The 72,089-nt window shown below is 46.2% G+C and overlaps 1 protein-coding gene across 8 annotated transcripts; it reads right to left on the reverse strand.

Annotated features, from left to right (window-relative positions):
- Nucleotides 1-6,853: 6,853 nt before the first annotated feature.
- MYB (MYB proto-oncogene, transcription factor) lies at nucleotides 6,854-47,014 on the reverse strand. 8 transcript variants are annotated; one of them, XM_075553907.1, is made up of 16 exons: nucleotides 46,992-47,014; nucleotides 42,426-42,543; nucleotides 39,882-39,953; nucleotides 36,979-37,071; nucleotides 36,518-36,738; nucleotides 34,443-34,677; nucleotides 32,861-32,941; nucleotides 32,325-32,420; nucleotides 30,487-30,747; nucleotides 29,230-29,571; nucleotides 27,399-27,541; nucleotides 26,392-26,506; nucleotides 26,175-26,300; nucleotides 24,293-24,403; nucleotides 22,777-22,884; nucleotides 6,854-6,988 (listed from the first exon to the last, which is right to left on the reverse strand). In XM_075553907.1, the coding sequence occupies exons 1-16, from the start codon at nucleotides 47,012-47,014 to the stop codon at nucleotides 6,872-6,874; spliced, it is 2,262 nt and encodes a 753-aa protein (XP_075410022.1). In that variant the 3' UTR covers nucleotides 6,854-6,871. The 8 variants fall into 8 exon arrangements, with proteins under 8 accessions (XP_075410022.1, XP_075410023.1, XP_075410021.1 ...); XM_075553908.1 differs by having other exon boundaries at nucleotides 30,535-30,747; nucleotides 32,316-32,420; XM_075553906.1 differs by having other exon boundaries at nucleotides 32,316-32,420.
- Between the last annotated feature and the right edge of the window lie 25,075 nt (nucleotides 47,015-72,089).

Raw genomic sequence — 72,089 nt, forward strand, 5'->3', positions numbered from 1 at the left:
CCCAGGAGAGGTCTGGACAGGGACTAACCCAGTGATTCCAAGCCTTCTTAATGCCTTGACCTTTTAATACAGCCCCTCATAGTGTGGTGACCCCCGAAAAATAAAATTATTTCCGTTGCTATTTTATCACTGTAATTTTGCTACTGTGAAGATCCGGGTGACCACTGTTAGAGGGTCGTTCGACCGCCCCCCCCCCACAGGGGTCACGACCCACAGGTTGAGAACGGCTGCACTAACCCATCAGTCATAGTTCACTTGTAGTACATATGTGCCTGGGGAGTGGATGAGGTTGGTGGGGAGCTGAACTTAGGTGCATCTCTTTTTTTTTTTTTAGGAAAAATAAAAGGAATTTTATATTTGTACACATGTTTTTATAGCAATTGTTTCACTTGAGCGGTACAGCCCTTTCTGCCTGGGGAACTAGTTTCCCCATTATTTTAAAAAGCCATTTTATTGGGGGCCTTACAACTCTTATCACATTCCATACATCCACCCATTGTGTCAAGCACATTTGGACATTTGTTGCCATCATTGTTTTCAAAACATTTTCTTTCTACTTGAAGCCTTGATATCAGCTCCTCATGTTTTTCCCTCCCCCCTTCCTCTCTCCCTCATGAACCCTTGATAATTTATAATTATTATTATTTTTTCATGTCTTACATTTACTGATGTCTCTTTTCACCCCCTTTTGTTGTCCATTCCCCAGGCAGGGTGTTATATGTAGATCATTGTGATTGGTTCCCCCCTTCCCTCCCCCTTCCCCTTCCCCTCCAGGTATCGCTACTCTCAATATCAGTCCTGAGGGGGTTTATCTCTCCTGGATCCCCTGTATTTCAGGTATTTCTGTACCTGTGCACATGCTCTGGTCTAGCCAACTTGTAAAGTAGAATTGGGGTTATGATAGTGGGGGGAAGGAAGCATTAAAGAACTAGAGCAGTGGTTCTCAACCTGTGGGTCACCACCCCTCTGGGAGTCGAACCACCATTTCATAGAGGTCACCAGATTCATAACAGTAGCAAAATTACAATTTTGAAGTAGCAGCAAAAATAATTTTATGGTTGGGGGGTCACTACAACATGAGGAACTGTATTAAAGGGTCGTGGCATTTGGAAGGTTGAAAACCACTGACCTAGAGGAAGTTGCATGTTTCATCATTGTTATGCTGCACCCTGACTGGCTTGTCTCCTCCCCATGACCCTTCTGTAAGGAGATGTCCAACTGTCTACAGATCGGCTTTGGGTCTCCATTCCATACTCACCTTTACTCACAATGTTATGACTTTTTGTTCTGGGTCTTTGATGCCTGTTACCTGATCTCATCAACACCTCAGGATCACGCAGGCTGGTGTGCTTCTTCTATGTGGACTTTGTTACTTCTCACCTAGATGGCCACTTGTTTACCTTCAAGCCTTTAAGACCCCAGACACTATATCTTTTGATAGCTGGGCACCATTTGCTTATGTACCCATTTTGTCTTCAGTGATCAATCATGTTGGAAAGGTGAGCATCGAAGTATGCCAGGTTATTAGAATAAAGTGTTCTTGCATTCAGGGAGTACTTGAGTGTAGGCCCAATGTAGCTGCTACCTTAATACTAGACCTATAAATACATGTACATAGATCTATTCCCCATCATCATATATAAATATATTTACATATGTATATGTATATATGTAGACCTCTATAAATGCCCTTTGCCTCCTAGTTCTTTCATCTATTTCCTTTTACTTTCCTCTTGCCCCACTATCATGTTCGGCCTTCATTTGGGTTTCAGTAATTCCTCTCGGCTACATTGCCCTTGATCAAGTTCTAGCAGGCATCTTACACCTTCCTAACCACTGATTTTAGATCACTTGTTATTCCCTTGTCCCTGGGTTTGTTATCACTCACCCTTTCCCCTACCTCCTCCTCGCCTTTGTCCTCCTGGAACCATCAGTCCTGTTGTTTTCTCTTCTGGGATTGTTTATCCTATCTTATCTAGATAGACAGGTGCATTTCATTTTTTAATAAAAAGCCATAGAGGGCTTTCTAAAACATCTGCTTGATTTTTATGGTGTGAAATAAACTATAAGACTCTATGGACTTAATTACACAACTTTTTCAAAGTGAGAAAAACCAGACTACCTCGAAGACGCAACCTGAGGAAAGACATATCAGTGGGTATTTTAGAGGAATATCATTATTATGAAAGCCAATCTGAAATGGGCCTCTTTCTTGGTGACTTTGAGGTTATCCAAGTAAAGTCTTCATCAGCCAGTGATTGCAGTTGAGCGAGCTTCAGAACATTTGTGGGGGGAAATGGAATTGGAAGATTATGGATTTTTTTAAAGAGCTCATGGAATTTTTGTATGAACTTTTTTGAAGTCCCCTCATATATACTTGGCTGTTTTCATTCTTTAATAAATCATTTTATTGGGGGATCTTACAGCTATTATAACAATCCATACATCATATTTGGCAGTTTTCAATTCTGCCATGCATGAAGAATGCTCAATAAATATTTGTTGAATAAAGAAATGAATTCTTGCTTTCAAGAGCCTTTAAATCAGTTCCAACTCATGGTGACCCAGGGTAGAGAGACACACCACTCACTCCTGCGTCATCCCTGACGTGTTGTCGTGAATGAGCCCATTGTTGCAGCCACTGTGCCCATCCATCTTCCCGAGAGTCTCCTGTTACATCAGCCCTCTCCCTAACCTGGGAAGCATGATGTCCTTTTACAGGGACTGGTCCCTCTGATAACAGGACCAAAGTGCGTGAGACCAAGCCTTGCTGTCTCCTCTTCTAAGGGCATTCTGGCTGTATTTCTCCCAAGACAGATTTGTTTTTTCTTCCCATAAAGGAGTAAATTCTTGGGAGATAGTCTCTAATCTGTTCTGATTAAACTGTGTCCCTTGCATGCCCTTTCTTTTTATCAATTGAATTAAAATTTTATGATGGAGTGGCAGTAAATTCAAGCCATCAAGCACTGTTTAATCAAGATACGTGTATCTGGTGTGCTTTCATTTTGGCAGCTTTGGAATAGGGGAGGAAAATGGGGATGGGATGAACTCAGTCAGGTCATCTGCCACTACTCCATCCAGTGACGTCTTTTCCAGGTACTTCAGGTCTGACACTTGGCGGGCGCGCACTTCCACTGACATAGGAACCAGAAAGAGGAGGAGAGAGCATCTATCCATCTGTGGAGATGCGGGCCCTTTAAGGAACAGATCACTAGATTTCAATTCCTGAGTAAAATGTTGAAATGCAAACCAATCCTAAATCTATTCTTAGGATTTGCTAAGTTACAACTTGAGTGCAGAGACTTTATTAGCAGAGACATCCCAATTCTATGTCAACATTTGGGGCTAACTGAAGCTTCCTTCCCTCACCATACTTCTGAAGGGCCCCTCACTCACTACCATAGAGTCAACTGGGAGCTCTGGTGGTACAGTGATTACTGCTGTACCCAAGTTCCCCAGTTCCAAGCCACCAGATGTTCCATGGAAAGATGGGCTCTCTACTCCTCTGAAGAGTTAGGAGTCTTGGAAACCCACAGGGGTAGTTTTACCCTGGTCTATAGGGTCGCTATGGGAGACTGTTACAGGGTCGCTACGGGAGACTGTTATAGGGTCACTATGAGAGACTGCGTAGGCTGATATATATGGCTACGTTCTAGACTGCTCACTGAAGGGATGCTTCTTCAACTATACTCACAGGCGCCTTGAAGAGAAGCCTGGCTGTCTGCTTCTGCAAGCTCACTGCCTTGGGAACGCTTTGGAGCTGCCCCACTCCCCAACGCACCGCTCACCGTGAGTTACAAGCGACTTGATGGCGCCTTTTTCGGTATGCGAGCGTCTTCATTCTATAGAGGATAAAATACCTCCTCCCTTTAACCGGAAAGCCAATGCACAGAAGTGTAAAGTGATGTTGTCCACGTTTAGAATGCCAATGTTCTGGATGAAAATGTCTCAGTTTTATTGGGTGACTCTTCTTGAGATATAAATTTCCCTACTATACAGCATGGGCAATATAGCCAGAGGATTATAGATTAAAAAATTCTTTCCCTATTTTTAAAAACTCAAACAAAAATAGATTGCCCTCCTGCCCCCTCCTGCCCTGCAATTTGGTCCAGCCTCATGGTCAGTTAGAGGCAAATTCTGCGGGACAGCAGATCTGCTGCTCCGTGTCTAGAGTTGGTGTCGCTCCTGTGGCCAGTGTTAGCCCTCAAACAGCCACCCTGGAACGACCTACTTTCTTACCTGCATTTCCCAGCAGCACAGGAGCCCATGGAAAGGAGGAGTTTTGATCCTTGCTAGTTTAAGACCGAGCCCCGATTTCAAACACAGCCCTTTGCATGAAATGGGTGCTCAGAACAGAGTAGGTGAATAACAGACACATAGTCCCCAAGGCAAACAGCTGTTCAGTGTTCACCTTGGTATCATGAATGTTTATCCTGAATATCAACTAAAGATGCTTCTTACTTTATTACTAAAACACTTGAGAAATTGCTTAAGATTTCTAGGTCAGCTCCCTCTTGCTCCAGTGAACAAAGTGACCATGTACCAACTGTACACAAGGGAGTGCCCAAAAGTTCGTGAATAAAATTCCATGGTCAACTCCATTTTCCACAGCCTTTTGGGAGTCCCTCATACGAACTGTCTTTACTTTTTAAAAATCAAGTTTGTGCCTTAGATGGCTTCTTTTCCTCAACTCTACCATCTAAAAATGGTCAATAAGGAAGACTTCCGTTTTTAATAGTGTCGTGGAGTGTGTTGTGCTCCTGCAAGTGTGTGTTCAGTTGGCTAGATCATGATTCCAAGTATTGTGGGGTGGCCCTCTATTTTGTAATCTGATGTAATTATCCTCCATTTTATTATATTCTGTAAACTCTAACCTCTGCCTGTGATTAATGAGGATTAGGTTACTTTAAAAAGGATTAGGTTGTGTTCATTATGTTAATGAGGCAGCTCTAGGGTGGGTTGCACCATCCTTACTTAAGTCACCCATCACCCTTATTCAGGTCAATTGCAAAATGGGGCATTTGGACTGAGTGGCTGCTGGGCTGGGATGCCATGTCCTCTGGCTCCTCCAGAACCCATCCTCCATTAGGCTTACGTCCTGCTCTCCCCTGCCCTTAGGCTTCCGGTTGGGTCCACCAACGAGGAACCCAGGCAGAATTGGGATGATTAGGGGAAGCAAAGAGGCCTTGACCTCTGGTTCCCTTCCTATGAGGTCACCTTGGGTGTCATGGACCTTGCCAAGTGTTCCTATTCCATTCAGGGCTCCAGCTTTCCATAACTCTCCCCCTCCGGGTGGCAGTAACCATGCGGTTGGGATCGATGTGCTGCCACAATCCCTGTAGTTCCCCCTCACCCGGACCCCATGGATGGCCACAGGCTATCTCTAAGTGAGCCCCGTATAGCCAACCACTTGGAATGCTGCCGGGACCCTGCCTGATCCGCTCTGGAAGAGCCCTCACCATTGTCATGGTGCACAGGGTTACTGTGTGCACTGCTTAGCTAGGTTTGTCTGCTCCCCTTGCTCCATCGTAAGATCCTTGATATCATCACGCCGAGTCCGGATGCTACGCCATTTAATTGTAGAGTTGATGTCATTTTCCCCAAAAGGACGACTACCATCCACCATTGTGCACAGGCGCAAGAGAAGTAAACCAGTCAGAAGTAAGTAAAATAAGGGCACAGCTTTATTTCTCTACAAGGCAGTACGTACACTGTCATATCAAAAGTTCAGTGCTGGGCATCTCGCACCCAATGTTCTTAAGGCAGCAACTGGCTCTCAGCTCCAGTCTTCTATCTCTCAGCTGTAGACACAGGCTCCGTGCAGCACTTCCGAGACTCCACACTTGGAAGCCATGGATGCAATCAAAGACATAACCCCTGAATTAAAGAGCCCTCGGGCTGAACTCAAAACAAAACATAGGACATCAACAACATACATCTCCCAAAAAATAAAGAAGTGCAATGCATGCTCGTACAAACCAACAATAACAAAAAAGACAACAAATGCAAAATCTCCCAAATAAGTTTTCCAATGTGTTACAAAAGGAAAATAAAAAAGTATATATATATATGTATATATATATAAAATAACAAAAGTTTGAAATACTAGTGCATAGTCAAATACCTAACACCATGTTTCTTTTCTTTCCATCCAAAGCTCTACTGCCCCTCTGAAACTAGCAGCATATGTCTACAGGCTAAGACCATAGCAGCAAACACATTTTCCATTTGGCATTTACAAAATTAAATTACTGAATAAAAATATAATTTTCTTATAAAACTATTCCATACAGTAATAATTTTTAAAGCAAGCTAACAAAAAAACTCGTGAAGTGGTCTAGTACAGTGAACGCACCTCCAATGTTATATTAACCATATCTGAGCATTTATAATCCTGGTTTATTACCCATGGTATTAAGTCAATATTTATAGTAATGCTTATATTGATTCTTTCATTTCTTTAATCAATGTATTGTGTTTAGTGATTGAGCAAAGTGAAATATTGGAGTACCTTTCTTTTAATGTAAAAATTCAAAGAAATTATCACAGGAGAAAATACTGGTTTGTTGGATCCTCTAAAATACAGATTAAATCACTGTAGGCTTTAGAAAAATCTGAAGTAAAATATTAACAACAGGTGACAATGCATTACCTAATAATTTAGGTAAGACTGTTATTTATTTTTAAAAACCCTTTTAGTTGGGTGAAATCCAATACGATCTCGGCCAACTCAATGCACTTTGTGCTGTTCTCAACTGTTGTACCACAACAAAATAAGCACTTCTCCCATTCATGAAAAGTTTCATGTCGAGGAACGAAATATCCCCAACTTGAAGTGTTCTGAAAACCATAATGCTTGTCTGGAAATGTCTCACATGACCAGCGTCCGAGCTGAGAATGCATTCACGTATTTCCGAGCCTGACTGGAAGCCGCCATCTGATCCTCTGTCTTCCCACAGGATGCGGATTCCCAGGCACCACCACAAGGCTAGGAGAGAAAAGGAGGAAGCACCGAGTTCAATTCGCTTGTGGATGCTGAGCCAGGATATGCAATGTTTCCAGCCAGCAGGTCCATGGCAGACACCGGGAAACCTCTGCTGGAGGGGGTGCCTTGACTCCCTGACACCCAGGAACCAAGCATTCTTAAGCGATGGCACTTAGCAGAAACCAAACCAAACCATTGTCCGTTGGGTGGGCTCCAATGGCCGGCGATCCCACAGCATTCAGCATGGTCACCTTGTGTCCCCCACGTGGACAGGGGAACACTGTGCTCCAGGCTTTTCAAGGCTGTTATCTTTTGGAAGCTGATCCAGGGTTCTCCTGGGAGACACCGAGGAGCAAGTTCCGAATGGTCACCCGTCAGTCCTTGAGCGTTGGGCCATCTGCGGCACCAGGGACTCTTCATCATTGATTAGAAATCATGTACTTATCAGAAGGTCAACGCTCTCCAGAAGACAGTACTTCACGCTTCAATGCCTCTTTTTGTTTCGGAGGCAATTTTTCAGTGTTGGAAACCGGAATGAGAATGATTTTCCAGATATAGTGTACACATATTTTTCCATCAACTAATTTAGAAGTAAACATTTGCTTGTCAGTGTAGCTTAAGTTTAAAATGTATGTATTGTGGTATACTTCATATGAAAAAAACTTTATATGTTCATCTTTTAAAATATACCATTCAGTGACATGAAGGACACCCACCATACTGTGTAACCGCCACCACACATCCACTTCCAAACGACCCTCATCTCCCTGAATAGAAACCCAACACCCCTTCATAGCCTCATTGTAAGAGTCCACTGGAGGACCCAGGATGGCACTAACGTCTAATGGGCAGCACCTGGATGCCAGGGATAGGTCTTGGCACTGCTCTCCTTCTGGCTTTGTCAGACAGCACAGCCACCCCGTGGCTAGGTTCCCTCTCTCTTTGGGGGAATAACGACTGAGGAGATTACGGAGGTCATGTGCTCCTGGCTCCTCTGCCAGTCAGCGGTGGAGCAGCTCCTGCCAGGCCTCCGTGGGGCCTCACGCTGAAGCATGCGCTATGTATGCACCCTTTATTCCCCAAAGGACTTAAGATGCTTGCAAAATGAATACAAGAAAGCAGGCGTACCAGGTGCAGAAAGCCGGGTTGCAGGAAAATGGGAAAATAAATCATATAAAGACAGGGTGAGACTCATGCACCACACAGTTGCCTGGTGTCATTGGGGTCGGAGTTGCTCAGTGCTCGAGCCCACAGTGTCACCGCTCCCACACACCCATGGGCCTTCTCTCACACCAGACCATACAGTCTCCTTGGTCATATTTATTATCCATTGTAATCATAGAATAGTATGTGGTAGATAAAGGTAGAAAGTGCTTAAATAGAATGTTTCTTAGATTATATGAATACCGTCAACACAATGGCTGGGTAAAATCTTTCTACATTGAGTCTCTATATTGTTAGTTATGGAGTGAATGCCTTTGGAATTTGTTTTCCTCTAATTACAACTTCATTTCACAAACATTCTTCTTCTAGGTTCACAAATGCTAGTTACTGCAATCTTGTACCCTAAGTGCAAGGACATTTGACAAAATCAGGTATGATAAAAACATTGGCAGCAACAAAAGCTTAGGTGAAGGCACATGATTCAGAGTGTCACTGGAATGGGGCAGTGACAGCTCTGACCAGAGCACTGACTCACGGCCACAGAGTGGATTCCGGCACATAATGACCTCAGAGGACAGAGCAGAATCGCCCCATTGGTTCCTAAGGCTGTTATTCATGAAAGCACAGAGAGCCTCATCTTTCTCCCAGAGAGCATCTGGTAGATTCAAACCACCTATTTTCGTTAGCAGCCTGACACTTAACCCCATGTTCCACCAGGTAACCTCTGGAGCAAACTGGAAAGTTCAAAATACAAATCCGCCTCTAGTTTTTAGCCTCATGGGTACGCTGGTGCATGCACGCTGGTCTTGTGAACAATGTTTTCGTTGTTATCACTGCAGAAAGATTTTTATGGAAATGTAACACAGGCATACCACAGATATTCAGAGGCTCCAAGGCATACCACTGCAATGAAACAGATAGTGCACAGTGAAGCTCTCAACGGTCTGGGTTCCCAGTGCATCTACCAATTGTGTTTACACTACACTGTGGTCGATCAAGTGTGAGTGATAGCCTGGTGAGAAAGTTCAAAGTAGTGTGAGAATTATCAAAATGAGACACACAGTCACAAAGTGAGCACGTGTTGCTGGCAGAATGCCACTAATAGATGTGCCACCAACTTTTGGTCTATAGGGAAAAGTTTGCCTGCGAGGCACAACAAGGGCAGTGCAATCCCACAAGGGATGCCTGCACGCTCCGGCTACAGCGCTGCACAGAATTCTCCAGTCACTGTAGTGTCCACCCACCCCCTTTGACAGTGCCACCCGGTGTGGTCTACCCTAGCCGGAGGTGGAGCACCAGCTGGACTCTGAGCTCCGCTGCAGGCACTGCAAAGAGGGAAATAGAAATACCATCGCACAGAAGTTTCAGTGGCTATCGGTGTAGCACCAAACCAGAGGGTTAGAAGCTGCACACTTCTTCTTGGTATTGACATCTAAGGGGAAGATGTTTCCCAATGGGAGCAAGAGGAATAATCAGGGAGAGGTCTCTGCTTCCGGTATCCTTTAGGAGACACCATGCCTATGCGTGACGCAGGGGAAGTAATAGCAGAGAGCATGTGAGAGGTCTGTGGAGCCAAAGCCAGGTGGCCAGGGGATGAGATGACCAGAAATTCCCACCAAGCACTGCAAGAGAAAATGAGGCCCGTGAAGGTTTAGTCTCTGAAACTCTCGGAAGCTCTGGTGGCAGAGGGGTTAGTCATTGATCGGGCTGGACGTGCAAGGTCAGCTGTTGGAACCACCGGAAGCGCCATGACTGTCCACTCCAGTAAAGTGTCGGTCTCGGCAACTCACAGGGACAGTTCGACCCTGTCCTATACAGTCACTAAGAGTCGGTATCGACTCTCTGGGATTGAGGCTTGTTTTGCGAATCCTATAGCGAGTCGCTCTGAGTCAGAATGGGATGGATGGCAGTGGGGTTTTGGTTTGGTTTTTTAATGAGATGGAGTAGGGATGTTGTAGATTAAATGGCAAATGACACTTAACAAGTGCCGACTATGTCCCAGAGTTCCCAGCTGGTGTAAACAGCTAATTTGCTTAGACATGAGTCCAAAGGTTGAAGGTTAGAATCCATCAAGAGGCATCTTGGAAGAAAGGATCGGTGATTTACTTCTGTCAGGTGAGAACTCGCTGGAGTGCGCTGCTATTTGGGCATGTGCGGTGTCCTCTTTTTTGGAGGGTGCTGCTAGAAGAGCTACACCACAAGTGGACACCGGCTCCAGTGACCGGAAATCTAGTTCCTCAATTGAGTTTGGAAGGCTAGATGCCTGAGTTCCGGCAGGGGCTCTCGGGCAAGGCTTTCTCTGCCTGTTCTGGTTTGGAGGGAAGGTGCTGGTTTTTTGGCCTGTCCCTCAGGTCCCTGGCCATCTTCCTGTGTCGTGCCATCCATGCTCTGCCATCTTTGCTTGCCTTCCTGCGATCTAAGCTGTTTCTCCTGCAGCTCAAGAGTGATTTGGGCCAAGATAGGGTACAGATAGGGACACCAGGCACAGATGGGGACACACTGAAGCAAACGTGATTTCCAAATGGGGTTACAGTCACCTGCTATAAGGGTCAGGATTCAAACACAGTTTTGGGTGGCACAGTTTAACTCACACCATGTTGGGGAGCCATGCGTTGGAGTCAACCCCACTGCCACAGGCTGTTTTGTTTGGCTTGACTGAAGCAATGAGCGTGGAATTGTAAGAGGCTTTCTTGCCAAGCAGTAAGAAACAAAGGTTCAGTGGCATAAAGGGTGCAGTTTTGCTTTTCTAACCTTTGACATTTTGTAAGACGCAACCCTCGCTCCTCAGCTTTTGCCTCATCTGCAGTGTCACTTCACCCCCAGCATACAGGGTAGACACACTCTCTCTGTAGCTCATAGGCTCGGCTGCTCACTCACTGCCCTTGACACTGAGTTGACTCCCTCTGACCTTACAGGGAAGGGGAAAGCCGCCCACGTGGGTTTCCGACGCGGCGCATCTCTAGAAGAGCAGGAAGCCTCATCCCATGGCACAGCTCATGGTTTGAGCTGCTCACCTGTAGTTTGCAGCCCAGTGCAAAACCCATCACCTACCAGGATGCCTTCCGAGGCTCGGCTAGTCACTTCAATACTGCACAGGAACTGGGACTCACAGAAAAGACTTCTGGACCGCCTTCTGCCGCTAGCTAACATTTACTGTTTTCCCAACAACATCACCAAGGTAGTTCATAGCATTTCCTTGGAATACTTCAGAATTAATGATCATCCTCCTCTAGATTCGAACATGTGGCTGAAGTCCAGGTACATACTTCTAGGGCCTGTATCTGTCATCCAGATGACATAAAACTCAAGCCAGGCTCACTGCCATCAAGTGGATGCTGACTTAGCAACCCTGTCAGGCAGGGTAGAACTGCCCAAGTGAGTTTCTGAGACCACTAGTCTTTATGGGAGTAGAAATCTTTGTCTTTCTCCCTCTGAGCAACTGGTAGTTTCAAACTGCTGACCTTGAGGTTAGCAGCCCAATTCAGTTACTATACTACTCGGCACTTCCTATGAACTCAAAACTTCCTGCCATTGAGTTGATGACAACTCATAGGAACCCTATAGGGCAGAGTACAACTGCCCCTGTGAGTTGCCAAGACTGTTAACTTTCTAAGGGAAGAGTAAGCACCATCTTGCTCCCTCAGAGCAGATGGTGGTTTCGAACTGTTGACCTTACGCTTAGCAGCCAAATGCATAACCTCTACGCCACCAGGGCTCCTTCCATAGTTCAGTTTAACTCACTGCTGAGATGCGGCTGCTATGATTTTCCCTGAAAACCATGAGACACTGCATTGACACAGAAGGCAATTAAGGAGATGATTGAGCTAACTTGCAGGAAAGTCACAAATGAAACTCATGCACGTACCATTGGGGTGTGAGAAGTGAAGCACAGTGGGAGTCCTATGGTGGGCTGTGTCCTGCTTAGAAGTAATGTTGGAGGGAGAGAGAATGGACAGTTGCATGGATCTTACAGGCATGGTTAACATTCACGCAGAGAGGCACACAAACCCTCGAAGCTTGCGGCTCAAAAGGGAGAGGGAGACGCGAGGCGAGAAGGAAGCGAAGAACGAGGAGCTGGGGAGGAACACCCTTTCTGGTCCACTCTGATGAAAAGATGCTCTACTTTCCTGGACTTCAGTTAACACGGACTTGATTTTCTATAAGTCCCATGACGTATCTGAAAATGCTATGTTCACACCATCAATTACACTTGTGGTTACCACGGCGCCTCGTGGAAATCAAGTTCCGATTCGTGATTCCAGTACTTGCGCCGATTCAGGATCCTCGATGTCGATGCAGGACGCTCTAACACTAAGGATGATGGACTCGGCGCCTTTTCTGTTTGACGTGTGTTTGGCCCTTTTTCATGAGTTCTTTTGCACGTGGCTCATGACTTCATCCATGTGTGCCTCTTCTTTTGGGGCCAGATGTTGACAACAAGATGAACCAGCCTCTCTCGGGTCACAGCAAAGGAAAATTACCAAGAAACCATTCAAGTTCACTGAAACAATTTGAATCCAGAAAGTACAGTATTTCAGGGTTATGGAAGGCCTGAAGTTCAGGATGTGTGGAGAACAGGACAACTAGGACACTTGGTCAAGCTTTCCGAATCACCTAATAAAGACAAACAGCACGCGACAGTGTGGGGGAGCCACCGTGTGGGGAAGCCACCATATGTGGGGGGAGCCACCGTGTGGGGTGGCACTCTGTGGAGGGACGCTGTATGCGGTCACATAAAAGGCAGGTGAGCGTGGGCAGCCTGTGGTCCCGGAGCACAAAGCAAGCACTGCTTACAAGATGACAACGGTTTGGGCAAAAAAACCCACTGTATCCGAGCAGACACAGAGCCATTGCGGGACAGGTAAAGGCGCCCAAAGGGCCAGTTCTCAGGGTCCAATAGTACCTAAGACGGCAGCTGCCTCCTCTTTGCTTCTCCATTTCCTCTTCTCACCTGGGAGCCCCGGGGCCCTCGGCCAACTCTCCCAGCAGGTAGAACAGCTTTGACAGAAGAGGCTTAAGTATCTTTGCTAACGCTGTCATAGGCGTCTCTGCGCATCCTCCTCGACTCGCCTCACACTTTAGTTCCATTTACACAGAATTGACAAGAGCTATGGATTTATGCACACGAATCCTTGTCAGGTCACTAAGCCGTGGTGCTCTTCCAGCCCTGTCACGCGGCTGAATTCATTCCCACATGACTCATCCTGCTGGCACGGCCTCTCCTGGCCAGCCAGTCACCTTGCTGATCCTGTAATGTGCCTTTCACCGCCCCTGGGCAGACGTGAACTGGCAAGAGCCTGCCAGAGTTTTACTGGGATATTCTGTTAAAGCACATTAAATAAATCCCTGGGCCCTCAGTAGAAAACAGAAGAAAGAAAAGGATACAAGACCAGGCCCACAGGTGGTTTGCTGTCAGAATTAGATTTCCTCCACATTTCCACTTAGCGTATGAATAGCTTCCCTCATCATATAGAATGACTCCGTGATTTCACACGATACCTGCTGAGATCGATAGCCTGGGCAAATGGTGATTTTTACAATTTGCAAACTAGATAGAAAAACTTTTAAATCCCTTAAAAGATGTTTTTAAGATAGAATTTTTTTAAATAAAAAGAATCAGTTTTGTAACATTGAAGTAACTCTTAAGGTAGTATTACCTTGTTTCTCCTTTTAAGTAAGACACAAGCACAGATAATGTCCAAAGGAGTGAGATACAAGGATTCTCAGATTCTTCCCTTTAGGCCCTGGGAAGAAAAGATCTTCTCTGAAAGACCGAGCACTCTCACAGAGGAAACTGGTCAATGTATTTCAGTTCGGCAGAGAACATGTAGAAACATGTAGACACAGCAAGCTATATCTGGAAAGGCAGGGATGAAGCATGAGATCACATGTTGCTAAGGTAAGTCAATGGTCATCAACACGGTCTCCTCGTAAACACCTCCCTATGTCTGCACAAAACCCCATTCGTTGCTCTAATTTCAGGGTTGTTAATTTTTTCATCAAAAAGAAGCATTAGAGCTAGGGGGTTAAAGACCCACCAGGTGACTGGAAATTGCTCCTGCTGCTCCAGTGTCCCCCCACGTCTAAGCCAACGCGTGCTGCTGTCAATGGAAGTCTGGCTCTCGGTGGCTTGGTGAGTAAGCCTTGGGCTGCCGGCCACAAGGTGCTTCAACGCCACCAGCTGCTCTACAGAAGAGAGAGGCGGCTGTCTGCTCCCGTAAAGCAGGGCGCTCTCGGAGCCCCGGAGAGCAGGTCTGCTCTGTCCTGTGGTGTCACCATGAGCTTGCATCAACTCAGAGGCAGTGGGCTTTAAGGTAGATGAACTTCTCCCAAAGGTGCAGTTGTCCCATGGGGCTCTGGGGTCCCTTCATCAGACACACACACACACACACACACACACACACACACACACTGCCCAACTCTTCCTATCACATCGCCTGGGGCATCCCAGTATTTTGCAAGAGTGACTCTTTCTTGAGTCACACATTAGTTCTAAACTATTAAAATCAAGACAAGCCTCAAATTGCTCTGACGCAATGCTGTCTTGGCTGGCCTGAGGGAGATTCCAATTCCACATGTTTATTTTCCCCAAAGTGTCACAAACACCAGTGAAATAATCTACCTGTGGTAATGACTGGGGCAGGGCACTCGGCCCGAGTTCTACATACCTTTCCCTTCAAGCAGCCTTTCTGAATTGGGCCCAAAGCCGTAAAAGGCAAACGTGCTTAAGTTGTAACTATGAAAGAAATCGGGTCACTGAAGTGACACTGATGACTACGTGAAATTTTGCCAGGGTTGGTGGGAAAAAAATGGCCTAAAGGGAGAACTCAATGAGTAGGCAGGCCTCCAGCAGAAGGGAGGACAACAGCCCACCCCACCAAGAAGTGCCCGGGACTTCTATACCACGTGTCCCAGCAACACAGGCAGTAGGAAAACAGAGAAAGTGAACTAACCAGTGGTTTCATCCCCGTCACACGTAGGGGAGCTGACTACCATTATTTCAAGAATCCGTTGAATCAGCTAACTCTTGGTGACCCACTGACACAGTTCTGCAAGAGTGGAACAAGAAAGGACACGCTAGAGAAAATAACACACAAGCATGCAAGATGGCAGGGCTGGAGGGGAGGCCTCCCCGCCTGCACTGCGAAGCACAGGAGCTGGGCGCAGCTCCACTTACTAATCCCACCATTCCAGCTGCCTGCGAAGCCAACGAAAATCCCCGCAAGCGGACTGGTAACCACGGTCATGCGACACGAAGAAGAAACGGCCGTTTCTGATGATTTCATTCTACTTGAGCAACGCTCCGCCTGCGTGGAGACAGCAGTCATGAAAGCAGATGACGGGCTCCTGCCCCGGACAAACCTGCAGCAAAAGGCCTTTTGAAAGTTTCATGAAGCAGAGATGCCAGCTTGGTGACGCAGCTGTGGCTGAGTGTAGCCACGCACTGCTTTTCAGCCACCTCGTCTCCATGGGGAAGCTGCAACGTGAAGCAGAAAGACCGAGGAAGAACGATGCATCCTCACTGCGGCGCTGAACCAAACTGAAGAGACCACATCGTCCATAAAACAGAACCAAGACAGTTGGTCGTAGGAGAAATGCAATCAGAATTCTCTTTAGAAGAGGGGTTGCCAGTCCTTGAGCTTCAGCTCACTCACTTTGAACTCATCCCCGCTTATGAGAAGACGGCAGTCCGTGGAAAGGAGGGAAACCTTCAGCGGTTTCCACCGACAAAGAAGCCAGGATGGTGACCGCAACATCCCCACCCTCATGAAGATGGCTCAGCCTGGGTGACAAACGTGGGCTAGCTTGCTGCCACTTTGAAAACGACACTCCATCCATATTCACAGCAACCCCGTGTGACGAATGGAGCCTAGACGGCAAGCCCCCACGTAGAGACAAGAACATTTGGTTCCCAAGAGGCTAGTTTATAGTCATGCAATTTGAAAATGGTGGCAACCAGAACCCAGGTTTCCGACGTGCTTCTGCCAAACACACCATGCCAAAAGGTTTCATCCATTTTTCTTTTAACTGGGAAGTTTCACACACAAGTCACATAAGATTGCAGTGATCGAAAACACACAGAACTGAAGAGCTGAGGGAGCAAGGGAGTTTCCACGGCCTTTGGTGCTATGCAAATGTGTTTAAATAATAATGGCGAGCCATTTACTTAAACTCGGTTAAAAAAAAGGGTAAGGCCATGACAAGCCAGGAAACTAAAATTTAAGGCTGTCATTCTGTGGTTACAGAAAAGAGGAAAGTGAGTGAGGATAAGACATTCGAACAGGTTGTTCAGCCTTGGTTTTAAATAGGAATAAAAGGAAATTATAACTTACAAGAAAAATACAGAAGTTCAGAAGGCTTAGAACTTAAGCATAGTTTCAGGTCTGCCCATAAAGAAGTCTACCTTAACAAATGTTCATTCACATAAAGTATTTATCTGAAAGCAAAGCACACTGAGAGAGCCTTACTGTTTGAGGAAAAGAGGCCGCTCTGGGCTTCTTGTTAAGGAGGACGTCAGGGAGCCAGGGAGCCAGGGAGCGGACCTTTGCCTGCCTGCACCTGCGGCTTTGTATGAGTCCAAACTCCAACCCTTTGATGACAGAGGAAAGACAGGGACTTAGCCTGTGCCCATCTCTCTCTGTCTCTGTCCTCTCTCCTTCTCTCTCTCCGGAAGATCAGACTCTGTGAGTGTCCCTCAGGAAACCTGCCTTTCCTGTTTCCAATGGTGAGCTTTCTACATTTGCACGGCTCCTTCACTTCCTTGTTTGTAGGTCCTTTATAAGCTCCTGTCTCCTACTTCAAGGAGCTCTGGTGACGCTATAAGGAGTGAGGTGGATTGCTAACTGCCACATGGAGGCTCAAAACCACCAGCTGCTCAAGAGAAAACGAGGAGATCAGCACACATAAATACGACCTCAAACTCTAGCTAGGGTCGCCAGGAGGTAAAATAGACTCCATGGCGGTGAATTTCTTACGGTTGTTGTTTTAGTTTATAGTCTACCTCAAGTAGTCCTGGTGGTACTATGGGCTAGGCATTAGGCTCCTAATCACAAGGTTGGCTGTTCAAACCCACCAGCAGATCCTAGAGAGAAACATGAGGCTCTTTGTTCTCGTAAAGATTTCTAGTCTTGGAAACCCTCCACAGGGCTGGGGTTTTATACTGGACCGCTGTGGGGGTTAGGTGCTACTGAGGTGGTTTCGACTCATAGCAACCTGTGAACGGAAGAACACACAGCGCCTAGGCCTGTAGCAGCCTGACACTGTTGCTTTGTTGCCGCCAGTGTCCATTCATCTCATTCTCTACCTCTGCCCACCTCAAAAATAAAGGAGAGGGCTGACGACGGTACGGTGGGACTAGCTCACATGAAATCGCAATTATCTTAGCACATTTTTTATGAGTCCTCTGTTTGCTTTTACAATGTAAAATTAAAGCAATTATTTTGTTTTTAAAGAAACCTGCAATTGTAATGTTACACAATTGGCTCAAATTCCTTTTGGAAAAAGGTTAAGCATCAATGAGTTAAGACAAATATTATTTGTGCACAATAGCTAATAAAAGCCTCCACTGAAGAGCTACAGTGTACACATTTATATGTAATATAAAAGTGGGGGCATGGCAATTACTTCCCAATAGCTCATGTAACAAACAGTGGGCATACTTAATATGCACATTTTGGTCTCTATGTACCATTCCCCACCGACAAGACTCAAAGCTCCTAGAACAAATGATGAGCTCCACAAAGGAAAGTAGGAAATGTGGCTATTTTAGTTCAAATTAATGAGAATTAAATAAAAGAAAACGTTCTCTTTCTCGGGGGCACTCTGCATCTCAAATGCTCCACAGCTGCAGACAACGAGCAGCTACCATAACAGACAGAAACCGAGGGGGCATTTCCATCACTGCAGAAGGCATACCGACAGCATCGTGGTTTATACATGAGGCTGCTCACCACAGGGTCAGTAGTTGAAAGCCACCAGGTGATCCACAGGAGAAAGAGGAGGCTTTCTACTCTCGTAAAGATTTACAGTCTTGGAAGGCACAGGGGCAGTTGTACTTTGTCCTAGAGGGTCACTATGAGTCAGAATGGAATCGAAGAAAGTGAGTTTGGTTTTCACTCTGACTCCAGAAAGTTCTCTTGACCAGTCCTGGTCTGGCTCTTAAAAGAGACGTCAGAGAGCTCTGACCTTCTGACGCCATGTGCGGACCCGTTTCCATCTCACTGAAGCACCACAACAAGAGTTCATGTTTTGGATTGAAAGGGAAATTGGATTCAGTCTTGGGAGTAAGAGTATTAATCATAGTGTGTGCTAAGGGAACGCCTGTTGTATAGGAACAGGTTCTTATGGTTGGAGATAAGCTAGAGGAATGCCAGAATAAAATACTTTTAATTTGCTTTAAAATACTTCATAAAATAGATGAGACAAATATGGAAAATGTTAATAACAAATCTAGATCATGACCTATTTTCTTCAGATCTATCTAGGCTTGAAATGTATCAAAATGAACCATTAAATGTATGGCTTCTCCATTTCTGATATGAAAGTACCAAATATAACTCACACATACTCAAGTGTAAGCATATCTACTTATATGTACATTGGAAGCCAAATCATAGAGCTCTGTGGGCTTCCAGAACAGTAATTGGTCTGCCTAAAGCATTATTGTCATAATTAAGGCAGGGACAAGTCAAACTGAAGGGGCAAAGCAACATAATATGGTTTAATCACTGCAGGTGTCATATAGAATATAATGACTTCATTATTTCATTGCTGAAACTGTTCTTATATCTAAGCATATTTATTTAACTAATTGGATGGTAACAAAACTAGACACTTTAAATTTCATAAGTATCCAGTTTAAAAAATATTTTTGGTATTTGTATTTCATTGTCTTAAAGTTTTATGACAAAAATGTCTAGATGGAGTGACTAAAATCTCAGTTCATACCTGATAGGAATATAAGATTACCAATTATAAAAGCTCTCTTAAATTGAAAAACCAGATCATTTAATAAATGAACAATATGCTAAATAATACCATGTGTGAGTAATTTAGGTCATATAGGATTATTAATAGAGATAGCTGAAGTCTCATTATGTTCTCAACAAACAACTTTATCACATTGCATGAAAACACATAAATGTTATTGATTCAGGATTACATACAATATCTGATTCAATATTTAGGATCACTTGATAGAGTTCCCAATATTTACCATAATAGTCTGAAACATTTCAAAACCACACATTTCTAAGCAACCAGACGACCATGTCACAGAGATGAGGCCATATCTGCTGCGCACCATTCACTCACTCATGTAGTATTTCTTGAAATGAATTAGGCCTCTTTAATAACACACGATTAAAATAGGTTTGAGCTGTGTAAAGCAGCAAAAGCACATAAACCAAAACCAAACTCACTGCCATCAAGTCACATCTGACTCAGAGTGACCCCGTGGGAAACAGGAGAGATGGCCCTTTGGGTTTCCGAGATGGTGACGATTTACGGGAGTAGAAAGCCTCGCCTTTGTCCAAGGAGCTGCTGCTGCTGGTGGTCTTGTGCAACGCACTGTGAATACTGTTTACCTAGACCTACTATTTCATCTTGAGTTTCCAAGACAGTCTTTCTACTGAAGTGTAGATACATAGAATGACAATGTTTCATATTGCTGATTTAAAAAGATCAACTTTAAAATTCAGATGACCTATTTTTAATAAATACTGACATTCTTACTAATTTCTACAGAAAAAGAATTCTATATCAGCAGGGTGTTCACCTCTCAGTGGTTTTGGCTTAATACTATTTGATTAGGCCAAAAGCTATTGTGATTTGATTTTATGTCATGCGAGCTGTTACAAACTAGATTTACCTATTTGTCCTTATACATGTAGAGAGGACTCTTCTACACCATTCTAAATACAGGCGAAGCCCCCAAGTTTGTGAAGAAAATACATACAAAAAATCAAACCAGTTGACATCAAGTCAAGTCCAACCACGAGTGGCCTGTGAGCATCAGAGTAGAACTGTGGTCCAGAGGGGACCCAGACCCCACCTTCAGAACTACATCGCTAGCTTGTCTTCTAAGGAGGCTCTTGGTAGATCCTAACCACTAACCGTTCATTTGTATCATCCAGGGACTCGAAAGGAATGATCGAACCCCAAACCACCGGCTCTGCTCTTGAGTGAATTCGGACTCCCAGGGACCCCATCTGTCACAGAGTAGCACTGCCCCACAGGGAAGTCAGGGCCATCCTCTTTATGAAAGCTGATTGTCAGGCTGGTCTTCCGCCAGTGTTTAGCTAAGCAGACCGGAAACCATCCGAGTCACCCAAAGGCATGTCCAAAACACGGGCAAAACCCAAAACACCAAACCCACTGCCATCAAGTCCAATCCAACTCCTAGAGACCTCAGGGTGTAACAGAATGGCTCCCTAGAGTTTCTGGGGCTGTCACTATTCATGGGAACAGACGGCTTCATCTTTTTCCCAAAGAGTGGCTGAGGGGTTTGAACTGCTGACCTTGAGGTTAGTAGCCTGATGCTTAACCCACAGTTTCACCAGAGCTCCTACAAGTACTGGTAATACTAGTTAGTACTTGTTAAATTCTATATTCTGGAAACCAAAGCCAGGTGATTCAGGGAGGAAGAAGGAAAGGAAACGAAGCAAAGGTTTCCCTCGGGCCTAGGGCCCCCTCTACGTAAGACATTAAAAACGGCTGCCCTTAGCTGGAACACCCTCCTCTCCCCTTATGCCTGGGCAGAGTGCTGTCTCTTCTCCATCTTCCCCATCTTAATGATGTTCTGAGTGGTCTCCAGTGAGCTCTACCTGGGCCTGAATGCTTCAGCAACCTGCCCGATTCTCTTCAAAGCATGTGGGTGCCCTATTCCTCCAGCCAAGGACCCAACGTCCTTTTCCCAAACAGTTGAATCAGACAGACGCAACTAGGAAGGCAATCTGATTGGATTCCTAAACAAGACATGCCCTCAGCCCTTCTGCTCTGCTTGTCTTACCTTAAACGAATACTAAGTATACGAAATATGAGGAGGCCTGGGGGTGCACTGGCCAAGTGCTTGGATGGTCACAGAAAGGCTGGTGATGCCATCTCCACTCTAGAGGAGAAAGAAGTGACCTTCCATGACAATGCGCAGCCCTGGAAGCCCGGGGCTCTCCTATGGAGTCGCTGTGGATTGAAATGAACTCAATGGCAAGGGGACTGGTGCTTGGTTTATACCATGCCGTGGGGCTTTAGAAAAGAGGAACTTGCAAGATTGCCACAATTGGAAAGGACCGGGGCTGCTCGAATGACAGCAAAACCCTTTGGGCGGTGGGCAAGCTTCCAGCGGATACCATCTGACTCAAGTGCCTTCCACTTACAGAATCAAATAGAATTCCCCACTGCTGAGAACTTTCCCAGGTTCACTGTCTGCTTGCTCCAGGGTCTGCGATGGTTTCCTCAGTGCAGCCCTGGAAGGGAGGGGCGTGCAGGTGCCTGGGTATTGGGCTATTTACTCCTAGGGACTGCTTTAAATAATTTGGAAGAGCAAATTTACATTCTTATTTACATTTGGCTCAGGATTGATCTGAACTTTGTCGCATTTCATCAGCCTACATCCACTCCAGCGTTACAAGGAAAATCTCCTTTGATATTAAAACCTGGCAGCAGATGGTCAGCTGAGATTATGCATGCAACAAGAGTTTTCCCCTCCTGATAGTCAAATCCAGGTCTTCTTGCCGCCGACTGAGGGTGACCTCAGGTGTGTCAGAGTGAAACTAGCTCCAGACATGGGCTTCTTACTTTTCTTCTTCTTCTTTTAATGATTCAATGGTTTTAATATATTTATGAGTTGTGCAGTCATTATCACAGTCAATTTTAGAACATTTTCTTGATTCTTGTGCCCCCCAATTTCCCCTGTCATAATCTTAAGGAACGAGTCTAGTTACTGTCTCTGTAGACTTACATATTCTGGATTTCATATAAAGAAAATCATGCAAAAAATAATAACCTAACAATGATATCAAAATAAAACACAGGAAAACAATCCACATGAAATCAGAAGAGGATAGAAAAAAGAATGAAAAATAAGTTGAAAGGGAAAATAAATGATAATATATTAAGATCTAATCTAACTACATCTGCATTAACCTACTTTTGGTTAGCAGCCAAAGACATTTAACCCTTTGCACTGCCTCAGGTTGCTAATAGGCAAATAAGTATTTTCCATCTATGAATTTCAATCTTATTTTAAAAAAATTAAATCACATCTGAGCTTTAATTATTTAGTGATAGTAAAAAAAATTAAAGTAGGGGAACAAGAAGCAAAGTACACAAGCATACGTTTACATGGCATTTAAATGCAGAGGCAGGAAGCACTGACATGCAGGTAATGCATGATCTTCGTCTCAGTCATCCTGAGATGTTTCCGTTCAACATGAGTTGGAATAAAACAATAACACTCTCCAACGTGTCTCATAGGATAGCAGCCAGACACTTGTAGAGTTTAGGCATCAAGAAGTTACTTAAAAGCATCACTCTCTTATGTCTAGAATGCAAAAAACAAAAACCTGCCAGATGGTCCATTGTTCAATGAGTGCATTCTAAAAAACAAAAACAAACAGGATAGAAATTACCTGCAAGGGACTTGCCAGGGACCTATTTTTAGGGGCTGTAAATGCTTTGAGAACATTGTCTTCATCTTCTGATACTGGCGTCATTAAAACGGAACTTGTGAGGATATTCTAAAAGGAAAGAGAATAATTTAACCTTTAAACGTGGTTGGGAAATATGAGTGCCAACCTAATTCTAGCACCTTAGGGAGAATATTACTAAGATAGTAATTATGTCATTACATTGTAAGATAAATTATATATAACATCTCTGTATATGCTATCATTTACATAGAATGTATTATAGTATTATATTATAATATATCTACATTATCATGAAAAATGCAGCTATCTGCGAGAACTTCTCTTTCCCATGAGCTACAAAGCGATATCAACTATGTGCTAACTTTAATCCCACTGTGGCAAATATTGCCACATAGCTTTGAGCATGTAATAGGAACTCAGTTAAAAATCTGTTAAATTAAACCATTTTTTAAATGAAAGACTTACTAGCTCTATTGAGACAGCTATTGCAAATATTAGTGCAGCAATGTTTTAAAGCTACAAATTAATGAGAATACAGTCCAAGGGTGAACAGAATTCAGCCTTCTTGAGTTGGCACCCAGCATTAATACACGAGCTGTATAACCTTGAGCCTCCCCGGGCCTATTTCCCTGTTAGCATAATAAAAACCCAACCCAACCCACTGCCACCTATTCCATTCTGGCTCATAAAGACCCTACAGGACAGAGCAGAATTATCCCTAATGGTTTCCAAAAACTGTACCACTTTCTGGGAGTAGAAAGCCCCATCTTTCTCCCTCAGAACAGCTGGGGGGTTCGAACTGCTACCATTGCGGTTAACAGCCCAACACGTAACCACTGCACACCTGAGCTCCTGCGAGAATATTGAGGAGGTTAACAAAGGGAGGTGACCTTTCGGTGAGCAGCCTGTGAATGTAACCCCTACGTGGCTAGGGTTCCTTAGTCAGCATAATAAGCATTTTGCCAACCTCGGTTGTCGGGGGGATGGCCTGTGTTCACACGCCTCCAGCCCTTAGAACAGTGCTTGGCACATTCAATGCTTAACAGCCATTTGAGTAAGAAGGCAGCACCCCACGTAGGCGACAAATATATGAAATACAGATCCTACAAAATGTCTTTTCATGGAAACGTGCATTCGTGCAGTGGATTTTCAAGACCAGAAGAACTCTCAAATCCTAAAGCGGGAGAATGAGCGATCTTGGCCTGGACGAGGATCTGTTGGTCGGGCACCGCAAAACCAGCTCGAGGGTCTGTTGAACACTTTAGCAATCACTTACAGGAGAGCCGTGCGCCCTGAGCAAGACGGTTTAGGAAGACGGGGCATGTGCCAGGTGCGCGGGCGCTGAGTGTGTAGCAGCCACCGCATCGCCCCGCCCCGCAGCCACCGCATCACACAGCCCCGCCCCGCAGCGCATCGCCCCGCAGCGCACCAGTGTCCGCCCCGCGAGCTGCGTTTCCTCGACACCGTCCGCCGGGAGGCTCCAGCGTCTACTCACCGGCACGTCGGCTGCGGGCGACACCTGTGCGAACAGCTGAGCGTTCAGGCTCTCCCCTTCCCAAGGGCTGGAGCAGAAGAAGCTCCCTGCTTTATCCGTCGGAGATTCCACCTAAACACACGCAGGAAGCTTACCTCTTCTGGAACTTCTCATGAAACACTGGCAGCCTCTCAGCCACTCGCCCTCATATGAAAATACATGCAAGAGGCTGTCGATCTAGCCTGCTAAGCATGCTGCTCAACGCCCGGCGAAAACTGAGATTGTTACATGCAAGCGAGGGCTCTCCCACTGTACACACGCGCACACACACAGCACACATACATACACACGCACACCATACACACAAACACCATACACACAGCACACATACATACACAACACACACACTGCACAGTCCTCACACACACACACAGACACCACATAGACACACAGCACACACGCATCTCTCACACACACCACACCTCACACACACACATCTCACAGACACACCACACCTCACACACACCCCACACCCCCCATACACACCCCACACATACATACCGTCACACACCCCACACGCTACACATACACACTACACACACACAGACACACACACATACACCCTGAGGAGTCCGGGATTGGTAGGAATGGTTAGCACACACACACCTCACACATACACACCACCACACACCCCACACGCTACACACACACCCCACACGCTACACATACACGCCACATACTACACACACACAGACACAAACACATACACCCTGAGGAGTCCCGGATTGGTAGGAATGGTTAGCACACACACACCTTACACATACACACCACCACACACCCCACACGCTACACACACACCCCACACGCTACACATACATGCCACACACTACACACACACAGACACAAACACATACACCCTGAGGAGTCCGGGATTGGTAGGAATGGTTAGCACACACACACCTTACACATACACACCACCACACACCCCACACGCTACACACACACCCCACACGCTACACACACACACACACACACATACACACACACACACACACCCTGAGGAATCTGGGATTGGTAGGGACGCTTAAGCTCTCTAAGGCTAACCAAAGGCTGGTGGTTAGAGCTGCCCATGAAGGAAGGATGGCTGGTGACCTGCTCCCAAGGTCACCATCAAGAACACTCTGTACAGTGAGGTTCCACTCTGTAATTCAGAATGTGACCAGCAGTCGAAACAGTAGAAATATATAAACTGTGATAGACATAAACTATTATATATATTATATATCAAAAATATGATATATATATATATATAATAAAAAAACTGCACTGCCGTCGTGTTAATTCTGACTCATGGAGACCCTATAGGACAGGGTAGAACTGGCCCTGTGGGGTCTGAGGCTAATCTTGACAGGAGTAGAAAGCCGCATTTGTCACCCACAGAGGGGTTTAAGTACTGCTGACCTTGCATTTAGCTGCCCAATGTTTAACCAGTACAGTACCAGGTCTCCATGTATACGTATATGTACATGTATAAGTAAATATAGTACAATGTAAGCACAGTATCTATAAGACATTTACCTAAGTGGGTGACTTAAACATCTGGTAAAAAGCTGCCTATCTTCTTTCTGCCCCGCTCCCGGGCCCCAGCATATCCTCTGTCCCATCATGACACCCAGAAGTTCCACAGGCAGCTGGACAACATCGCCAATAACCTGCTCATTGGCGCCATCAACATGGGAAATGGCAAGGCCAACACCGTGCCCAATGCTGTCACCCAGGAGTTGGGCCTTGTCCCCGGTACTGCAGTATCCTTAGGAAGCACAGCTGTCACATACAGTAAGGAAGACAAAGAGGGGGTGGGACTCACCCCTGCCCATGCCTTTCTGAAGGAGCTCAGGCTTACCTCTTGCTTGATTTTCTTCAGTAAAGGCTGTCCATTTTCTTGAAATTCAGCAACCATTCCGGATTCATCAGATTCCTGTTTAATCACATCCTGTATGTCGTCCACGAGATGAGACGGGGTCTGAGGCTGGAGGGAAGTGTACGGAGGTTCACATCACAGAGAAGCATCAACCTGCACCAGGAAACCAACCACACCCAAGAATACTTCTAAAACTTACTAGCATCTTCAGGGGACCGTATTTCAATTCTTGAGCTGCCAGCGCATGCTTGAACGGTGTAGGGGTTCTCGGAGAACTTTCTAGGATTGATCTTTTGAGAGCTGGAGTTCTAAAACTTAAAAAAAAAAGTTAAGTGTAATCTACATCTTTCTACTAAAGACAATAAACTGTCTTTCTAAGGGAACTGGACTCGGTGATTTAATCACAATATATTGATTAAGAAAAGGGATAATATGCACCACCTATTTTCAAATGGTTTAAATTGTTGTACCGCTATGATTAAGAGCATGCACATATTTCCATCTTTAATAGGTCTGAAGACCTGCTTGTAAGTCTTCATAAGAACCATGACCATCGTTCAGATTTGGGACCATGTACAAATCGATTTTATTAATTCCTTAACACAAAGTCCACCATAAAAGACAAAAACATTGTTAACTGTAAAAAGGCACTTCTCATACTTAGAAATAAGAAGACTGCGCTTATTTGAAAGATATTTTATAACCCATACTGTCTTTCTCCACCATCTGTAATTTAAATTGGTGAAATTCATTGGATACAAAGGACTGCTTCATCAGCCATTGGCTTCTAATCACATGATATTCTGGGTGATAAGAACAAAGGTCCTATCTATACAGAAACTGCAAAAAGACAAAGCAATATTTTCACAATGTGACCCATACTCATGCTTCTGCTGAAGCCTGTACTCTGGGTGAAATCAAAGATTTAAAAACTGGCTTTCAGTGAAGAACACAACACCTTATAGAGTGAAAAGAAAATGATTTGAAAACAGCCTCTGCATATCAAGAAAATGTTAGACAAAGGATAATCTCACAGATCATCTATCTCTTGGTGTAGTGGTACCAACCCAGGGCAGATGCCGTCAACGTAGGCATATACACAAGTACACACATACATGTGTACCCATCGTGTGCACGAAGATATTTGGAGATGGGATTTCCTTAACCAATAAGACAGAGAACTGTATTCTTCAACCAAAGACTTACATAGCATTTTCCTTTTGAGTCTTCACAGGCTGATCTCTATGAAATGGTGTTGTAACAGTCAGTTTGTGACCACTGAGAGGGGGTGAAGTTAAAGAAGGCATTTCCAGGTCTAAGTTGTCATGGTTACTGGAAGTGTTTAAGAACTAAAAATAGGAGTGGGGGAGAGAAAACGTTATTTAGATTAAACAGCAATCCTTTGTTCAACCCAACTTTAGAAAACCACACCTGGATAACAAGCATGTTTTACTGACCCATATTTAAGAAAATAAAAAGAGAATTGAATAATAGATACGAATACCCATCGATGTGGAATGGAGATGGACAGGGTAATGATTGATTTCAATCGAGCACACCCAAGATTTGGATCGTAATTTCCAAGAAATAAAATCTAGCACTGCCGCTGAAAAATGTCACAAAATATGAAGAAAATGTTGCCAATAAATGACACTTGCCATTAAAGAGAATGAGGTGCACATTTTACGAATATTAAAATGGTCAAAGTGCTTTCTAAGAAAGTAATGAGCATTTTCTTGGATGATCTATGAAATAATCGTCTATGAGGATGATTATTTCAGTAGGTTTACATCATATGGAAGATGCTGGAATAAGAAGCGGTGTCTCCCAGAACACTAATGTTCTGGGAGAATAGTGGGTGCCCCTGAAGCAAATGAGTCCACAGTCAAATAAGTTTTGGGGAAAGACAGAATAGCTTCATCTGCTCCTGGAAATTAACAATGCGCACTGGGCAAGGCACGTGGGTGTATTAAAAACTCAGAGCAGCCCTTCAGGAGAGAATCCACTCTATAAAAATGTGTTTGATTCTTCGTTTCCCAAACTCATAATATCTACATATGAGGGGGCTTTAAAAAGTTCGTGGGGAAAAAACAGAATGGAAAGAGAATGGCATTTTTGCCACAAACTTTCGGAAGCTTCCTTGCATGTAGATGTTGGGGTTTTGTTTTGTTTTTCCTGGAACACCTCTTCATGTATTCCTTAGCTGACATTCTGCAGAACAGAGTTTGAAAATTGCAGGCAAAGCACCAGGTAAGTTTCTGGCTGGGCATCATTTGCTCGGACCGAGAGCCGTGCTTTGCCCACACTGGACAGGCACATTTTGAAAGTTGGTTCGAAGCGGCAAATGGTCTGTTGATTCCAAGTGTACTCATCAATTAGGAACGCAGATCTCTAAACAAGAGTGATAATTCCCAAGCCTTCAAAATGAAAACTAAAGGAAATATGAAAATTCACTGTCAAACACTGTGCTACTCTATGTCATGTAGCACAATCCAAAAGAGTCAATCTTGAGAAAGGACAATAGACACCAAATATTTTCATTTCCAACAGGGGCTCTGCCGCCTCTTCTGAAGCATTTCCACATACAGATGGATCGGAACATTGTCTGGCTTTTCATTAAGACCTCAATGTGATCAAAACAGGGTGTGTTTGGTTCCCCCGCTCCCCTGGGTCAGTGAAATCACATCGTAATAATAAGTGAATAAATAGGCAAGGAAAAGAAGGTTAAAATTGTGACAGGGAGGGCAAGGATGGGAGAGAAGGGACAGAAAGAGACGTAGCAGCACATGCCATGCAGAAAACATGATCCAAGCCAACGAAGAGCGACAGAACTCACTGACGCCGTCAGCAATCACGCTGCAGGCGGCGGCTTGCACTGCGCAGCTAGTGTGACTTAGCGAGAGCGAGATTCAGCCAGGGAGTGCGATCAGTAGGGCGACAGCAATTACTCATTTGTTCCAAATGATTAGTTTCTAGATTATTCAGTCTTGGGCGTCTGCTGAACATGAGTAACATCTGTGCAGAAATTGTGATCTACCTGCGAGGGAGAGAAGGGCAGGCTTTTGGCAGGGGAGCGCTTGGGAGATGAACCGCTGACGTCAGCAACTATGAAGGCGCTGGCGCCTCCACTGGCTAAGGGGCTGGCCTGGCCCCGCCTTTTTCGAAGGATGACCAGTGGAATTGTGCTGGGCCTTGCAGCAGGGAAAGGCTTGGGTGGCTCAAGGTGAGCCTCGCTCAACACGCGTCTAGCCATGGGTCTAGTCACACCGCCCTCTCTTTGCTGGAGCTGTAGGGCTTTGCCTGTGGGGTGCTGGCTAGCTGAAGAATCTGCTTCTTCAAAGAGTTCAAAACTGCTGAGATCACACCACGATGAAGAATCCTGAAACAATGTGGGAGGCACAGAACTTTGAGACCGTGTGTGCATGTGCGCCCCCGCCTGAAACACAGCACTGACAGAGCGAGCCAGCAAGCGAGCGCGAGAGAATGGCGAAATGCGAAGGGATCCCCTGGCCCGCCGACTTCTCCAGTACTGGCTTCAAGGTTCTGTGACACTGCATTGGGGGGTCTACCGGCTGCCTCGTGCTTGGTCCTACGTGGGTTCTGCTGGAAACTTCCAGCACTGCTGCTGGAGTGCAGTCGGTAGTAAAAAAGAAAACCTTTTCTAGATAGCGTAGTATTGGCAATACTCATCCAAAGGGAATGCATTATTTAAGAACTATGCTTAACCAGCCGAGGGAAGTGCCTATGTGTCTGCTTGTGAGGGGCCGAATGAACAATTTGGTTTCAAGATGGGCTGAACTCAAATTTGCTTCGCTAAAGATGACTGGATGCCGCAGGTCTGTTGACACTGGTCATCCATCGCCAGTGTCCGGGGAGAAAGCCAGACGTCCCATCGAGGAACTGGTAACTCCTTCCAACACCTCGATCCAAGCTCTGGGTGCACATAACTCCCAATGCGCTATCCCATAGTCAGGCAAAGTTTGAGAGAGGCACAAAACAAGAACATCATCCCCACAGGCCAAACTCCGCGCTGTAATCAGAATCCTTGCTATTTCAAGAAATACATCCATTGGAAGGTGAAGGGTGAAACGTTTTACCCAGGAAGCCTATGAAATCATACCCTTTGAGGAGGAGGGGGGGGGTCTACTAAGACTGCCATCCCACGTGCTTACCTTTCCATCAACGTATGCAAACAACATGACATTGGCTGTAGGAAATAGGGCAACGGTTTCATACATGGGTTTCCTAAGTCCCCTTCCAAAGCACAGGCACGTGCCTCCGCCGTTCTACTTACAGAATCTATAAATTGGAGTGTTTCTGCAAATTCTAAGAGGTTCTTAACATTGTCCAGAATCGTGCCTTGGTGGACGATCATGCACCTGGCTGGAGACGCACTTTCTTCCGGGAGGGAACCGGGATCTACTGGCAGGGACGGAGTGGAGTGGTGCTCTCCCAGGCAAGAAGCAGGCGCACTGTCTCCATGAGGTCGGCTCGGCTCGGTGGCGGCGGTGGCATTGCCGTGCCAGCCGGGGTAGCTGCAGGTATGGCTCTGCGTCTAAGCAGAGGAGGGGTGGGGCGGCGAGAAATGCGGAGTGGGGAGAAGAAAGGGAGAAGGAACTTAGCAATGACATTGCACAAGGGATCAGATGCTGTTGGCGGGAAGATAAAAGGGGTTGCATCACCCAGAACTTAGGCCTCCGAAATAGTTGTCAAGATGTTTCCTTTTAGCAAGGCCAAGACCCTGCTTCTTCATCGCGGGGGAGTGTGTCCACTATGTCATTGCCTGTAGGGGCATCGTTTTGTGCAAGCTACAACGAATGGGATGATGGCACAAGGTACAACTCTCACAGGAATGTCTTTCAAAAGTCCACTTTAACCTAATCTCCAGAAGGTCCATAAAGGTTTGCCGTGAGTGAGTGTCCTGCGTCTGCTTCCTAACCTACACCAGGGCCCCAGGAGGCAAAGGTTTCAGTCGCTCTCAGCCGTGTCTCTTCTTGCTGCTACCCCGTCCTGGCGCTGCAGCTCGCAGGATGCAGAGAAGGTCTCCGAGCGCAACGTGGTCCGGAAAGGATAAGGGCAAGCTAACAGAAGCCTCCTTTCAGCATGATCATGCAAGAGGAGAAATTGCCAAACATCAGCTAAAGTGAAAAAGTGGTCGGACTGACACACTGCCCACACGCTCATGTTATCATTTAACGAAAAGAAATCTATTCTCAAAAGTACCTCTGGGCTGTCACTTCTGTTCTAGTCTCTGTTGGGGAGCTCCCTATGTCACCACATTCGAGCTGCATTCCCAGTTTGCTGCTTAATCACTAAAAAAGAAGCCAATCGGTCAGTTCTGACCCACGTCTCTCCCAGCCATGTGAACAAAGAGCGGCTCTCGCCCCTCATGGAGCTCGTAGGTCTTGCTTTACATTTTTTGTGGTCTATGTGGGTACATCCAAATCAAGGGCGAAATGAGACAGTCTAGAGCACTAGATTAAGAAAAATCATAGAGAAAGAAAAAAATCAAATGAACAGGCACCGAGTCTTCATTGCAAGATGCACCAATTTAAAAATATATATATAATTATATATACACACGTTTCCTTTCACTCATTTCCCCTTGGTAACCTTTGAATTGATGATAGTGCTCGTGGAGGAGGGAGTAAAAAGTCAATGACAATAATTCCAAGTGGATATTTTTCTGCTCTTTTTTCAAAACAGAAATGCTTCCAATTTAGGCACCATATATTTTGGTGCCAACTGTGTTCTATTACGAGTAATTTCTTTTGTTTAAATATTGCCTGTGGAAACACATTGACTTGGTCAGGATAATATGTAACCCACAGCCTTTGAGTCAACTCCATCTCGACTTACAGTGATCCTATAGGAGAACTGCACTACAGGGTTTCAGAGATCATATATCTTTACAGGAGTGGACAGCCTCATTATTCTCCCATGGAGCAGCGGGTGGCTTTGAACCACCGACCTTGCAATTAGCAACCTGATGCTTAGCTCACTGAGCCACCAGGGCTCCTTGAATAACATGTGAAGGAGAAGGAAAAGGATAAAGAAGAGCCAGTGTCTGGGGAAAGCCAACTGCCCCCTCCCCACCCCTGGCCAAGTACACCGTGTTCTTACTGGGAGCGCCTGCTGCCCTTTCAGCTCGTTCTCTGTGGACATCAGGAGCAGCTCTAATTCCTTGATTCGTTTTTCTTTCTCGGGGTCTTCATCATTATAGTGTCTCTGAAATTGAAAGTTGAGGGAGTGAAGGGACACTGGGTGACTGGCGGTTGTGAATGCAGCGATATGGCCACACACAGCCCAGGGCCTGCCTTGGTGAAACCAACACCAAGCAAATTGGGGCCCCACAGAAGTCTGCATGAATGTCGTGCCAAAGTGAGGGGAGCGAGGGAAACTGAGACCTGAGGCTCCAGGGGCTGCTGGCTGAAGAGCTGTTGCCACCGACAGCAGGAGGGAGAACCGGAAAACCTCAGAGCAAATCCCCTCCAGTAGCCAAGGTGCGGCCTGGGGGGTCCGAGCACCGTCCCTCCTCCCCGCTGATCTCTTCTACTTTTACTTCCATTGGCCCAGCGAAAAAATAGGTGTTTAGATGAAAGAAAGAAAGCATTTCTTAAAAACGGTGCCTTGAACAGCGAAAGCGTTTCTTTGGGAAATGGTCTTACCTGGATGGCGGCAGCAGCGGGCTGAGGGACATTGACTATGTTCACATGTAAGGCTACGGGATACGGAACGTGACCGGGGATCTAGACCAAACAGCAAAACAAAGAGCTGATCACGTTGGAATCACAGACGCTCGGGGGGACCTGGCTCCCCGAGGTTTCACCCCAGGATTGAGAAAATAGTGCTGTTCTAATAAAATGCATGGAGTGATAAAAAAGCATTTTATTCAAAATTCAGTTAGTCATTGTGAAGTGGCTTGATCGCTCAGTGGCCAGTGTGCTCTTTAGGAGCAAAGATGGCGGGACTCGGCAGGTCTTAACGTACTTTGGACACCTTACTCAGAGGGACCACTCTCTAAAGAAGGTCCACATGCTTAGTAAAGTAGAGGGCCACAGAAAAAGAGGAAGACCCTCATTGAGGTTAATTGCCACAGTAGCTGCAACCATGACCTCAGCCCTCACTGGGAGGGTGGCACTAGACTGGGCAGTTTTCCTTTCCTTCACCCACAGGCTTTCCAGGCGCCACCACGGACAGCGGAAACGTAGGGGAGGGCGTTTGAAGGGTGCATCGTGGGTTTCTTAGGGAAGACCCCTGGAAAATAGAATCTAAAATGCACTTTAAAATGCATGAACGAACTTTCCAGGTGAGGGATGCATGGCAGGGACCACTCGCAATATAAACATTTCTCTTTGACGCATGGGTTTTAAGGAAAAACACAGAACTCTTATGATTGTTTGCCTGAGACTTTTCTGGACAGTCCATGGCCAAAGGCATGAAACAAATATAGAAGAGTTTTTTAAAAAGTCCGTTATGAATATGTCTTACAAATAATGTGCATATGAGCGCTGTATTTCAGGATAACTTTTTACCATTAAGTAATGCTATTTTTAAGATGGCAGTGCCTTGAGTTTCTTCTTATTTTTCCTACCTGCTGAGAACCACTTCTCTCCCTACATATAATATCTAGAATGACAGCGGAATAATAAAGGGTCCAAATAAAGATTGGGAGTGTGGGAAGGCATCAGACAATCAATGCCACCAACTTCTTTTTCATAAAGAGTAGGGGTATAAACACTTACTCAATAGACATATTCCGACACTCCCGCTAGATCATGCCCATAACCGAAAGCTTTTAATTCCTGGGAGAATTTCATTAAGTCAAGCCATCTCCTCTTTCAATGCAGTAACATCACGTTTAACTTTCTTAAGGAAAAGAAAACGAGTAGCCCACAAGCCCATCTCCATTCTCCAGCGGTGCCTTGTGAAATAAATCCCTATCCGCACGCTAATTTCAAATAGGATTTGCAGGCCAGTGAGACGGCAGTGGGTTCAGAATTGGATTCTAGTCAGCACCATCTCCAGAGCTGTTTCACTCTGGACCAATGACTCGCTGCTGCAGAGCTCGGCGGCGAGGGCGTCACAATACGCTACCGGCTTCCTAGAGGTTAAAGGTGGGCTTGCTGGGCCTCGCCTGTGCTTCTGATGCACTGTGGAAATCCACAGCTGTGAGGAGTGGGGCTATGAATGACCTCGTGGGAACATAACCGTGCCTCTCAGGCAACTCCCCTCTGAGGAATGGCTTACATTTTGCGCGTCAGAAATGTGGTAATAGGAATAGTCATTGGTAACCGAGGGCTGGCCAGTTGGAGGGAGCTGAGCAGTAGGTGCAGCGTGAGGAAAACCTATCAAATGACTGTTCTTCTGAAAACTTGTGGCTACTGTTGGCTGACTGGCTTTGGACGAATCCTGCAGATAACCTTCCTGTTCGACCTTCCGTCGCATGGTAGAATTCCAGTGGTTCTTGATAGCATTATCAGTTCTGCACAGAAATATAGCACATAGCAAGTTTACAAGCAAATATTTCCACTCAGGTTAAAGTTAAGTGACAGAAAACTGCTTGAGACAGAGAGACCTTTTTCTCCTGGCCCATGAATCGGTGTGGGAGTCACTTTTCCACCTTTCATACCACGCGCTCCCCGGTGCCTATTTAAAATCCAGTGATTTTCCTGAAGCACGGAGCTGCACTTTCTATACGTTTGGTATCTTTGGGTATCCCTGAGATAGGTGCATTCCCACCATGATAACCCTTCAGGCTCATTCTAACCATTTGAGTACTAGGCTCATGGGCGCTTCACGGTCCAGCTCTCTCAGAAAATGATTCTCCGGAGTGTGGGCACTGAGTGAGGATGGCAAATGATCCCGTAGCTGCGGCTGCCATCTCACTGGTCTCTCCTTCTTCTCCTCACACCAGCAAGGAATTTGGGGGTCAAGAAAAATCCGCTTTGGAAAACCATGCGGCTATTCAGCCAGCAGACAGGTGAGCATGGACACGAGGTGCTAACCTCAACCTAGCTTCAAAGTGCATAGCATTTTTACTAACGTCGTTTGCTCTCAGGAAAAGTTTCTCAATTCAAAAAACCGTTTTAAGCCTCCCTTTTACTATTCTGAGGGGGCGGGGGGGGGCGGGATGTAAGTGAAAGAAAGGGGAAGTTCAAGTGCCCCTTTAATTTTTTGAAGAATCCACAGCATATCCTCCCAGACCATATGTGATAAGAGGTCTCCCTTTACCAGCCTATTAAATTCTCTGAGCTTCTACCGAACTAGCATAAAGGAAATGTCATGCTTCACAGGAGAGCAGCACTGGGCTTCTTTGAATGACCCATTCTCCACTTTTAGATATAAAGCTCAAGAAGAAAAAGATCTTTACAATAAAAAATAATCTTACATTATTTTGGGATCATAATAAAATATTTTCAAATCAACAAAATCTGTTACCTTATGTTTAAGTGGGGACTGACGACAAAAACTAGCTGGCTTCCAGAGGAGCTGATACCAAAGGCTCAAGCAGAAAGAAAATGTTTTGGAAAGGATGATGGCAACATATGAACAAATATGCTTGATCCAATGGATGTATGGATTGTTATAAGAACTGTAAGAGTCCCTGATAAAATGACTTATTAAAATAAATAAAAGAATAGAAATAGGGGGGAAAAACTAGCTTCCACTGCAATCCTTCACCATCAAATCATTTCCTTGTCTTCTTTATTAAAAAGAAAGCTCTATGATGACATGATTTTAAAACTTGGAAGCTGATACTTCTAGAAATGTAGTCATTGTTTTACTCAAAAGGAGAAAAACTAAGAAAAGTGATAGCATAGTGAAATGAATTCCAGTATGGTAAAAAAAAATTTTTTGTTTTTTAATGGTGCCCAACTTCCTTTGAATCAGCTGTGCAAACTCAGACTAGAGACAAACTCAGTTTGTTGCCAACTATGTCTTTTGAGTTTGGTAGTTTACCAAATGCTTTGACACTCATTTACTGGTCCTCACATAGGCTCAATGGAGTTGGTTATTACCCATTTTACAAATGGAGGAGTTGAGGCTGAAGAAAGTCTTAAAAAACAAGCAAACGAAACTTGGCCCAGAGCTCACGGCTGGCTGAATTCAGCCAGCCTTTAAAAGCAAGTGCTTTGACTCAGTCTTTAGCCAGTTAAGATAAACTCTTAAGATCTCACAGACCGGAAGGGTATGGGTCAGGTTCACCAATGCAATACACCTAATGGAATGCAGTCCACTCACCATACATTTAAAACAGAGGTTTCAATGCCCACTCCCTTCCCTCGTCCTCCCAATCAATATAGATTTTGACATATTATTACCGTCCAGGCAGTAGCTTTGCGATTTCTGCCCATCTGTTCCCCAGTCTCTTGTGTGCCTGGTAAATAATTCTGTCTTCCTCTTCTGTCCAGGAGGTTTTCTTAACTTCTGGATTCAAGTGGTTATGCCACCTCTCCCTACATTGTTTTCCAATTCTCCCCTTTAAGTGCTTGGCAATAACAGACCAACGTTTCGGACCGTATTTCTGTACAAGCTCTATCACCTTCAGATAAACACAAACATAACCTGTGTTTTAATGGTATGTCATGAGTCAGGGTCATCATTCTGCAGTGTTACAAGATCTTTAAGAAAATTTTTGTTGTTTTTAAAGTCTGCTTTGATCATTGGACACATGGGCAGAGGATCCTCTACGTCCTGTTTACCCACTTGATCTGCTTTCTCAGGATGTACACAGGCCTACAGGGGGCAGGGGGAGGTTGCAAAAAACGGAGGAAGAACTTACTCTCTGGTCTTCTTCTTTGGTCCACGGACCCTTGATGAGCTCAGGGTTCAGTACTTTCTGCCACCGGTGCTGGCACTGTACATCTGTTCGATTCTAGTTCAATAAAGTAAAGTTTGCATGGTCACGCCGATTCGATTTGGTGTGCGTGTGAAGACGCTGCTCTAAGATAAACTACGTATAGACAATACACAGTGAAAACATGCCCCGGGGCATGTAAAGGCATGTTTAGAGAGTCGACAGACAACTTTACGACTTGCAGGAGAGAGACTATGATGGATCTAAAATTAGAAGCTCTGCCTCCTGAGGGAAACCACGCCATCACGCTGACTAAAGGATCAACACAGGCCGCCTGTGTGCCCTCAACTAAACGCACATTTGACCTCTGTCTGTTGCCTATGGAAGTGGTCACATAACCTTCGGCTTGCCAGAGACATAATGAAGGTCAAGCCTTTATGGAAACCCATCTCAAGTGACTAAAGTTTACTTCCCATTCAAACTGAGAGGGGCGCCCCAGTTCAGGGCCAGGATTTAGGTTGTAACAGGAACAAAGGAGAGTACAAACCAGGCCCTCCCTTCGACGAGCTTACAGTCTTATAAGGATGAATAAAACCCAAGCCTCTAAACGTACTGTTATCGAGTCAAGACGACTCAGTGACCTCAGTGACAGGGCAGAACTCTCCCTGTGGGTTTCTGAGACTGTGACTTGAACAGCAGTCGAAAGCTCAGTCTTCCTCCCTAGACACGATTAACTAAAACAGGAGGCAGACTTGGATTGGCAGCCAGCAAGAGATCCAGGTAAAATGCCATTGGAGGGGGGCGGGGGAGAAATCAGGAAATGCTCTTGAGATGGAATTGAAAGGATGGGCAGAATTTTAACTGGTAGAGAAGGAGAGGGAGAAGCTTCTCGGAGCGGGATGCCCAGGAACCAAAACCCATAGGAGAGAAAGCAGAAATGAATTTACCCAGAGCAGCTAACAGAGGAAGTAGGAAACAGAACTGGGCCTGAGTGGGGGCCTCCAAGGAGGGCCCGAGTGTCCCAGGCAGGTCGAGGCAGTTGACACTAACTTGGGAGACACTGAAGTCGTCGCTGTCACTTTTGAAAAGACCAAGGACCGGGCTGCCTTTTAGGAAGCTCGACTTGCCACGAGGGTGGGGGATGAACTGGGACTCAGAAAGCTGCAAGCAGGGTAGCTGCCTGGCCAGCCGGCATCACTAGGCTCTCTCTCTTGCCCTGGTCTAACCCTGCTCCAAGGCCCTCCTCCCGTACCAAATCCTTAGGGATAGTTAGCAGCCATATTCATCATAGAAATGTTATGTGCTATACCTGTGGACTGCTTACATGTACTATTTCTTAGCCCACATGCATACGAACAACAAAATTGTTCTATGAAATATTCCTGCATGGCAATGACAACCCTATTCCTTACATTATCGAGGAGCCTTGGCGGGGTAGCGCCTTATGTGGTGAGCTGCTAGCCACCATGTCAGCAGTTCAAAACCACCAGCTACCCCACGGGAGAAAGAGGAGGCTTTCTATTCCCGGGAAGAGTCACAGTCACAGAAATGCACAGAGGCAGTTCAATCCTGCCCTATAGGGTCACTGTGAGTCAAACTCGACCCTGTGGCAGGGAGGGAGGGAGCATCATCACATTAGTAACTGGACAGAGCTTTTTTGTTTCCTCCATTTTCCTTTCATTTTGACTTCATGCTCCAAAAAGGTTTATCACACAGCTTAATGAAGCAACAATATTGCAGCTAAAGCATTAGAAGATGTGACAAGCTCCGCTACTTTAAAAACATCAACTCACTGTCACCGGGTCGATTCCAACTCATGGCAACCCTGTAAGACAGGGTAGATCTGCCCCTGTTGTTTTAGAGTGTGCAATGCTCCCCAGAAGTAGAAAGCCTCATCTTTCTGCCTAGAGGTGGCTGATGGTTTTGAATTGCTGACCTTGCAGTTCACAGCCCAACTCAAAATAGCAATGTTCCGTTTACTTTGTGAAAACACACACACACACACGCACACGCACATGGATGGATGAAACCACCTGGTGTGAAGCCTCATTTTGATTGGGAAACAGTGACAGCCCTGACCAGAGTGCATTACCTACTGCCATGGCGTCCACTGCAGCTCATAATTGCCTCTGGGACAGAGTAGAATTATCGCTCCCTTGGGTTTTCAGGGCTGCAATCTCCATGGGAGCACATGGCCTTGTGTTTCTCCCACCGAGCAGCTAGCTGGTGGGTTTGAGCCAGCCACCTTTTGGTCACCAGCCCAACACTTACCCCGCTGTGCTGCCAAAGCTCCTTTGGTACACACTCAGTAACTGCAAATAGCCACCTGGCATTGTTAGAGGGACAGGGAGCCTAACCTATGGGAGTCGTGATAAGAATAAATAGAAAGGACCAATGACAAAGGAATTGCAAGCTCACAATTTAAATATTTAGTAAATACTTGGATGTAGAAGATGAGGAGTATGATATAGCTAAAAAGACTCTGAAATCCTAAACCTGGGTGCTCAAAATATGCCTGTGGACATAGAGAATTCAGAAGAAGTTGATTTTGAGAAAAATATTGAGTTTAATTACTTATCATGTAACAAACCAAAAATATCATTTATATTGCTTAAATAATGTAAATGTAAAACAAAAAACCTTACTAAAATAAAGTTCAAGACCAAATGACCTGCATGACTATGTAAATGCCAGTTGTAAATGGGACAGTGTTCCCCTTCCTGTTTACATATGAACAAAATGCAATATCCTAATACTTCCCCCTAAAATTTTTAATTAAGTGATTAATTAAGTCATATCTTAAATTATCTTTGAAATAAATTAAAATATTTGAGAGACCCTTTCTTTTTTCAAAAAAAAATGCGAAGAGAGAAAGACCACTAACTTACCGGGAGATAATTGGCAATAATTTTCCAGTCATCAGTTCCATTCTGTTCCACGAGCTTCTTCAGTTTTTCATCCTAAGACATTTAAAGGCATTTCTAGGATATCGGTCACTTACTATGCAGTCCCATTCAAGTTAGAATAAAGGAAGGAGCCGGTCCAATAGTCCAACCCAGGGGTGGAGGACTCTCAAAACTCTGCAGGCGCAACAGGGATTCATGTGATAGTCTAGCTTAGAACATAGATTTCATTTGGGTCACGGAAGCCAGACTTTGAATTTGGACTCAGCTACTGATAAACTGTATCAGGTTGGGTCCATAGTGTGGTCACCCTGCATCTCCGGATTGTCATCTATAACATGGGACCGCTGATAGCCACCAGGCGGGAGCACATAGAAAGGACTTCATGGACAGTGCCTGTTGGAAGTTCTACTTTGTGAAAGACATAATGGACTCCAGTGTTAGATTTAGTAGACATTCAGCAATCACAGTCGAGAAGCCCTCGAGGAGAAAAAAATGGAGTGTTTTCAGTTAGTTCAATCTCTTTCATACCAAAAAAACCCGAAGATCACGTTTTAACTAAATTTGAAAGGCATGTATGCTGTAAGAGGATGATGCAGCTTTTGTATCGCCCAAGGAGGGGAGGTCCATGGTACTAGAACATTCACTCCACTCAAACTCACTGCCGGCAAGTGAAACCACCTCAGAGCAACCCTGCAGGGCTGAGCCGGGTTTCCAAGCCTTTAGGGAGCAGAGAGTCTCAGCTTTCTCCCTCAGAGTGGCTGGTGGCTTCAAACTGTTGACATTGCTTGTGGTTTGCTGCCCAAGTTGTGACCCAGTAGGCCACCAAAAAACCCAAACCAAACTCACTGCCATTGAATCCATTCTGACTCATTGCAACTGGCTAGGCCAGGGCCGAGCTGCCCCTGTGGGTCTCTGAGGCTGTCCGTTGGTATGAGAGCAAAAGGCTTCATCTTTTTCCCATGGAGCGGCTAGCTGGTTTCAGACCACTGACCTTGTGGTCAGCAGTCCAAGTGGTCACAGGTCCCTTGCACATGAGGCACTAAACTGCAGTGGGTAATCTTTTTTTCAAGGTGAAGACTGCTCACTGGTCACTCCTCTTAAGTGTCTTTCCAATCGTGTTCCTTATGCTCTGCCAAGTCAATGACACGCACAGTGTGGGTCACTGGTGCAACACCGACATGGGAACCAGGAGCCAATGTTAGGGAAAGAATTCTACATCTTTAAGGATCACCCAAGGGCCCTTCCTATTGGCTTTTCATATGGCTCTCATGGGAATTCCTTCCAAAAGGAGCTCTGGTTTAAGTGGGATGAACTGGAAGACAAGTTCCTGGCCATTCATTCAAACACGAACCTGTGAAAGTGAATGGCGAAAGGTTTGGAGGACCTCGAAGAAAAGGAAATGTCTTGCGACAAATGAGTAATTTTGCTAAGGAAGCATTTCCCCATGCCTATCAAGTTTGAATATACTTAATAGCAGAAAAAGAAACAGACACAACCCATCTGTTACGGAGGGCTTTAGGATTGTCCCGTTACCATGGAGTCGATTACGCCTCATTCTGACCTGCAGCAGGACAGAGTCAAACTTCCTTAGAGGGCTTCCCAGGCTCAGATGCTGATGGAGGCAGACTGCCATGTCTTATCCCTGGAGCAACCAGGCGCTTACCACTGCCCCATCCAGGCACCCCTGCACACATGTGTATGGTTCTGTAGTTTAGACCAGTGCTTCTCAACCTTTCATACGGTGCCTCATGTTGTGTTGATCCCCCAGCCATAAAATTATTTTTGTTGCTACTTCGTAACTGTCATTTTGCTATGAATTGGACGACCCCTGTGAAAGGGTTGTTCAACCCCCCCAAAGGGGTCGCAACCTACAGGTTGAGAACCGCTGGTCTATACCTAGATTATTAAGTGAATACATTATAACAGGATGGGTTCTACGAGGTTTGGGATGAGGGGCTGCCTTGTTTTACCTCATTGTTTTGTTGTTGGAAACAGCCCTGTATTTGTTCTGGGAACATGTATTCATGTTGTACTTTATATCAGGCATTTCTGGTTGGAAAAAAATAACACACAAATGAGCAGATGGCTATAGCTCTGCCCTCAGCAGGCTTGCAGTCTCCTGGGGGAGACCACTATGTTATGGCAGCCTTAAGACCTGTGGGGGGACATGAATGCAGTTATCCCCCGGGGAGCACAGGTGCAGACATCCGCCTGGCTTGGGGGAGCTAAGGATGGCTTCCCAGAAGAGCTGATAGAGCGTGAACTGGGTGATGAAGCAGTCCTAACAGGCAGTGGGCCAAGGCCACAGGCAGAGGGAAACACAGATGTAGCCTCAAGCAAAGAAGCGAGGCTTGAAATGCAGCTGGTTAGGACAACCCAGCGGGAGGTGGAGTTGCACAGGCAGGCAGTGGTCTGATCACAGAGCCTGCTGGTGAGTGTGACAACAGTGGCTTAGCTGAAATTTGGTTTCTCCTAATTGCCCCACTAGATAAGCTTCCCCCAGCCTGTGACAGAGTGATCAGTTACCTCTTCCCTGGTCCACCTCGTTTTCCCCAGATGACGCTTTCCAGACTTGGGAAGCAGCCCGTCATAGTCATGGTCACACATCTCAATGTCTTCTTCATCCTCGTCACTGCTGTATATGCTGCCAGATACACAAACGGGCCAATGTCAGCTGAAGCAAGAGGACTGGGACTACTGGATTACCAAACCCACACACAAAAACTCCCCAACACTCTTGACAAAGGTTTTGCAGATCAAACCCTGAAAACCTGCACAACAAGGTTTTACTCTGCATTCTATGGCTCTAGGTTTGGGAACAGGTTCTGCTGTTATTGGTCTCCACAGATACGGCCAAGGGCCTGGCACTGTCTCATTTCCCTGCATGTTTAAACGTGTTGTTACTATTAGACCAGTGACAGGTTACACATTTGGCAACCTGCCTGCCAATGGAGGCTTCAGTTTAAAACTGAAATGTTACAGGCAATAAAGGAACACGGACCTGTGTCCTGTCTATAAGAACACACTCCAAATCCTTGGCTTATGTCACACTGTTTAAGTATTTCTCAAACACAATAAACAAGTATGTTATTTCAAGGGGGGGTGTTGGGGATTTATTCCAAGAAAAAAACTTTTTCAAGATGTAATCCATGCAGTAATATCATTGTAATCATCCTTTAAAGATTAGAGGATTAGGAGGAATCAAAGAGGACCGATTTTAAAAGGATCAAACCATTCAGTGGCAACACTGTTTTGTAAATAACATTAATACCCCAAAGTTCAAGACTCAGGCTCTGATAGCTCCAAGCCTTGTCTCTCCTTACCATACTCGGTTCCCAAAGAAACAGTTAAGTGAGTGGGCCACTTGCTGCTCAGAACCTTGCTTACTCTTTCAGTTCTCCTGCTTCTCACTGACTGGTGTTTGAAATTTCCCCAAATGTACCTAATTCAAACCGGAAGGATTGTCCCAGAAGAAATCCATGGGTTGGAAGAGAACACAGGGCTGTTTTAAAAGGAGACTTTTCTTTCTCCTACTTAATCAAAAGGTTTTGGTGACATATGAAGGACCTCCATTTAATGGTTATTAATCATCGATTTGAAATGATAAGAGCCACTTGTACGACAGTTAGTTTTTAACTCTAATTTTACTTTTAAAACTTACACAACGAGGAAAAGTCTACTAACTGCAACTTCGCTAAAGTGTATCACTGGAAAACTCACCAAGCTGGAACCAGAGACAGCGAGGTAAAGCAGTGCTACAATGTGAGCTATTATTTTTAAAAAGAAATGTGTGTCCACATCAGATTCCAGTTTCCCAGACCAATTCCCACATGCATAATACGGACCCCCTGCAAGTCAAGTCAATGTGCTCACCCCAAATCCTGAATTGAGGGTTATTCTCATTTAAACCTATTATTTTGGGCAACAAAATAATAACATTCTGGCAGAATGGATGGTGACAGGGAAAATGTGATCCAACTTTAAAATATGGCTATAAAAAGAAAGTCTACAAAAAGTTTATTTGTTACTTTGTAATTTTTCCCACCCCCACTGAGTGTCTATTCTTTTAACCAAGAGCCTAGTTCTCTTCCACAGTGTAAACAGGAGGCGCTGGACACTTTCTGGTAAATGATAACTGCACTTAGTCTCTCATAAAACACAAATTTCATAAAGCAAAAACATAACGAAACATGGTTGTAATATCTGGAAATGTAGGTCAGCCGCATTTAAAGGAGTCACAGGAGGGAACCCCTAGGAAAGCCCCTAAATAAAGTGCCCCCCATGAAGCATCAGGGACCCCAGGAAGGCCAGCGTCTTCCGAATGTCCGCTGGCAGATTGGACTCAATTTAACGTTGGAGGTTTCCCTGGAGCAGGTGATCACGTTACCAGTTCGAACCCATGGCGCCATTGGGCACCTCGCTGTTGGAAACAGCCTGACACCCAGGTAACAGGAACACACGCGAACCGCCCACAGGGGGCAGCCGTCGCCAGGTGAGGAAGAAGAGGAACCCAATAGAATTGGGGGTTCTGCACCCAATTTCGCCTCCAATCAGCCCGCCAGCTTGGGCAAATCATTCCTACTCTCTAAAGACCTCAGTTTTCCTTGTCTCTAAAAAACAGCATGGATTCGATTTCTACAGTAACTTTCAGCGCTACTGAAAAGGGATGATTCCATTCCACGGGTGTCTCTGAAACCTGAAGCAGAGAGAGAGGTGCAAAACCAGGTGTTGGGGGGCACTGTGTTGTGTGAAGGGTGAGTTCGGTGAGCCTGGGGATCTTACACAGTGCGCTTCCCCACCCCACCCCGAAAATCTGCAGGCTTGGCTCAGAGGCTCGCCTTTGAGCGCTATTTCTTGCTCTGCTTCGCCACCCAGGTTGCCTGGGCACGATCCGGAGCACGATTAATTTTCACTACGGACCTGAAGTCACTTTGCTTTTATCTGCTCTGACAAGATCTCAGAGCCAACAGTCAAGGCGCTTTTCAAAGGCTGATTTCAGGGTTGATACCCTCGACTCTCCACCTGCTAGACCCCGTGCGGTTACAGGACTACCACTATGAATATTACATTCTGTCAAGGAAACAAACCCGGCAGAGAAACGAAAAAGAAAAAACGCCGGGTGGGGGGAGGGGGCAATAGGGGCTGGAAAGAGGGAGCGGAGGGGGAGGAAGTGCCTTGTGGCTGCTCCTGCGATTCTGGACAAAAGAGTTTAGACTCTTTTCGCTGACCTGGTTACTAATCTGTGCCGAGCTGAAGCTCGCCCTGCAAGAAAGGGCTCTGGGTCCACAGCCGTGCTCCCCAACCCTGCATCCCTACACCGCCCGCCCCGGGAAGCTGCAGGCTCCCCTCCCTCCGGGCCGCCAGCCCTAGGCTCGGCTACCTGGGAGCCGCCCGCAGCGTGCGAGGCACCGCCCCGCCGGGCAGCCCGGACTTGGGGTTCAGGCCTCCGCCCGCGCCTCCTCCCAGCCTGCCCCCTGCTGCTCCCCGACTTCCTACTTTCAAAAACAGCCAGAAGGAAATAAAAAAAGAAAGGGTGTGTGTGTGTGTGTGTGCGTGTGCGTGTGTTTGTGTGTGTGTGTGTGTGTGTTTGCGGGTGGGGGCGTGTAAGTGTCCCTGGTCGCTCCATCGCCGAGTCCCAAAGATGAAGGTGCAACGTCTCCGGGGGCAGCACCCGCCACCCCTCAGGGCCCGTGTCCCAGACAAGGCGCGAAATTTGGGTAGGGTGTCCCCAAATCGCCTCCCTTCCCTCCGGCTCCCCGCCACGCCCGGGTGCCGCTCCCGGGCCCCGCCGGCCCCAGGGTACCGCTGCCCGCCCCGCGCCCACGCTCCGGGCGACTTCCCGGCTGCGCGCCAGGACGGCGACCGCCGGCTCAAAACTGCCAGAAAATTCAACAACCCCGATGAAAAGCCAGTGCGTGTGCGTGGCCCCCACGAGTTTGCTCCAGAGTCCTTTTGCGAAGGTTCCCTCTCTCCCCCGGGATCGGCCGGGACGCCCTAAAGGTGGCGGGCGCTGGGCACAGGACGCAGGGGAGCGGTGACCTCAGCGCGTCCACGTGTGCGCAGGGCGCCCCGACCTCCGGCCCAGGCTAAGGGCCCGCGGAGATAGCGTCCCGGTTGCGCGGCAGCCGCCTGAGGTGCTGCATGCCCGGTCCCTTTCCGGGGTGGCTAGAGTGACGGCCTCCGGGCTCCCCCCTGCCCACCGCCGCAAGCAGGGAGCGCCCGCGCACCCGGCTCGGGAAGTGAAGGAAACTGGGGACGCTGGAACGCCGGCAAATGACAGTTCGGATAGGCAGTGCGTCTCCTGCGGGCTCTTCCATCCTCTTCCATCCTCCGGGCTCAAATCGCGAGGGATCTCACCCGTCACCCGGGCGAGCTCCCCAAGTGCGGTGACATGTGCGGCCCGCAGTGTGTGTGCGTGCGCGCGTGCGTGTGTGTGTGTGTGTGTGTGCGTTCAGTGTTTGCATTAGAAATAAAAGTCTCCCGAGTACAAAAATTGGAGCCTTCTAACCCAAGGTTTTGGTAGTTTGCAAATGCAGCCACAGGCTCTTCCTCTCCTGAACTCCTCTTTCCTGCTGCTTGTCAGCTGACACTCTTCTTTGGGCACCACAAAGAATGAATGAAGTTTAAATGAACTACCTGCAGCTACTAAACAAGCCGACCTCTTGCCTCTATCTGCCATATGCTCTGCACTTCCCAGTCCAGACAGAGAGCTCAATGCATCCAGCAATTATGCCAAGGCTCCCTCGCCGACCCCCGCGGCCTCCAGCCGGGCACCTGGCGGACTCCTCGGGGCGGGGAGGCACCGCTGTGCCCGCCGTGGAAACCTGCAGCTTTCTTCCCCCCGGCCCCGTGCAACTTGCAACTACAGCCGCAGGGCGTCCTTCCCCGCGTCCGGCTACTTTCCCTCTGCACAGACACTGCCATCTATCCGTCTCCTGGCGGCTGCTTCTGCCCGGGTCCGAGCAGGGGCACCAGGTCCTCGCAGGATCTGACAGTCGCGGAGCAGCGCCGGGAACCAGCTCCCACCTGCTGGCGGGCGCCCCCAGCCCCGCGCGCTCCCGCCCCGCGCCGCCCGTCCGGGCGCCCCGTTACCTGTGCCGGGGTCTCCGGGCCATGGCGCGGCGGGCGCGGGGCTCAGCCGGGCGCCGCGGGGACCGCACGGGGCTGCCGCCTCCAGCTGCCCGCCGCCTGCCTACGTCCCTCCCCGGCTGCGCAGCGGCGCTCCGCACCGCCTGGCGACGTTTCTCGGGAGAAAGAGGCGGCGGCGGCGGCGGAGGAGGAAACAGGTTGATATTAAAGTATAAACTCTGTAAACAGAGATGCCATCAAACAAAGAGCTTTGGACACTCCCCCTCCCGCCAAATCTGGCGCCCCTGCAGTGCGCACGCGCCCTGCCCGCCGCCTCCCTGGTCGCCCTGGCTGCCGCCCGCGGGGTGCTGGCCCCGCCGACCCGCTCCCAGTGGGCGCTCGCGCCGTCGCGCGGAGCCTGGCGCGCCCGAGGCCCGGGAGCGCGCGGGCGGGGGCGGGGGCCGGGGACCAGGGCCGCGACGGCGCCTTTTCCTGCTCAAACCCCGCTCCCGGCGGCAGTGGCGCGGTCTCGCGCCACGTCCCGCGGAAGCCGCCGCTGCCCTCGGAATGGCCGCTCCGGCGTGTCCCCGCCACCCGAACCTGGGCCCGTCGGCTCCGACTCAAGGCGGCGGGGGCGGGCGTGGAGGGGACACCCGGGTTTGGGACTTGGCGGAAAGCTCAGCGCTCTGGAGATGGGGGACTTTGGGGGATGGGGTTTGGGGGCTGGGAGTTGAAGTCCATGCTTTCATAGGACGTTTGGTTAGGTCCCCCCCCCCCTTTTATGTAAAGGACATCTGAGTTGTCTGTGGCAAAGCCCACTTCAATGCGAGTGGCGCTGCGACCCTCTCGGCTCACGTGTGCGGCACCCGGGCTAAGCTTGCACTCCTCCCAGACCTGCCTGCAGCCTGCGCGCCGCGGCCGTCGGTCACTTGCCCTCCACTCGCACCCGGTTCCCACCCCTGGGCCCGCCCGGGCGGCCGCGGGCGCCCACCCCGGGGCCCTACTCTGCGGCTGCAGTGCGCGTCCCTGGGAGTTTCAGCCGCAAAGCCCACCCGCGTCCGAGCAGCCTGCCCCGCGGCGCTCGGGAAACCTCCGGTTTGCTTGCACGGGTCTAAAAAGCTAAGACACTGAGGAGGCACAGAACTTGGTATCCGTGCTTCGTGTTGTTTGAGGATTCTCGTTAGGGAATAAAAGTCATCGTGTTCATTTTAGGCACACCCCAAAAAAGAAAGGTTTAAAGGAGAAGATAAGTGCTGCCTTTATAAGGACTGACGACTGGGGGATTTTAGGGGGCTTTTAGGGTTACTTCCGTTTATAGACTAGTAGCATGGGGACTTTTTTTTTTTAATTCTCTGTACCCATTGATTTATTTTTCTTTTAATCTTACAGGCGTTTGAGACCTGCTGACTGGGTTTGTGTTCTTCAGCAGTTCAAACATAGCTGGGAAAGCATTTTTTTCATACTAAAATGAGTCATAATTTTATTAAATGGAGAAACATGAAGTTTCAAAGACTTTATCTAGGTTTCTTAAAAATGATTCTATAGTCACAATCTTTATTAAAAACGTTATTGCTTGGTGCAGTTTTGTAACACTCCTTTCTTCATGAGAGGGAAACCCCCCACTGAAACAAAATTATTGTGAAATATTTTCAGTGTACAATTCTTGCAAAGTAATATATATTGTTAAAGTCAATATTTATTTCTAGATTCTGTAATAAAGTTGCTTTCTCCCCATCAAAAATAAACAAAAAACTTTTAAATATCTAGAATAAACATCTAAAAACTACCCCTAAAGGAATTATATTTTGGCTTTGGGATTACTTTATGAATCTAACTGGCATGATTCCCAAAATCCTGTGCCTCTTTGGCACAATGCAAATATCTGAACCTTTCCCAAAATGACTTCACATCCTCTTTCCCAAGAGTCTTCTTAGACTGAAAGATACCAATTTAAAATTTTATTTCTATCTTCCCAGGTGATTCACTTTTCTATGGGTTGTTCAAGGTTTTATAATAATTTTGCTTCCAAGACACTGTAGGGTATAGCTTCACATTTCCCCCTTATATATGTGACCAAAATGTACTAGGGGATATGGAGAGCCCAGTACAGTGTAGATGCGGTCAGTCATTCTTCCTCGGCTACGTTTCAGTTGACTGTTGGCTGATCGACGTCTCCATAAATTCTTATATGGATGCAGCTCTGTGGCCAAAGAAATTGCAGAATGCTGACTGAAATGTTATGCATGCATTTTCTCTCTCCATCCTAATTTTGACAAATGCATTTTCAGATGACAACTTTGCATAGTTCATCCCTCTCCGTTTTTGTTTCTGGAAACTCCCAATGCATGGGTTATTTTAGCAGAGCTGAGTTGGGGCTAAATTCAGATGTTGCTATTAGTTGTCATCCAGTCAGTTCTGACTCACGGTGACCCCGTGTGTGCAGAGTCGAGAAACTGCTTGCTCAGTTTTAAAGTCAGTTTTAAAGACTGACTTCTCAAAAGCCAATTGCCAGGCCTTACTTCTGAAGCATCTCAGGATGGGCTCGAACCACCAGTACTCCCAGTTAGTTGTCCAGTGCCAAAGCACTTGCTTTGTACCTCCCAGGCTATTTGCAAGGGATTAGACAAACGTCAACAGCCTTTTCTAAAAAGAGCCAGATAGTAAATATTTTCACCTTTGTGGGCCTTGTGGTTCTGTGTTGCATTTTCTTTTTAAGTCTTCTTTCCTCCTCCTCCTCCTCCTTTTCACTCTTCTTCCTCTGTCCTTTAAAATGTAAAAAAAAAAACAACCAAAACCCCCCCACATTTTTAGCTCAAGGGCAGTACAGTGCATGCTGCAGGCCCTAGTTGGCTGACACCACCAAGGCAGAGATCCTCAATCTTTCCTCTGTATCAAAATCACTAGGGTGGGTTCTATGTGAAAGGCTCAGGATCAGGCTGTTCCCTTAGAGATTGAGATTTACTAGGCCCATGGTGGGGCCTAAGAATCTGCATTTTAAACTCATACCCAAATGGTCTTCATGGCAGAAGTCCTCACACCACCCGGAGTGACAATCCTGGTGTCAGAGTGAGGCTGAACTGGTTCCAGGCACCTTTTTTCCCGGGGCCAGGTGCTTCTTAGCACCCTTTGCTACCATATTCTTTTCCATCTCACCCGGGCCAAGGATTCAGGCTCTTGAGAACTCCATATCCTTTAACTCTCTTGGAAAGTTGAAATCACTGACTTGAGGGTGGTAGCAGCCGATTCTTTATTCCTTTACCACTAAATTTGAAAGGAAAGGAATTACTTGTTTGATTAGCGTTACGATTCTCCAGCTCAGGAAAGCAAATACTTCACGCATTTTATTTACTCTAAATTTGGGGAGGACTGAGGTCCAGCTTCCTTACCTGTGACTGTTGAGAGTTTGTGGGCACGAAGAGGCTCTCTAATGGCTGTGACCAGCGTCTCAGAAGTGATGCCATGGGGGTAACAGACCAGGGTTCAGGAACTCCATCTCTCTACTGCCCACCTCTGCATACCTCCTCAACCCAGTTTGGCTCAGGGACTGAGAGGGAAACAATTCCAGTAAACACCACAGGGTTAAAGTGCAAACAATGCTTCGTCATTGCAGTTAGTGAAGAACGGCTGCAGTGCGTGCAATCGGAATCCATAGGTTTGCGATGATCCTATGTTGGCTCACAACAAACCTTTTAATAATGCAAGTAGGATGAGTGCTCCTATATCATATCATAATTGGGGATTCAATTGCATTTCGTATACTTCCTGTAAAAACATGACCAAATGCCTCTGCTTGTCACTTATCAAACTGGCTCGCTTCCTTCCAAAGGCCGGTTTGCTGGGTGAAAATCAGCCTTAGATGAAAAGTGAGGAAGACCCAAACATCACAAAATGAAGACTGACAACATCATTACACCACTGCCGAATCATGTCACGCCAACCCTGCCAACTGACGTCCGTCTTCATATGCTCCTCAAACCACTGGCAATCCTGGACCAATCCAATGGACTGCTCACCCGAAACCTCCCCGTCAGCATCATGTAGCCCCTTAGCATTTGTAATCTCAGAAGTGTGCCATGACTGTAAAAAATAGATAGATTTTTGAACTCTTGTTGGAAATAAGAACTATCAGATAACAAGACAGTCACTAAGTGAGGAATGGGTGTTCGGTTGTACCTGTCAGTGACTCTTGGATCTGTTACTTCTTATTTGCTTCCTCATAAATTTGTAAAATCCTATGAAAACTGGTTTCCAGTGTTGCCATGGTCAGCTGAACTGGGTCATGAGTGAAATAAAGGAAGGGTCGTCCAGATGAAGGGGAAAATGTAAACGAAGTCATAAAACCAGGAAACACAAGATAGGGGTCACGCCCAGGGAGGAAGGCGATGTCAGATTTCTTGGAGTCAGGAGCGCATTGCAGGCAGATTCACCCAGTGTGACGAGGTGGAAAGGAAGAGCTAGATTCTCAGAGCCCTGCCTTTGGAAGGTTACAGGACTGCCAGACAGACTGCAGTGGAGGGAGACTAAAGGAGAGATCTGCACTGGACCCCTCAACCCGATGCCATTGAGACAATTTCACCTCATCATCACCCTGTAGGGCAGAATAGAACTGCTCTACAGGGCTCCCAAGACTGTAAATCTTTCCAGAAGCAGACCCCTGTATCTTTCTCCCCCAAAGCAGCTGGTGGGTGTGCACCCCTGGGCTTTCATTTAGCTGCCAAGTACTCTCCCTCCAGTAACCCTGGTTGGGTGGAAAAGGAGAGGTCGGATCCAAAGAGCATTGCTTGGGCACAATCGACAAGATTGGATGGATGGTGGAGGTGCCATTAATAGAAATAGGGAAGTCAGGGGAGGAAGAGACATAAGGCAAAAGGAAATTCAAAGAGGAAAGTGAGTTTAGATCTCTGCATGTTAAGTTTGTGGTTTCTTATGGAAGAGAGCTAGCTAGAGTGGTTCAGCAGGTGGCATTGTGTGGGATTGGAGTCTGTTGAAGTTGTGCTAGGGCAATGCCTTGCTGCCACTTCCACTGCTGGGACTATCCTGAGTCAGTTGTTAAGAGACGCTATTACTTGAAATGATACACATTTAAAAGTAAGTCAATTCTGTTATGACAAATAATAAATTCTCAAATTTCATCCATTCCAAATCAGTTTACTACATCTTACTGTTATGCACACTCTATGGTGGGAATACAGGGGTTTTTAAAAAGTTCATGTGATGTGGAATTAAAACATCCATGTGGGGAGGAAGATAATAGAATTTTCCATGAACTTTTTGAAGCCGTCTCATACTTTCCAGCGTGGGCTAATGCGCATGTCTCTAATTCTGTCCTGCTGGATGTGGTAATTATGTAAGTTCACGTCAACCTCAAGATATATAAAAGTGTAGGGGTGGAGGTTAGCCTGGCAGTCAGGTCAAGGCCTGATGGTGACTCCGTGTGGGCGTGGCCTTCTCATAAGGAGAGTCTCAGGAGCCTCCCCTTCTTTCGCAGTCATCACCTTCTTGCTGGCTGACCCTGCTGGCTGTCAGGGCCCTGGGTGCACACGACTCTGCACCCACCACCCTGTGATCTTCCTGCATTCTGCATCACTGTGTGTGACTGCATGAGTCTGAAGAAGGCCTTGTGGACTAGTTTTGGACTAAGGGACTGAGTTGGATGGGGTTGGGATGTTTTCCTGATAGCTAGAGCTTCTTGATAGAAAGCTCTTTCTTACACATCTATGAGAGTCACTGAATTTGTTTCTCGTGTCAACACGACCTAACACACAGGGTTTTCCCCCCACCGAGCAACTGGCTGTTAAATATTTGTGAGCACACCAATCCATCAGTTCTGTAGTTAGATATGATTTACGGCATGCATGCAATGCTGGGATTTCATCATAGTTTATGAACATGCATTTGTAGAGAAAGAGAGAGACAATGACCAAGGTAAAGTCTTTGGAGAAGGTTTCCAAACCAGACTCCCTACTGTCAAGTCAATTCTGACTCAGAAAGAGCCTATATGCACCAGTTAGGACTGTCCTGTGGCTTTCTGAGACTGCGTATCTTTACAGGAGTTGGGAGTCTCATCTGTCCCCTGCAGAGAAGCTGGTGACGGTTTGCAGCTCCGGGTGTAGCCCACGATGCCATCCGAGCTCCTCTGTGGAGAATATATATGTCAAACTCACTGCCATTGAGTTGATGCCAACTCATAGCAACCACACAGGACAGGAAAGAGCAGTCCCTGTAAGTTTCCAAGACTGTGAATGTCTTTCTGGGAGTAGAAAGCCCCATGTTTCTCCCTCAGAGAGGCTGGTGGTTTTGAACTGCTACCATGGCGGTTAGCAGCCCAGCACGTAACCACTGCACCACCTAAGCTCCATGGAGGATATTGAGGAGGTTAACAAAGGGAGTTGAGAATCAGAGATAGAGAGAGCTGTTGGAGAATAGGGGGTGGGGAATTTTCTAGACATACATAAATAAATGTTTTAGCCTTTTCATATAATTACGGATTTGGTCACCTGATTTGGAAAGGTTTTCACTTGTTTTGAGGAAAAGAATTTGTTGGTCAGTGACTTTTAAATATTTCTGACTGTGAAAAACAATGGGAGACACATCTCTCTCTCAGCTCTACACACACACACACACACACACACACACACACACACACACACACAAAGAACTAAAACAGATGCTTCAGGAAACAGTACTTACCGCCCCTTACCACCAGCCATGCAGTCTGGTATTTCTATTCCATACCATTCCATTCAGGAGGCTGTCTGCTCAGGACGGCCTCAATTGTTTTTGCACCCTGCTTGAATCACAATTAGAAGAACGCTGCTGTAGGAGTGGACGACTCTTTTTGCCTTTTCTGCTGTACAAAATCTGTACAAAATCATTAATTTCAGAGCCCCCTCTCTTCAAAGCTTAGGGAGAACAGTCTCTAAAAGCAGTTTTTAAAAAAGCAATTTTTTCTCTTGTGGTGTCTTCTGACAACTGACTTCTTCCTCTGCCACCTCTCTCCTTCCCCCACATAAGCTCAAAAAGAGCTGTTTTCAAAGTCAGTCTGCAACATTGTAAGCTCGGATCGAAGTCTGTATGACTAGAAATTCTAACAGCGACAGCAAGAGCACAGGTGGCTAACATATGGGGGCTGATGGGGATATGGATAGGGTCAGATGTGTGGCAGGGCACAATTTATGAGTCTCATTTTCCAAACCCTCAGCACAATGGAAATAGTAGCAGAGATCTCGACAGGTGGTTTTAGTGGTTGATAGCTTGTATTTAAATAACCACCCTCCCCATTTTACTTTTATATACCTGCCAAAGTTTCCAAAGTCCTTCTCATCAGTAGCCTGTGGAGAATCTTCTCAATGCCAGGCTAGACAGGAGCCTTGAGCTAGGTGACTCTGCATATCCTGGGCCTCTGTTCCTTTTCCATTGGTCCCAGTCTTTCTTAGGTCGGGATTACTGAACTCCAGTCCTCGAACTCATTTCCCACCCTTAACCCTCTCCCTCGGCCCCATTACTGGCTCAATCCCACTCTCATCACTTTGGGCAGACTCGACATCTATTTTTAAACTCATACTTGGCTCGCTGATGTTGACAAGATACCATCTGAACTTCTTAACTTGGCATTGCCTCTCCTGAGCTTTCTCTGCCCTCTCTGCCTACACAATAATACCCCGAGGGGTGATGGTATTTAATAATGGAGAGGGCTCATGCACCGACCAATCAGAAGGGACCTCGCTCTGTGAGGCTTAATTGGGGCACACTGACAGAATGCCATCCTGTCTTACAGCTTGGTCTACCTTCCAACCTTACCTTCTGCCGTGCTCCCTGCAGCCCGCTTCTCCCGCAGTGTGTTAAGAGCAATCTCCGGTTCCTTGCTTACACAATGCCCTAGGCCTGCAATGCCTGCCTGCCGCCTTCTGTCTGTTTACATAAGTGTCACCCATGCTTCAGGTCCAGGTAAAGCCCAGCCTTCCTTCTGAAGCACCTTGGAATTGGCTAATCAACATTTTTCCCCTGGGAGTCGTGGAGGTGTGCTAATACCTGTCCACGCTGCTTCTTATTGACCCATGGTCCCTTTTTATTCCTGCCTGCCTGCCTTTCTTTCACGTCTGTTTCTGTCCTTCTTTCTCTTTGGCCTGTCTTTCATCTATTTGTTTACTTATTATTGTTTTTTTTTTAAAATAAATTGGCCTGGTCTCATCTTGAATCTTGAATGTAAGCTAGACAGGCGAGACAGTGTCTTTAATTTTTTACACATTCAGTTCCTGACTTAGCATTAGAATAAAGTTTGCACTTAAGAGTGGTGGTGGTGGTGGTGGTGCTGTGAAATAGACTTAATCGTGACTTCTGTACCAGGGCTTGGGAGTTTACAAGAGCCTTTGCCATATTTTCCCCACATAGCAGTTCGTGTCTTCTGGACTATTGTAATTCTCTAGGTCTGCTTGTTGCCCCATTTTCATTTGGGTCACTGAGGTTGAGAGAAATGAAATTAATTTCCCAAGGTCACATGGCACATAAGTACTAGGACGAGAATCCCTTTGGAGTTTTCCCAGGCAGCCTCCCTCTTGTAATGCGTATGCCCTCACATGCTTCTGATTCGATGAAAACTGAGTTTCTTGTGGATTCAATCCTATCACCAGGGAGAGGTTTGTTGCCTTACACATTGCATCAATGGCTTCCTTTTGGGTTATTTTGTGGGTGCTAACGGGTACAGGTGGGGATGGAGCAGGCAGGCACCTTCTCTGGCAACCTCCCCTCACGCCTTGCAGACTTCTGGATGGATGCTGAGTCACAGGTAACCCCAAACACACCAGGCTGCCCCAGGGATGATGAGCTTCTGAGTTAGGGAAAGCCCTTGGGCACCAAAGAAGGGGTGGCCATGGCTTTCCGCGAACTCTGATTTCACACACAGACCTGGTCTTTGAGTATCACTATTGTTGGCGAGGAGTGGGCGCCTATCCTTCTGTGGTTGCAGCTGTCCCGTGCCTTTGCGTTGCTCCTCACTCACTGTAGCCCGTGAACCACAGAAAGAAATGCTCCTCCATCCCGAGCCGTCCTCACCTTTGTTACCTTTGAGCTCCTGGTAGCCACTGTGCCCACCCATCTTGTGGAGGGTTTCCCTGTTGGTCGCCGCCCCTCTGCTGTACCCGGCAAGATGCCCTTTTCCAGGGACTGGTCTCTCCTGACTACCCGTCCCAAGGACAAGAGGCAAAGTCTCGCCATGCTCGCTTCTGAGGGGCATGTTGGCTGTTCTTTGTGGTCCTGTAGTAACCCAACTGTATGCCTTTATCGGGACAGAGCCACCCACTTTGACACTAGTCCTAAAATCAAGTACTCACTTCTTTCCAGACATTTTGAAACTCTGCTGCTTAGCCTTTGCGAAAACCATTTGCTAAAGACTCGCTTGCATCTTTCCTAATCACTACTCTATCTTTCCCAATTCAATCTTAAAAATCTGAACCCAGAGTCTAAGAAAATGGAGTTCTTGACTCCAGCAGAGCCAGGAGAAAAAAGCAGCTCTAGGGAGAGATGGCTACTCTTTGGCTACTCTTTACTCCCTAGTCTACAATGCAAGCTCGACTACGAGAAAGTATATCACAACTTTGCTCTTTCCACTTACGGCATTGCTAAAACTCTTAAAGTTTGCAGAAGTACATTGCTACGAATACAAAGTGATGACACCCATAGAGATGGCTCCTCTGATTTTCTTCTCCATAATAGCAATGCTTCCAAGGATAGAACTAGTCGATGAAAACTATGAGTTTCCCAAACAAGCTTAATTTGGGGTAAACATGAGGGTAAGTCAAACAGTATTGCCACGGGAGCTCCAGTGCAGACAGGCACAGGTTGATTTCAAACAGAATGCTTCCACACATCTCTGCCGTCAGTGGATGGTGACAGAGGAGTTCTCTCAGTGGGGCCTTTGTCTTAGTCTTGTCAGGGTGGAGGAAAAATAGGAGATCCAATGAAAACAATGGCCTCCAAGGGCATCGAGGGTGAGTTCAGCTCCAGGCAGAGAGCTCTTTTGTCCCCAAAGAGTAATGTGGGCAGTTTCCTCCAAAGGACACCGGATCATCGTGGGGCATATTATGAAGTCCCAAGAAAATGGAAAATTGCATTGGTGGGAAAAAGTCCAGGAACGGTGTGAAGAATTTTTCCGGGAGGGTCATGACAATGTCACCTCAAACTCACCACTGCTGGTGAGTCGGTTCCTGTTCCTAGCCCCCCAATAGGACAGAGTAAAGCTGCCCCTGGGGTTTCCAAGACTGTAACCCTTCACAGTAGTAGAAAGCCTCATCTTTCACCTGAGGAGCAGCTGGTGGTTTCAAACCACTGAACTTGGCATTGGCAACCCAACACATAACTCACGACATGACCAGGGCCCAGTAGAGAGAGGATAACAAGGGCTGTCTTAGAGGATTCGTTGGGGAAACCTTACACCATCCACCCGATAGCCCTGACCTAGCCTCTTCAGGCTTCTTTTTGCTTTCCCCAAACTCCGAGATATTTAGAAGAAACAAGATTTGAGTTCCTTGAGGATGTCCAAATTGCCATTTTGACTCTAATTCGAAGAGCCCAGGATTCTTTGGGGGAAGGGAGATGGACACAGCACCTTCAGAAGTGTGCCATCCTACATGGAGAGACATCCAGAAAGAAGAGTTTCACATTTTGATATGTTTGCTTAACAAAAATCTCCAATTTTATAGCTATGTTTTTTTCCTTATCCTGGTATTTGGGTTATGCAAATTTTTGGATAGAAAACAGCCTTTATATCAAAATGTTCAGTATCCTTTGTATTAAACCTGGCACTTAGTGGCACTTGAGCAGGTTTACTGTATTTCTTCAAAAACAACAGGTTCTTTCTATTTTTGTCTCCCCACCCAATCTCCGTCCCTGGGAGGTATTCTTATGAACGCACTCTGCTGAGTTGAGCATCATGGAGGATGTTTTGTTTGGTAGCACGGAGGGGCAGTGAGAAAGAAGGTCTTCCACAGGATGGAATGTCAGTGACTGCAACACTGGGCCCGGGCATGGGATCAATTGTAAGGATGGCATGGAACTGTGTGGTGTTTTGTTCTGTGGTGCATGGGGTCACTATGGTCAGAACCGACTGAATGGCATGTGACAATACAAGTGGTTTTTACATTCCATTTTAGTTTAGAGCCGGAAGGTGGTCATTAATGATTTTGTCTCAGTTTGGCTGGACCAGGAGTCTCAATGTTTAGGCAACTGAGACCTAATACCCTGCAGTCGTATGCTCTAGCACAATGTAATCACTTCCATAATGGGATCTGCCATGCGCAATCAATCAATTGTAAGATGATTAGGGTGGAAAGCAACACTCTTTCTCAGATCATAGCACGGATCCCATCAACTGACTTCCTTTGGGGGAAAGGAATGAGAGGAGAGTGGCCTGTTTCCAACACAAGAGGTTGCTCTAGAACAGCGGTTCTCAACCTTCCTAATGCTGCGACCTTTTCATATAGTTCCTCATGTTGTAGTCACCACCACCCCCAACCATAACATTATTTTCGTTGCTACTTGGTAGCAATAGTTTTGCTACTGTTATGAATCACAATGTAAATATCTCATGTGGGATGTATTAGGTGACCCTTGTGAAAGGGTTGTTTGACCCCCAAAGGGGTCTCTATCCACAGGTTGAGAACCAAGTTCTTGCATATGGCGTGTTGCTCTCTGGTCCTTTGGACTTGAGTCAATGGCCTGACGTATACATATGATTAGCCAATCCTGGGTGTCGGCAGTGAGCTGCCATCTGACATGACTACCTTGGATTCATTCCCCTCTCTACCACAAACCTGTGTGGATCTTGGGTTCCTCAGCCCCATGAGTCAGGAGAAGCCTCCAGCCTGACACCTGACCCACGGACTTGGAACCTGCCCAGACTTGGACTTTTCCTGCTTCCACAATGGGCTTCCTGGTTTGGCCTCAACAGAGAACCCAGCCTAAGATAATGACAGAGTGTCTTTTGCACTTGAAAGGTAACATTTTATTTTGTTTGGAAACTATTAGGTATACTGAATTCACATATAATTTACATTTATATAAATAAAATGTTATAGTTTATACTTCTATAAATGTATGACATAATTAAGATTTTAGTCTATTTTTCCCCTCTTAGCCCCTCTGATTTTCTTTCTTTTAAATTAATAGGAGTTACTGATATCTTCATGTAACATTTAAAGAACAATACACATGCAAAACATTTCTGAAAAGAAACTTCATTTTAGACATGAAATAACAACAACAATATATAATTGATCAAGGATTCATGTGAGCGGGGGGGGGGAGGGGGAAGAAAGAAGAGCTGATACCAAGGGCTCAAGTAGAAAGAAATTTTTTTGGAAAAGTTGATGGCAACATATGTGCAAGTGTGCGTGACACTCTTGAATATTAATATTATTGACTGGTACACAATTTGTAAGAGCCCCCCCCCCAATAAAATGATTTAAAAACAAAACAAAAAGAAACTTCATTTTATCTTCAGACCACTACATTTTATAGCAATTTGATATATACGTGGATACATGAAATAAGTATAACTAATGTTTAAGTAAACTTATCAGAAAAGCTTACTGCAACTCAACCAATATTACCTTTCAATATGAGGGGGTACCCCCAAAACAGATCTGATATGAGGGAGAGAATTACATTTGGAGTTTGTTCCAACAGGTCTGACTATTAATTAAGCTTTCTATTTAGAGGTTCTGAAAAGACAGAAATGCTACAAAAATGGCCTGATTTGTGGCATATTGGGGACTGGTTTTGCCACCACGACAATGCACCTGTTCACACAGTCAACTCAGTGCACCAGTTTTTGGCAAAAAACAGTATGTCTCTCTTGCCCCACGTACCTTACTCACTCAACCTTGCTTCTTGCTACTTCTTTTTGTTTCAGGGAATGGAGAGGGACATGACAGGACAGTGATTTGAAGATGTAGAATTAAGATTCTTCGTGTTAGTCTGGGTACATTAGAGAAAAAAATCCACAGAAACTCATGTATAATAGAGAGTTTTATATAAAGGGTAAAGGTACATCAAGAAAACATCCCAACCCAATGGTGCCCAAGCTCACAAGTCCAACATTAACCCATTATGTCCAACACCAATGCACAAAGTCCTTCTCCATCTCATAAAACATACACTCTATGATGCCAAGTGCAGGAGGAAAGCCAAGTCAGTTACTGTGTAATCATCTCAGCGCTGGCAGGGGTCTCCACATGGCCGCTCCAGCACCCGGGGCTACATCAGGGTAGGTTCCATGTGGCTTCTCCTCAGGGGTTTCTTGCAGGAAGTGAGCCTTGCCAGCTAAAGCAGGGAACTGGCTAAGGCAGCTGCACCCTGGCCCGACCATCACAAAGCAAGAGACCTAAGGACTAGAAAGGCGAGGTTCACTGAGCCATTTATTTCTCTGCCCTTCAATTAACCTCACATGTGTTTATCAGCCCGGTTGGCACAATAAACTCACTACTTTGATGTATGGAAGTCAAAATCGATAAGCCTTCAGAAACAGTAATGGGAGTAATGTCTCCCTGAAGATTTAGGCAGAGGGGGAGAAGGGGGCACCGATAGCTTCCACTCGAGGGGAGCAAACAACAGAATTGAAGGCCAGTGGATTTATTGGGTGGGGTAAGATATGGCAATAATCATGGTAATATGTAATAATAACAATAAGAGCTCCTGGGGGGAGGGCTGTGGAGGGAGGGGATGAAGGGGAGCTGATATCAAGGAGTTCAAGAAGAAAGAAATGTTTGGAAACAGTGGTATCCACTGTACAATTATGCTTGACCTAATTGAATTATAGATTCTTATGATATCTGTACGGGCTCCCTATGAAAGGATTAATAAAAAAACAAAACAGAAATGAGGGAGGTGTTGTCAGCCATCCAAGCAGATAAGTTTGAAAACTGTTTCCAGGAATGGAATCACAGATTTGACAAATGTATAAAGTGTAATGGAGAATACTTTGAAGGTGATAAGGTTGTTTTATTTAACAATTTTAATACATAGCTTTGAAAAAAAATTCCATTTTTTGTACCCCTTGTATGTGAATATCAGAATTTTCATGATAATAACGTTGATTAAAATCCCCAAAGCATCACACAGTAACCAAGTTTCTTTGAAAACGCAACAAGAGAAAGAATAATAATTTATAATTCATCAAGGGTTTGTGAGGGTGGGAGGGATGGGGGAGGGAGGGGAAAAAGAGGAGCTGATACCAAAGGCTCAAGTAGAAAGAAAATGTTTTGAAAAGGATGATGGCAACAAATGTACAAATGTGCCTGATACGGTAGATGTATGGATTGTGATAAGAGCTGTAAGGGCCCCCAATCAAATGATTTATCAAAAAACGAAAATGCAATGTGGGAGCAGAGCAGGGTTTGTGTTTGCAAAACCACGCGCAGTTGCTGCTCAGCAGCGTGGCGTTTCTGTGTCGGGTTAGCCCTTCGCCAGTTTCTTAGGAAGAGCGTCGATGGCTTTTCCATGGAATTCCCAATCCAAAAGGGCATCCCAGCCATGCTCTACAATGAGGACGGGGGGGTGGGGGGGGAGTGTCTGCTGCTCTCTTAGTGAATGATGTCATCAACCTTCAGTTCTTCAAGCCAGGGACTTGAGAGTCACCCTAAACACGCCGGCCCCCCAACACACATGCACCATTCCTTCGAGCAGAAAGTCCTGCGAAGTTTGCACCTTTACAACGTATCCAGCAGGGATTTTCCTCCTTGTTACCCTTTTGACCACCCACTTCTTTACAGACTCCCCAACCCCTGATGCGGGTACAGTCCTCCCCACAGCCAGGCTCCTTAAAGCTGTCAGAGAGACAAATTCTCAAACACATACCTGGCAGAACCACGCTTTGCTTGTAAGCAAAGGCTCCCTATCAGGGTGCCCTGGAAACTGCTTCCGGATGATATCTGCCTCCCCTAGCCCTTCCACTGAGGCCCTCCTCACCCTGTAAAGCTACCTGCCTGCAAGGTAAAGGCCAACACCTTTAGCACTGCATCTGAGAGCTTTCTTGACCTTGTTTCACACGTATGCCCTAATAATAGGCCGTGATCTACACCCTGGAGGTTTTTGCCCAGGGACCTTGGCAAGGAACCCCTGGGGAGCACAGTTTTACTCCGTATAGGAGTGGCGTGAGTCAAAATCATGTTAATGGCAACTCGGTGGACTTGGGCACTGGGAGGATGGCACAGGACTGTGCAGTGTCTCATCTGTTGTGCATAGGGCTGCTATGGGTCAGAGCCGGCTCGATGGCACCAAACAACAAGCACAACCTGGCTCCTGACCCTTCTGCTCGCGTCTCTCGTCAAGGAGGTGGCGAGGAAACATTAAGTCCGGTGTTTGTTGAAGAATTCTCTCTTGCACCCTCTTCAACAGAGGAGCTTACTTTTCGTGGTCCCAGGAGCCATGTAAAATACAGATTCCCAAAGGATCGTGTCCGGAGAGTCTAATTCAACAAGGCTGTTAAGATCCATGAATCGCTCTGGTCACAGGCGGAACCAGGCACTGCGGATGCAATGGATTGTGTATCTGGCTCACCCCTGGAAAACCTCGGCAATGCAATTGACGTGAATGAGCTTCTCTTGGCCTCTATGTCCTGTACACTTTCAGATTTCCATACATGTTTTAGGCATTGAATTAAACCCAAAGTAGCACTTTACTCCAAGGTTATCATGTCCATATTAGGACTACTGAGGGCTTTTGCGTTTCCCTCCATCCCTGGTGCTATGTTACTAGGCACCTTTGAGCCCAATACAACCAGCAGGGCAGAGTAGAACAGCCCCACTGGGTTGCTAAGGCTGCCATCTTTTTGGAGGTAGATCATCCGGTCCTCCTGCCATCGAGTTCCTGGATGGTTTCAGGCCCTTAACCTTTCAGTTAGCATCCAAGTGCTTAACCACTGCGCCCCGTGAGCTCAACTCTGATCCACTCGGAAGAAGGCAAGTTAGCTACTTGCCTTCTGTCGGGCTGCCCCTGAGAAAGAAGTGCCTCCGAATGACTCTAGGAATGAAGAATCTGAGACTCTGGTCAGTCAAAACCCGAAACTCATGTATAAAGTGAGAGCATCGATGATCTTTTGTTTTCTCCAGTAACATGGACAATTTGTTTTCCTATACATCCGTGCTGGCGGAGAAAACTCCTTGTGAACCACAATTCAACTTTTAAAATTCCTTGTAATCACATTAAAAAACCCATTTTTTAAAAGCAGGCCAATCTAATTTTAACAGTACAAATGTAGCACAATATATTCAAAGTGTGGTCAATAGGTTGAAGCTCCAGATTAATAGCTACCACTTATTGAGCATTTGATATGTATAAACATATTTTGCAGATTAATTCTAATCCTCCAAACATCTTTGTCAGGTAGGTGATTCAGTCTCCACTTCACTGAAAAGGAAACAGCAGTTTTGAGAGCGTACGTATGTGTGCAAAGCTACACCATCTTTAATGTGCAGAGGCAGGATTTGAACTCAGGCCTTTTTCATCACAAAGCCGCTGGGCTTTACGAGAAACCTTCCAGCTCCCCTTGAAAGGTGATTCTAGAAGCTCTTTTCAGTAATGGAGTAAAAGAATCCATGGGAAATAATGTAAACCATTGTAACCAGGTAAGACTCTTGGAAGTCTACCAGCTTTTCCTTCATAGACTAGGTAAGTTCTGTTGAGAGAATACATGACCAATACTCAAACTACCAGAACTAAACAGTGCTGAAGTTAGCTACTTTCAAAAATAAAAAAGACAGGGCTTGCAGTACGTTTACATATTTAGACACCTTCCATTCCCTGACTTGGACCCGTGGGAAAGTTATGCAACTCAAAGCATTTGACATGGATAATTCATGTTTCTTGATAGTGTAGGAAAGAGTGATGCTTGCCCTCCCCCCCCCCCCTTTTTTTTTCTTTCTGGAATTACGAAGATCATTTTGAAGATCCACAGTTGGCCTGGGGCTGTATTGGCCATTGTGACATGAATGGAGCCTTTATGTCTTCTCTGGAGGTCAGCAAACATCAGTCAGGGCTTTCACTGTGTGGAACACGCACCAGAAGCTGCTGAGATGAAGATGCGCACAGGCTTTTCTTGAAAATATTCACTGGAGAGGGACCAGTGCACAACAGTGCCGGACAAGGTGCCCAATCCCGCACATTGTTCTATGGGAGAGAGCTTAGGCTAGCCTGGGTGATAAAACACCAAGATGGGGTTGTGGGTGAGGACTTAGGCTGTATAACCCAGCCTAATGTGGTTTTAATGGTAGACTAGCTGGTCCCCAAAGACTTTCTCTGTCCAGCTGACCATTAAGAACCCTAGAGTGATATCAGACTCTTGCTCAAAGTGTCACCTTGAATATTCAGGTGACCACCTGGATCCCTTTATGATTATGGCCTCCTGGTGTGGTTGCACTTAGTGAGCTGGGGAATTTGATTGTGAATAGGCCTACTTTGGCCACTGGAGTGAAAAATCTCGTTCGGTAGGAAACAAGTTCCTGCAAGTATATCTATTTGGTGGACTTGGGAAGACGCCTAGAACTCACCTGGCTTTTCCACAGCATTGCCAGCTCTTAGTCTGCCTAAATAAGTGCACATGATATACAATACATTGCAAAATGCATTGTTCTCATCAAGGGAATCGTGATTTTCTGATTTCTTTGCAGCCTTGTAGTCACCCAACATCTTGCTGAGCCCACACTGACTTCCCCTAAATGGACGGGGTAATCTGGTGGTGGTATCAGGGAGCGCTCCATGAGGTAGCATTTGTAACCCAATACCCTCGGATGAACCCTGCGGCCAGGCATGTGCGCCTTAAGGTCTGTTGACTCTTGGTGACCATAAGATTAGCTTGCCAGAAGGAAGGAAATGTCAAGTCACCCTTGAAAGGCAGTTTTCATGTTGGCTTTCCATCTCATCTAAGAAGGTCCCTGTGAGGTACAAGGGGTTTGCCACTGGCCGCTAGTCTAAAAGTTGGTGGCACAAACTGACCCAGTGCTGCTCCGGAAGAGAAGCTTGGAGATGTGCTTCTGAACAGCTATGGAACAATTCTGCTCTGTTGGACGAGGAGCTACCACGAGGCAGAACCGACTCCAGTCACGTGTGTTTAGATCTAAGAGGATGTTGACTTCAGAGGTCGCATGCTTACACAGTCAGCAGTTCCAAATCACCAGCTGCTGGCTCCACAGGGGAACAAGCAGACTTTCGATGCCCACGACAAGGCCAGTCTTGGAAACCCATCGGGACAATCTGAATCAACTCAATGGCAATGGAGGTTGGCTTTTGGTGAGTTTCAGAGGAGCCCATGGTGTGGCTATCACCAAATGAAAGAGGAGGATCAGACCTTTCCAGGAGAGGAGACGTCCTCTTTGGAGGCTGGCTGCAATGGCTCTTCTGCTGACATACTCTGTCTTGCGAGTTACATACTTGGCAAAGACCCTCCTAGGGATTCTGAAGACAGACAAGATGGGGCATATACTTCACTAGGGTCTATGTGCCCAATGAGGACACCTTCCGAGAAGGTGACACAATATTGAAGTGCTTGTCTCCCACCCAAAAGTTTGCATTTTGAGCCCACCCCTGTAAAGTGTTCTCTGTCAAGATCTCTGCCCAGAAACCCCTATGGGGGCAGTTCTGCTCTGTCTTGAAATGTCAATCGCGAATCACTGGCACACCACAGCATCAGCCACAGCATTTACTCTCTGAGGGATACTCGTCTGGAACAGACCAGTGTGTACCTGAAGGCAGGTGAGCCTTAAGATAGATGCTGAGGACCCGCAGCCTGCCAACAGGTCTCGTGAAGTCACTTCGCTTGGGAGGTCAGGTAGTTTATTGTGCCAACCGGACTGATAAACATGTGGGGTTAATCGAAGGGCAGAGGGATAAATGGCTCGGTGAGACTCACCTTTCTAGTTCTTGGGTCTCTTGCTTTGTGATGGTCGGGCCAGGGTGCAGCTGCCTTAGCCAGTTCCCTGTTTCAGCTGGCAAGGCTCACTTCCTGCAAGACATCCCCAAGGAAAAAGCCACATTGACCTAATCCGATGTAGCCCTGGGTGCTGGAGCAGCCATGTGGAGACCCCTGCCAGTGCTGAGATGCTTACACATTCACTGATTCGACTTTCCTCCTGCAGTCGGCACCACAGTGTGTGTTTGGTGAGATGGAGGAGGACTTTGTGGATTGATGTCGATGTATAGGTTAATGTTGGACTTGTGGACTTGGCCAGCACTGGGTTGGGATGCTTTCTTGGTGGGCACTCACCCTTTATATAAAATTCTCTCTTATACATATGAGTTTCTCTTGATTTGTTTCTCTAATGTACCCAGACTAACACAGGGGGAATGATATGGCAGTACTGCTGAATCCGCAAGACCACATGGCACCAGGACTATGTCGGGAAATTGTTTAGATATATGTAAGATATCCGGGACCTGTAAGAGACTCACACTGGAGCCAGGAATGATGGGGAAGTGGACAGGCAGTATTTGCAGTGTTGGGGACTCAGCAGTGGGTCTCATTTTCTGACTGGTGTTTTAAGAGGAAGACGCTAGCTCCGTAGCCGTCATCAGCCTCTCGGAGGCCATGGTGGAGTCCCAGAGGAGAGTCACTGGCATATTATTTAAGTGTTAGTTTGTAAAACAAGTTTAAATCGCCCTCAGGGAAGGAAGCTGAAAGAAGGCTCAGCTCTTAATCCAAATCTAGTTTTTAAGTAACTGTTTAGCCCATAAATGTCAATTTGGTGGAAGCGTAGACAAGGGCATTTGTTATTCATGACATGAAAATATTTGAGGCTTATGGAAATATTACCTTTTTATTCACAAGAAACCATAGGTGTTTTCTTCCAAAACTTAAAAAAAAAACAACTCAGAAGAATGAGAGTTTTTTTTTAAATGTGCATGCTGTTCTCCAAACAGCAGAAGCTTGCCGACCATTTTGGTGGGAGAATCAGCCTAACCTTTTCCTCTCCTCAGAAATATGCGCTAAGCTCAAGAGAATCAGAATTCTAGTCACCAGCTTGTATTTTCTGCGCTTGAAGAACTGAAAGCTTTCTTTGTTTGTTATTTTCTGAAGGAGGGGGTTTCCGGGGTGTCTTTCTGAAGCTCTGGGGATCCCCTCACTCAGAGTGCTAGAAACCTTTTCTTTCATAGCTAGCTAGCAACCTTTCAACCAATCGGGTCTTCTGCAGCCAACGCTCACCCCTCCCGGGCAGGAGGATTTGACTTTTCTCAGGACTGGATCTAGGCGCTGGTTCCTGGTATCATGCTTGAAGAACCTCCAAATGCTGACAGTGGGTCCTGAGGAGGAAGAAGCTATCTCATTTGAAGAGAGGGGGGGTGGGGGTGGGGAGGCAATACTTTGAACTGCGCATGGCTTACTCAAAAACCCAATGCTTTGAGATGGCTCACTCTTCTGACGTTGGCATCCTTTAAAATACAGGCTTGCTCCTGAGAATACTTCTGTTACTTCAGGAGTTTTGACCAGTTTCTTTGGGACTGCTACCTACACATTGTGGTTGTTATAAGTCGCCGTGGATTTCACCTCTTGGGGAATCCATGTAGCAGTCCTCTGTGGGATTTTCACAACTTTTCTGGTTGCCAGGCCTCTCTCCAAAACGTTTCTGAGCAGGCTTGAACTACCCACCTTTCTGTTAGTGGCCCAGCGCTTAGCCATTTGTCCCAACTCTGTGAAAAGAGGCTGGTCACTGAGTGCACGAGCGTCCGGATGCGACAAGTGGGAAGGCTCAAGAGTTGCAGGCAGACGTCGCCTCTTTGAGAGTCTGTGCCCGGGCCTTGGCCGGGCTGTCCCCTGAGGAGGAGATGAAGGTTCAGGAGTGTCGCAAATGGTCTCTGGGAGCTGGGACCACTTGTCAAGTTGGAGGTTCTATCCAACTTTGCAGGAAAAGACACTGAAAACATGTATCTGTTTTCCAACCATCAGAGGAGATGGAAGAGGATTTTCTTCTTTCAGGCTTCAGATCTTGAACTTTAAAAATCCTAAGTGGTGTTTTCAATGAATTATTCCTGCAGAGCACTTTATTGTAGCTCAATAAAGAATTCCATGTCTCCATTACACAGACTAATGACACCTCCAGACATATTTACAGTAATTTTCCCAGCTGATAGAGTTTAATTAATGATATAAGGACATAATTACATGTTTCAGTGATCTTTCACATATTTACAGGAACTGCTGTAACTAGCTTAATTAAAGTAATTATGTAAATAGCTGATAATACACAACAAATTACAGAGAGGAGAAGAAAAAAACACACCAACTCTTATAGGCAAGTATATTCAGTTTATAAGCAAGCCCATAAAAGAAAACACTATTTACATCTGGGAGTTCAGTTTTAGACCGCCTTTACATGGCGTTGCTCCTGAACCGGGCAGTAGCTAGCTGTTGAAGGTTTCACAGTTAACCTTTCTCTCGCTTGCAGTTCTGGCTCAAACCTCATGTCCGTTGTTGCTCTATGAAATTGCTCATCCTTCTGTGCTACTGGCTCGAGTTTCGGGATGAGTTTTCTGTCACGCTGGGTAGCAAGACTGCGCTCGCTGAGAACCGGAGAGGGTGCTTCGGGAACAGGCTGACAAACCTCACACCTCTCTTTCATTTCCTCTCTTGTCCTTTCTTTAACTGATGTCTTCTCTTTCCATCACATGCACGCACAGAGATGTTTCTCTGGACACGCCTCTGAATGCTCGTTCCACACACCTTTGTGGAGGGTGTGCTGCGGATCTACCCTGGTGTTCTGGCTCTGGTTGCCTCCCCCTCACTTCCTCTGGAGGGTGCTTTTCCCATTGAAGTGGTCAGCCCCTTGGTCCTGAGGAGGAAGAAGCCTATTGAGGTGAAGTACTGCCCCCTTTACATCAGCTGGTGTATACCTGCTGACTGACCCTGGACACGGAGACTGCTATGTCCATGTCATTGTGCTTCTGTCTAAGACGACACAGGACTTCCCACTGAGCCAAATGTCTGTGTACACACACGAGGACAAGTTCAAAACAAAACAGAATTGCCACACGCGTTCCAGTTCATGCATGCATAGGTTTATTCCAGCCAAAACGTGTTTGAACGTCTCCATGGCATCAGTGGAAGGCTGCAGACAAGTTCTCTCAGGAACACACGTGTCTTAGTCTCATTGGAGGGCCTTCGAAACAAGGCCTAGTCAAAGTAGTGGCAACCAGTGGGCATCTGGCGGGCCAAATCAACTCAAAATGAAGTGAGCTCAGCAAGTTATGGTGGCTGATTTTTGGGCTTCCCGAGCAGTAATCTTGATAGATCTTCTTGAAAAGACACAAGACAATCATTGGGACTTTTATGAAGCAGTTTTCAAGCATGGAAAACTGCATGGGTGAGAGAAAGGGCCAGGAAAGTTGTGCTGAGAAATCCTCCCGCCTTCCCAAATCAGAACCAAGGACTCATTCTGCATGGGTAGCGAGAGCCATCCTAGGAGAAGTTCACTGAAAAATCTGTCCAGGAGAATTTCATTCCGTCCCCCTTAGAGCCCGGATCTTTCCCATTCTGATTTCCTTTTTAAAACTCAAACAATAATGAAAGGAAGTGAATGGGAGTCTCGTGATGATGACAAAACCGCTGCTTTGGGGTGTAAATTGACCAGTGCAGGATTCCTTGGAGAAGGGTTAGAGAGAGCGGGAGATGCTGTCTTTAAAAGCATGGAGACCGAGAGAGAGGACATGGTGGGAATCAACAGCTTCACATTTTGATATTTTAAATGAAAGTCTATGTGATTTTATACCAATAGATATTTTAACCTATACTCATAAGCATGTTAAACGTAAGTAGATCTGCTCCCCTGGGTTTGGGGCATTTCCCATCTGCCTAGCTTCTTTTCAGTATTTACATGCCCTGCAGCATGGTTCAAAACCAGGAAAGATGTGCAGCAGGGTGACACCCTCTTACCATACTTATGCAGTTTGTATATCGAGCAAATACGTTTTTAAAAACCTGGATAATATAAAGAAGAATATAGCATTAGGATTGGAGGAAGGATCATTAACAAGCTGAGATGTGCAGACGACACAAGCTGGCTTGCTGAAAGCAAAAAGATTTGAAATACTGATGAAAATGAAAGACCACAGCCTTAGATATGATGTACACGGCACTGTAAAGAAAACAAAGTCCTCACAACTGGACCAGTGCGTAGCATCATGATAAATGGGGAAACCCTTGAAATTGTTAAGGATTTTGTTTTACTTAGATGCACAGTTAATGCCCGTGGAAGCAGTAGTCAAGAGGTCAAATGTATTGCTCTGGGAAATCTACTGCGAAAGACTTCTTTAAAGGGTTTTTTTAAAAAGATATTTCTATGAAGATTAAGGTGTACCTACCCTAAACCCCATTTTCACTTGCCCCATATGCGTATGAAAGCTGGACAAGGAAGAGGGAAGACTGAAGAAGAATGGATGCCTTTGGGTTATGCTATTGGCCAAAAATATTAAGCATACCAGGAACTGCCAGAAGAATGAACAAATCTGTCTTGGAAGAAGTACAGCCCAAATGCTCCTTCTAAATACAGATGGCAAGACTTGATCTCATGTCCTAAGGACATGTGATCAGGAGGAATCGTCCTTGGAGAAGGACATCATGCTTGCGATAGTAAAGGGTCAGAGAAGAAAACCACCAAAAAGCCAAACCCAAAACTGAATGAGATGAATTATCCATATAGTGACTGCAGCAATGGGCCCAGACATTCAACGATGTGTGGATGGTGTAAGGTTGAACAACTCAATAGCACCAGTAACAATGACACTTTAGTTTCCCAAGCTCTTGGTTGGTGCAAGGCTCGAGCCCACCCAAGGTGTGTTGGAAGAAAGACCTAGTAAACCACTTCTGAACAATCAGCTACTGAAAACCTGTGGGGCCTAGTTCCCCTCTGACCCTCATGGGGACACCATGAGGGGAACTTGACTCAAGAGCAGGTGGCATTGACTTACCTACTTTCCTCTAACACAGCGTATCTCCTGCAGTCAGGCTCATCTCTTGATGGTCCTGGGAACACATTTCTCCATTCCTTTCTTTCTCAAATGCTCCCTTTCTATTCCAGTTCTCCCCACTTTGAAAGCCCTTTTCGAGTTCATTTCCTTCACCATGCCTTTCATGACTGGTGTCATTGCTTTTGCTCTTTTGGGTCAGGGTCTAGACTGTATAAACCAATTAATTTTATACTGTCACGGACCATCCACCTGTCCTGTGCTTGGAGATGGTAGGTGGCTGGAGGGCAGAAGGACTGTGTTGGAGAGTTCCTCCCCCTCTCCTCTAGCAGCCTCAACAATGGCCTTGGGAACCCACCAGGCATTCACTACGGGCTCATTCACAGTCTCAGATATCTGTGCACGTCTGTGCAGGCTGCGGACGCACAATGCTAGGGGGCATAAGCCACATCAATACTGTTTTTCACTGTAGCCCCTTTCTCCTCTGATGCCCCTGCTGCAGTCACTGATGTCTTTGCTCTCATCTTGACCAATGCATCTCACTCTGGAAGTCTGAAACCAGTCCATTCATTTTCATAGTAAGATCCAGCAGCCACCCTCAGTAATTCACAATCTAATAGTGGTCACGGGCTTCTAAATCAAGAATTGCTAGAGGGTATACTGTAGCAATGATTGAAATATGCATGAATGGCAGGAGTGGTGTGGGGAAGTACCATTTAAGTTGCAGCATTAACAGGATTCACTGGATTTTGGGTTCCGAGGGGGAGGGGTCGAAGGGCTCTAGGATCACTCCCAGATGGGCACATTTGAATTGCAGTGTTGGAGAAGAATATTGGAAATCCTGTGGACTGTCTGAAAAAACAAACAAATCTACATGGGAAGAAACAGGCAGAATGCTTTTTAAAAGCAAGGATGGTGAGGCTGCATTTCACAGACTTAGGATGCATTATTGGGATAGACCTGTCCCTGACAAGGGACATCATGCTTGGTAGAGAGTCGGCAAAAAGGAGGCAGGCCTTAAGGCGGTGGATGGACACAGGGGCTGCAATAAGATGCTCAAACATAACAACCATTGTGAGGAATGGCCCGGGCCTGAGAGGGGTCTCCTGTTGCACACTGGGTCACTGTGAGGTGAAACAACTCCACAGCACCTAGATGTTTGGCTGTGGGAACTACATA

Source organism: Tenrec ecaudatus, chromosome 7 (assembly GCF_050624435.1).
Source record: "Tenrec ecaudatus isolate mTenEca1 chromosome 7, mTenEca1.hap1, whole genome shotgun sequence".
Lineage (NCBI taxonomy): Eukaryota > Metazoa > Chordata > Mammalia > Afrosoricida > Tenrecidae > Tenrec > Tenrec ecaudatus.

Coding starts and splice junctions, on each gene's coding strand:
- MYB (XM_075553906.1), bottom strand. CDS start 47,014: ATGGCCCGGAGACCCCGGCACAG. Junction 29,572..30,486: donor CACTCCAATTTATAGATTCT/GTAAGTAGAACG, acceptor ACATTGTTTCAG/GATTCTTCATCGTGGTGTGA. Junction 26,507..27,398: donor ACTCAAAAGGAAAATGCTAT/GTAAGTCTTTGG, acceptor TTTTTTTTTAAG/TTTTAGAACTCCAGCTCTCA.